The sequence below is a fragment of the Pinus tabuliformis genome, chromosome J, assembly GCF_031772625.1.
Source record: "Pinus tabuliformis cultivar Carrire ecotype Pingquan chromosome J, CPIR1, whole genome shotgun sequence".
Lineage (NCBI taxonomy): Eukaryota > Viridiplantae > Streptophyta > Pinopsida > Pinales > Pinaceae > Pinus > Pinus tabuliformis.
In genome coordinates this window covers 114877092-114949180 of record NC_142295.1, presented here as the reverse complement: position 1 = coordinate 114949180, position 72089 = coordinate 114877092, and the positions used below count along the sequence as shown (strand labels likewise).

Below are 72089 nucleotides of genomic sequence, written 5' to 3'. Positions count from 1 at the left end.
CCAAGACAGATTCCCCATCATCCTTCAATGACTTCCGCCCCATCTCTCTCTATAATTGTCTCTACAAAATCATCTCTAAGATCATTTCCAATCAAATGAGACCCATACTATCTCATCATATTTCACCTGAACAATTTGCCTTTCTTGAAGACCGACAGATCCATGAAGCCATTGGCACTGCACAAGAGGATATTCACTCTATCAGATCCAGAAAGCTAAAAGGAATCATTCTAAAGATTGACCTAGCAAAAGCCTTCGATCGTGTTAGTTGCCTATACATCAAAATGCTTCTTATACATCTGGGATTCCTGCATCTATTCACCACCTGGATCATTTCTTGCATTTCATCAACTTCCTTCAGTGTCCTCATAAATGGCTCTGCTTCACATTTCTTCCATGCTGAAAGGGGACTCAGACAAGGATGTCCACTATCCCCCCTCCTCTTCCTCATTGTCATGGAAGGACTCAGTCGGTTAATAGCACATGAAAAGCGAAGTGGCAGACTTTTCGGTCTGAAAATAAATGATCAATGCTATCTCACACACCTCCTTTTTGTTGATGATGTCCTGATATTTCTGGATGGCAGCATTCGAGACTCGATAGCCTTTGATAAGCTTCTATCCACCTTCTCTAGGGCCACTGGTATGCTGGCAAATCATGGGAAATCTACCATTACTCTGGCTCATACATCTATCCAGGAATCCCGATTTGCACAACATTTCCCCTATTGTATTCACCCGCTTGACCATGGATTCAAATATCTGGGCTTCTGGATCAAACCCCTGAGCCAAAAAATTGCAGATTGGATATGGTTGGTCATTAAATTAGAGAAAAGGCTTACAAATTGGTGCCACCACTTCTTGTCCAGAGCTGGAAGACTAGTGCTTATAAAATCAGTCTTGGAGGCTACCCCTGTATTCTGGATGGCTTTAGCATGGATACCCAGAAGTATACTTGCTCACCTCCAACAGATTTGCAGCAGATATCTTTGGAATGGTAATCAGGACAAGAGAACATTTTCCTGGGTTAGTTGGAATAAGATCGCCTTGCCCAAAAAATGGGGAGGTTGGGGACTCAAAGATTTAACCCTCTTTGCTCAAGCCCTGGCAGCAAAGATGGGTTGGACTCTCCTCAACAAACAGAATCTCTGGACTTCTGTTACATATCATAAATATATATGGCCTCTCCAAATCATGGATTGGGTAAGGCTACCACAATGGACAAGGATTGGTATTTCATCGGTCTGGAAATCACTACTCCACTCTCTCCCACACATCCGCAATCATCTAGCATGGAGGATAAATGATGGCACAAAAGTGCGCATTGGCTTGGACCCCTGGACAGGGGGAGGTGGGCGTTTCCAACTTCCAAGAGAGCTTATCCTCCACTTAAATCAGAGAGACATCAATGTGATTGCTCATATAGCAGATCAGGGAAATACCTCCATTTTCGCACAAGCCTGGAAATCTGCAATTCAGTTAAATATTCCACCTCACTGGCACCAATTATGGAACAATTACACTATTGCATTGATCGAGTCACATATCCGAATAAAGGAGGGTTCGGATGAAATCATGTGGTGCCTGGCAGAAAACGGATCCTACACACCAAAGGTTGGTTATCTAGGACTGCTACAGAATAGAAAACCAGAGCGCATGCATGACTGGTGGCAGGCCATCTGGAAACTCAAATCCCCTCCCCGAACCAAGCTCTTCTTTTGGTGTATCCTCAGCAACAAAGTACCCACTGGGGAATCCCTTACACACAGAGCCATCCACGGACCACACTGGTGTGTTCTATGTAAGCAAGCCTCCGAATCGACTGAGCACCTTTTTCTGAAATGCGAAATGACAATCAATCTTTGGAGATTCGTTGCAGCAGAGATTCATTTTTCTGGCAGTTGGGAAGGGGATAACATCATACAAGCTTGAAATTCCTGGCACAGCTCGCACTCCGTATCCAATTTGCTCTGCCTTCCTATGATTATTTGCTGGTCAATATGGTTGGCATGGAACAGATTGATCTTCAATGACTGTGTAATCAGATGGCAGTTTATCACTGCTAAAATCGTTTCTTCATATCATGAGCTCCCCGAATATATAAAGCCGTGTCCTCGCAGACCACTAGCACCCGAACTCATTGACCATTCCATCCCATGGGCTTTCTTCGACGGAGCCGCACAACAACATGGGTGTGGGGGTGGCTTTCTGCTTTACCTCTCAGAACATCATTATTACAGGGTCAAGCTGGGACTGGGCGAAGGAACAAACAATTTTGCAGAACTTATCACCCTTCGCCATTTATTACATTTCTCTCTTAGCCATGATTGCAGAAACATACAAATTTTCGGAGACTCCAAAATTATTATTAATTGGTTCAATAATATCATGATCTGCCATGCACACACACTTAGAAACATTTTGGATGAAGTGAATATTTTCAAATCACAATTTAATTCCATCATATGTCATCATATTTATAGGGAGCATAATGACAGCGCTGACAACCTTTCCAAGGAGGCCACGCTACTTCCCAGAGGACAGTGGATGATACATGAGCAGAGGGGTACTGCACAGTACCAATATTATCACAGGCCATACATAGATCAGGCATATCATCGGGTGGATGGAACCTAAATTTTTGCTGGAAGTTCTCGGTTATATATTATACTATTTATATCATAGTTTATTTATGAGGTCACCCTGCGTGGTGTACATATTCTAGATCTCACAGTTTTTGAACATACATATTAGACACACTCTGGCTATCACCCTGCGTGGTGATTATGTTTCTTTTTTCAACCATTACAGGAATGGTTTTTGATGGTTATTTTGACATATTTGACAGAGACAATTGATGCATATGCTGTCAAGCATCTACTATATGTAATTTTTCAAATCTAATGAAAGATTACGATTTTTCCTTGGGAAAAAAAAATTATACATAAAAATATCAAATGATTTTTTTTATGGATTTTTAAAGAGAATTTGAAAGCGCATTCAAATTTCAAAAATTTAAAGGGTCCCCGTTATTATTATGATAGTAAAATAAAATGAGGGTTATTTATTTACCACAACATAACCCTAAAATATACCTTGAGTTAGGTCAATTGATTTCAAAGCAACTATTTTGAAGGTAAGTTGAAACACACTATCGGGAATCTCCTTGAATCAAGTAGAGATTAGTTGGTATTAATCACACATAATGCTTCTTCTTTACGAGGCACATCAAGAAAGGCTTCCATATTAGAGGATATCTCTTATGAGCACTTAAAATCAAGGATAATCGATCCTTGCGAGAGCATCAAAACTTTAGATGTGCAAAAATTTGTATGTACCCGCTAGAACGTGTCAGATCTATTTCAATCATGGAATGACCTAGTTTGATTAATAATGGAGAAAGTGCATGGTTGAATTTGAAATCCTCTTTGGCAATTATTGTGCAGACATTTGATATAGGGCAAAGATATAAAGGACAATCAAATAAGAATCACATATATAATAGATGAGATATAGATTAAGGAAATGCATAGACTCGACAATAAGAATAAAATCTTCCATAATGGAAGAAGTGAAAAAACAAAAAGGTCTCTCTAAAAAAACAAGAAGGAATGGTGAGGATGGAGTTAGGATCAAGCTCATTATTTTAAATTAGTTTAGGAATACTAAGAGAGGCATTGATAAGTAATTTCCAAGCCAAATTTTATCCACAAAGAAGTTTGAGGGTCTCGATTGATAATTAATGGAGTAAAATTCTTATGTACATCCCTATCCCATTGATGGGACTAAATATTTTTCATTATTTTCTTGCTTAGATTATAAAATGATGGATGAATAATTTTGAATGGATTCCCTTAGTTCTTGGGATACTCTAACCTATATGTATTTATATAGACCCCTTGCTGCAATTCAATGAAAGAGAGAGTATAAAATACCCATTATGGGTCAATATCCATTACTTACCAACTATGTTGTAGAATATAGAGCTTCATTGAAGATCACAAGGAACTACATTAGTTTATTGAATCTAAAAATAGATATGGAGAACTTTAATTCTTCATATTGTTTAATGGAGATAATATGCATGGAAATGGACATAGATGAAGTTTTACTGGATCATATCAATCTAGAAGGGGGTGATAGAGATATTCGGTAGGTATTGGATTATGAAAACATTCTACTCAAGTGTATACATTATCGTTGCCATGTATATTTGTAGAGTTTATGCTAAAAAAAATAGTTGAGGAAAGACAAATGACAAAAGGCATAAGATAAATGGCACATATGGAAACGTTAGAACTTCCTTTTAATTTATTTCCAAGACAATAAAAGTAATAAAAAATGGAGGATTTGGAAAAACCTCAAAGCTTGAGGCATTAAATTGCAAACAAGTATGTGAAAAGAGATGCTTTATACTAAAAAAAGTAGCCAAACATCCACTAAGACAATTTCAAAGAAGCTTTAGCTTAGTCTAGGGTGCCTTACTAGCTAAAGGAAAATTATGCATGCTACTCAAATCAATCAAAGGAAAACATCCTTTCATCCACGTTAACTTTTCTTGAAAATATGTTCCTTACCACTCCATATCTTTGACCCCATAGTAAAAAAATGAGAACTCTTGTATGAGCACTTAAGGTAGATATCATAAAATATTTGTAGCTTGAGAGATTTTCAAGGAGTTGCAACATGATTTCATTGGGGTATGGTCTAATTGGTTTCAAAATCCTTGAGGAAAAGGAACATTGTTAAAGATAAATAACAAGTGAATAGGGAAATACAAGTGGATCCTTAGCTAACTATCAAATGGGTTCTTAGAGCAATGAAAACCCCAAAAAAGGGGATCCCTTGTGATTTTTAATATCCTGTGAAATTAGGGAAATTAATGGCCTGGTTAAAAAGACATTGATCAAGAGGTTGATTTCAATCCTTAAGCCAAATATTCGCATGTTCCAAGGTAAAATGTTGGAAGAAGCAACTTTCCTAAACATATGGACATAATTATTGCTCGATTGGAATTATTATGCAATATGTTCAAAAGGTCACTCAAGAGGTATTTGTATTGTATGGAGTCTTAGTTTATTGTATTAGAAGGAAGCAAGTTTACTCTCAACATTACAGAAAATTTAAAACATGCTAGAAAAATTTGATGGCTTGCAAAAGTCCTCTAAGAAATTAACAAAATTGAACACATTAGAGATGAAAAGACACATGATAATGGCATGGGAGGAAGCACAGTGGTAGAAAAAAAACCTAAGAAAAATGGTTAATGGAAGGGGATTTTGGCACAAAGTTTCTTCATAAACAATTTGTTCATGGAAAGCCCTAAAATACCAATTAGTAAGTGAGGGCACTTCAGGTAAAGAATGCAATAATTTCAAAGGTACATCAAAGGAAGTTATCCATTATTTGATTGGATAAAGGAGGAAAGAGTAGAGTCTGTCACAAAAATTTTAGACCTCTTAAGTTACCTTAGAATAACAGTGAACGAGGATGAAAACACCAATCATATGGAGCCAATTAGTGAGGAAGAACTTCTCCAAGTTATGGATTACTTGCATTTATATATGTGTCCAAGTTTAGAAAACTAACCTATGTAGTTTTAGAAATTTATTTTTGACATCATATATCATGACCTCAAAGTGGTGGAAGAATCAATGCATTTTAGTAATATATAAAAATCAACTTTATTTATGTTACTCATAACTAAAAGGTTAATGATCTTAATTTTTATAGGAGTATATGCCAACCTATTTATGCAATTTTATATACAGCAACTTGGATCCATATTAACCTTGAATTGATCAAGCATTAAGAAGGGTCAAATTCCTTAAGGTAAATGTTTGCACCTTAAGATATTTGGTCCCTTTGAATGCTTCCTATTTATGGGGTTAAGATGGATCTAAGCTAATTCCAATCATAGGAAGTTTGGTTAAAACTATATTCATGATCAAAAAATTGTCCCGAATCACTAACCAATATAATTAACCCCACTCCAAAGGCAAGAAATGAAGTTTCAAGAAAATCTTGGTGAAGTCAAGCATCAATTTTGTTACTCTAAAAATCTAAAACTACTCTCTTCAATAAGGATATATTTGGTATGCCTTGTCACCTATTGTAAGCTAATCAAATGCAACACTTGTAAATTAGTCATGTCCCTCATTAGTATATAAAGCATAAAGTTCATTTTTGATGTAGATATATCAATCGTTGCAACACTAGTTGGGACTTTAAAAAGAAAGTGGATTCTCTATGGAAAATACTCAATCGCAAGAACATGTCGGATGACTCCAATCAAGTAATATGTCTTGGCAACCACAATTCCCAATAAATATTCCAAAATTATATACCTTTGTTCCTCGCATTGAACATTCTTTAGTTTGGTATTTTGTTTACTTTGTTCACGCCCTTGTAAAAGAGTGATATGTTTTGACTCATTCCTTCTTTGTAAGTTGTGTTGTTTGTAATATCGTTTTCTTCATTCTTCCATTTGTTCATGGGGTTCATTCCCTCTATGACTCATCACACATTCTTGCACTATCCTTCTTTTTTTTTTAATATAAACACTATTAGGAGACATGATTTTGTTTTGTTCAATATTTTACTCTAGATGTATACCGCATAACATAGAAGAAGCATTGAATTCAATGCATTGTAAGAAGGAACATCACTACTCATTACATTAATGTTAGGAAACCAACTCACAAAAAGATAGAAAAGATAGATCAATGCCTTAGAATTCAGCCTCTTTGAGGGGGCAACCTCCTTTACATTACACAAATGAACAATTCTTGGATGATACAAATGACAAGACCTCCTTTCTATATATAGGAGTTTAAGGGGTCATAATATAATCAGAGCCGACATAACAATAATAATGTAAGGGCACAATAATAACAATAGTGAGCTTCTATGGGGCACAATAATAACAATATGGGGATTACATGGGCACAACAATACAATAAGGGGGTTGTACTAATAACAATAAGGGGTTAGACTAGTAGTATAGGGACCTAACATGCTCCTCTCCTTCAAAAAGTGTTGTCCTCAATGCTTGAGTAGTTCTTGTTGCTTCTGTATAAAATTCTTGTCCTCCATGTGGAATCTTCAGTGTGTAAGTTCTTCCACTTGATGAGATACTCTGAAATTGATCGATTTCGTAGCTGTCGGGTTCTTGTTTCTGTGACTACTCGAGGCTCTAAATGATTTTTCCTTCCTCATCAAGTTCTGGCAATATTGTTTGAACTGGGATCTTCTGCAAATTTTGAATGAGTGGCCACACTTCTTCGTCCTTCATCCATTCATACCTTGCTTCGTTTATCCAATCTGGTTGGATAATAGAAATGGCGGACAACAATGCATCCACATCCTCATCCTTTCTTGAGAGTGCATCTGCCACAACATTTTTCTTCCCTTTTTTGTAGATGATTTCAAAGTCATAACCCAACATCTTTGTGACCCATTTTTGTTTCTCTTCAGAGGATAATATTTGTTCTAAAAAGTATTTAATACTATCATGATCCATTTTTACCTTGAAGTGTATCCCCATTGGGTAAGGTCACCATTTCTTAAGTGCATGTAGTATTTCCAACATTTCCTTCTCATAACTAGCTTTCTTGAGATGTAGACATAAAAATACCCAATCTCCTACATCAAAATTTCTTTCACTACGCTATTGATATGCCTGTGGTTTCATTCGATTCTGCAACAAAGCGGCGTTATCCTTTAAAAGTTGGAGAACTTGTTGTTGATGCTCAATGTGATATTTCAATGCTTGAATCTTTTTCTTCTTGATATGTCCTTCTATCTTGAGAGTTTGAGGAGTGGTAATTTCTTCCAATGCATTACAAGATATGGTCAGATTCATTTCTTGATGCTTGATGTGATCTTTCACTTCTTGAACATTTTTCTTCTTGATATGTCCTTCTATCTTAATAGTTTGAGGAGTGGTAATTCCGGCGAATGCATTACAAGATATGGTCAGATTCATTTCTTCTTTCTTGATGTGGTCTCTCACTTCTTGAACCTTTTTCTTCTTCCTCTCCACAATCAATGTAAAATAATTTCTTCTCAACACACTTATGACCTTTAATGTATTTGTTATCACAATTGTAACAAAGCCCTTTTTCTCTTTTTTCTTCCAATTGTTGTGGTGTAACCCTTGTAGGTTGTGGAAGGCTAGGAGAAACAACACTTCCATCTTTATAGTTGTGAGGGGTAGACTTCCTTGTTGCCATGATTTTGCTTTCCACTTTGTAACAAAGCCCTTTTTCTCTTTTTTTCTTCCAATTGTTATGGTGTGGCTCTAAAGAAGTTGTTACTCTTTGTATCCTCATAATGTGTTATCATTTCCTCTGTGAAAATTGACCACGTAACAAGCTGTTTACGAGAAAAAAGCCCTTTATACCATAAAAATTGATCTGGTTCTAAATATGAAGATGCAATACATACCTTTTGTAATAGTGGTACACCATGTAGATCAAAATATTGCTCCATCTGAAGTATCCAATTTACCGGATCCTTGCCATCAAACTTCCTCATATCGCCTTTTCTTGATTTTAGGGGATCGATCTTGAAACGAATGTAACTCTGTAATTTCATATCTCCAAGTTCTGAAATTTCTTCCTATGGTATCTCTCTGTGTTCGCTTTCTAATGCCACAAGTTTGATCAAGATTGGATTCTGCAAGAAAGTGTTATGTCAAATCTCCCATGATGACCTCATTATAGACCTTTTCAGAAGAGTGAACTTGTATGAAGTGCCACGTGTCACTGTTTTGACCTTAGTACCTGAAACTGATATACAAAAAACTACAGGAAGTCCTCTTTCTATAACTTCTTACGAAATTTCAAACTGATGCTCAGAGAGAAAGTTATGATGATTTTCCCAAGGTGACTAGTTTGGAATGAAATTCGGGGGACATGACTAATGTCCATGTTAGTGTCAGACTTGTCAACTTTTGTGAGAAAATTCCACTAGTCATTTGATACTTTAGGTGGCAATTGGTCAATACCTCTAACCCACTCTCTCAGCTACTAGGAATTATGCCCCATTAGCAAGATTAAAGGATATGATGAGGTGCTACATATTACCAGGAACGGGGTCATACGAGAGCTCAAGTGCAGGTCGAGAGCTTGACAACTAGATACCAAAAAGTCACCCCTTAGTCAGTTCAAGAGGAAATTGCTTAAGTAGAATAATAATTAGCTAATGAAAGTCATAGTCTCATGGACACATAGGTTCTAATGGAGGTGGAAGGTTGGGTTCTGGATGTAGGGCACACTAGAGGCCACTACAACCAATACATGTGCACTTACACATTTATTGGCACTTGAAATTTCTTCTTAGCATAGTTCTTATTGATAGAAATAAGATCAAGGAGGACATCCTCCTAACCTTGAATCATATGTAGAGGCACATGATAGCAATGGATCAAAGGCTTAGGTATATAGAGAATAAATTGGGCATCCCTCCTAATCCTAGTTGCTTCCCAAGAAGCAACAAGCATCCCATTCAAGTTGAAGCCACAAATTCAAGAGGTCTAGTTGATTGTCATGCAGAATTTTAGTTTTTCAAATTTTATGTTGAATTTCAAAAAAAAATGTTCAAGAATGGCCCTAGAGGCCCAACAATTAAACTCATTTCTTTTGTTATCATGAATTTACTCAGAACTTTTGCTTTTGGGATACCAAAACAATGAAGTTCAGTATCTAGTCTCGTTTCCCTAGTGGTATACCACAATAGAATTTTGAAGTCATACATGTATATTTCTAATTGGAAGGAATATAAAATATTTACTTTACAAAAAAAATGCAATCTAAAATTACACATAACAACTCTACATTGAAATTAATCCACTTAAAGAAGGAACTCAAGATTTTGATGCTTAGATTAATTCATTGTGAGAAGGATTACATTAGTTCAATGTTGAAATCAATGTACAAATAAATGTTAAATATTTGTATCCATAAATAAATGTCATGAATGAGTTTTTGGAGTCAAACATTTGTAGGCACAATATTTATGTTACAATGGGCATCAAGGCACAATATGACCCCAAATTTTTCTTATATTCATTGGCATGGCCCAAACTTTCATGTATTACTAACAACCATGACACTTTTCACATTAACAACTTCATTACATTAGTTTAATGTTGAAATCAATGTAGTCCCATGAGGCCAACTCAAATGGTGATCGAAGTAATGTGAAATATTTGAAAACTAAGAGATCCAAGGTTCAAATCCCCCCGATTGTGACCCAGTTTATGGAGAGGAGTACATGTCGTAGACCCCAAGAGGTTTACTAGTAGTTACATGTCAGGCAGGCTATTGGGTTCCTCTAGGATACCAAAAAAATGTTGAAATCAATGTACAAATAAATGTTAAATATCTATATCCATAAATAAATGTCATGAATGAGTTTTTGGAGTCAAACATTTGTAGGCAAAATATCTATGTTACAATGACTATCAAGGCACAATATGGCCTCAAAATTTTATCTTATTCGTTGGCATGACCTAAGATTTCACATATTACTTGTTATGTGGAATCAAGGACTGCAGATAAAAGTATCTTCCCTAGACCTAGTGGCCTAGTCAAGAACAACATAAATGAAAGACTATAAAGTTTTCCTTAGAAGAATCGGAGAATTGAAAGATACTTATTTGTGATCCGTCGCAAAGTCTTCTCTCCTATTGGCTTTTAAGCTCTAATCGTAGCTTCAATTGCTATAATTAGAACCGGCACAAACAAACAACACAAGCCAAAGATATATGACATCTATGTAGCATTATCTAATCACTTTATTCAATGGATCAACATAACATTGAAACATGTATATAAACATAACATAACACATGTAGGAAAACAATATACTCTTTGTATTTGTTACAGTGAACAAATCTATTTTGCGGACAAGAGCGATCTCCCTAGATCCTTGACGGAAACTAGAAACAAACAGATAATTGAACTAAATCTTTCCCTAAGTTGGACTCATTTGAATTATAAGTATTAAAGCCGATGGATAAGCCTCTTACCTATTTCACGAAATGCTCGATGAAGATCCCTTGTCGTGACTTGATGCAATTCCTCAATGCTTGACAAGATCTGCAACCATAAACAAGAAAAGGATCAAAAGCATATGCGATGTAATAATCCAAACAAACTTAACCTAATGATCAAGGATATTAGGAATTGAATTTGCCTTAATAAACACTTTAAACAATTATAAACCTTTCATAATTCCAATAAGACAATTCAACGGGGAAAGGTGTTCATTTGTATTAATTAAAGATAAAGAAGAGTCATACAACCTTCACCTAGATGTTGTGAGGTTCCTCCCAAATTCCTTCAATCTCCTCCTTAGATGATAAGATTTCCAATCTCAAACTAGCAGCATAAGTTTTTTCTTCTCTTAGTTCTAACCTCCTTAATCCTTCTACCCTCTAGTCATTTTATAGGCTAAGAGGAAGAAGTTTTAGATCCAAAAGAGGAGGGTGAGATCCCTTAATTGAGGGATTAGGTTTCCTTGAGGAAAGGGATTAAGATGCATCATCTGAGAGTTATAGCTTGAATAGTCATCATTTGGAAGCTTTCAGTTGGGAAATATTCGACCAACTATGCTTCTAGAATGTACTTTTTTATTTTTACTTTCTTTGATTCACCTGTGCAGGCTATAGTGGCAGACAGAGCGCAGTTTTGCGCTGTTTCCAAAGTTAATTCGAGCGAATGCACAAGAATATCTAGGAAAATCAGCGCAAGTGATACTGAACAAGGTGAAGCGTCTATTTTTCCAAATTTCCCATCTCCTTCAAGATATTTTTGGTTGTTGGACTTCTAAGGGAGTTCGATCAAGAATGTTCATGGATGGTAAAAAGACCCATAAACTGATCAGGTGTCATGGCGACAAATTGATGTGTAACAGATTGCCCCCTAAAGTGCGAAGTCTATGAAATAAGTTTTAAAAGATTTAAGCGCTTTATCATATAAAGGATCATATTAGAGACAATGGTTGGAAACCTGTAGGGAACATTCAAGGATTACAATGCAAATGTATATAAATAATCATCGTTCATGTAGACATTCCCATACTCAGAGTAAAGCTAACTCAACGAATAAGTATGAAAAAACCAAAAATAATATAGATAGTAGATGCAATATGGGCGCATCCATCTGTCATGAATTTTTCTACATAATCATGAATATAAATCTCCTCGCAACATGGATTGATGAAACTAGATCTAGGGTCTTGATCTTCATCTCCCCATCCATTGTACGAATCTAACCATGCGAGTGAACGTTTCGAAGTTGAACATGGCAAAAACCACTTTGATTACTAGTCAATGACGTGAATTGTTAACAAGTGCAAGAGAAACCACCAATAACGACAATGGATTTCAAGGTACTCTTAGTACAATATATGAAGTGTGAATAAGTGATCCGAAGTTGAACACTCATAGAATCATTCGATCGAAGGCCAATGATGAGAACTTATCATCGAAGGTGAGAAACTTGTCATTAAGGCATGCAGGCTTCAAGGTATTGAAGATTTTTAGATCAACTTCCTAGATACTAAGCTGAAGTCGATAGGAAGCGACCCGTCGTAGGAAAGCCTATGACACGAAACACAATGTCAAGTTTTTGAAAATAGTTTGCAAGCACTGACTCAGGGACGACTGACGTGATTGAAGGCTAAAATTTGCAAAGGAACCTGAACTAAGGTTGAACTTCTCTTGAACACATAACGATAAGACAATTGACTTGGCAATGTTTGACTTAACGATAATACCCAAAACCATGAAAACTTTCAATGAGGTTTGATTAACTGTAAGACAAATGGATTTCCTAACCCGGAAAATAAATGTGACAAAGTGTCGTGTTCAAGACCGATACACTGGCTTTATGATAAAATGTAAAATGGACACCTTTTCCCAATTTCCCTCTTTATTTCTTACAAGCTTGAGGATGATAAGATATGCTTGTCCTATAAGCTCATCCTTTGGACGAGTCCATTCTAGTATTTTTAATGAATCCTATGAAGGAATGGTTCGATCTTGTCATGCTTAACGAATCCTGTACTATTTATTTTTTACGAGTCCAGTAAAGGAGTAACTTGATGTCATTTTCTTTTAATAATTTGAAAAAGACACAAAAAGGAAACTCATTCAGTTCTTTTACCGTAAAAATTTTTACGAGCCCGGAAAAAGTAAAACTCCATGTTTTTTAGTTTTAGGGAGTCAGAAGAAAAACATAACTAAACTCCATCATGTTCTTTTTGTACGTTTAGTTTCTCAAGTCCGAAAAAGGATAAAATAATACAAGAGAATACTCTATTGACCATAATTAGTCAATGTATACCTTTTTTCGTAAATATTCATGGCTTAGTCCGTAAAAGGGGTAAACTTATACTGAGTGGACAGTTGTTCATTTACTTTTACGAGTTCGAGCAATCAAGTACTCGATGATCTTTTCATGTTTTAAGAGTCTAAAAAAGGGCTTAAAAGAGGACTCCGTGGTTTCTCTTTTTCATAAGTTTTAACGAGTTCGAAAAAGTGATAAAAATATACTCATCTTACTGACTTTCAATTTAATTAACGAGCAGGAAAAGACATAAATAACTCGCAATTTCATGTATGTTTTACGAGCATGAAAAGATAGAAAAAGAAGCTCGGGATTTTCATGACTTTAACAAGTCTTGAAAATAATAACCGAAATGGACTCCAGATAGGTTTCATTTTTACACAAGTTGAAACAAAGAAAATTGTGCTTGAGATAAGTTTTCTTGCCCCCAGCATAATCACTGCAAGGGAACATGCCCCCACAAACTTCATTTCATTCACGTGAGTAGATTACAAGTTGCTAATAGGTGGATGAAATGAAGGCTTGTTTACGAGATCAAAAAGACTCAACTTAAAATTTATGAGATCTATTTAAAGACTCAAGTCAAATAGGGGAGGATTTGTTTCATTTTTTAACGAGCTTGATAAAGGAAAAGGACTATGCTCATGAAGAGTTGTTTCATTTTTTAACGAGTTTGACACAGTAAAAGAACTATCCTCAAAAGTATATGTTTCATTTTTTAACATGATTGACATAGTAAAAGAACTATCCTCATAAGCATATGTTTCATTTTTTAATAAGGTTGACACAGTAAAAGAACTATCCTCAAAAGTATTTGTTTCATTTTTACGCCGTAAGGCGTTCCCTCTTAAATGAACTCCCCTCTCTGCCCACCTGTCATCCTCGTACGCCATAGGATCCTATGTTAGACGATTGCAAAAGTTTCAACCGTTCGATCAGGATGGTTACAAAATGACAAACCTGTCGAAGATGGAGGGGCGGATTGCCTCGAGTGGTTAGATAAGCAGCCGCCTTCGTCGGTTCTCTTCGTTTCTTTCGGAAGCGGAACCGGTCTCCCAAGGGCTCAGGTGATCGAAATCGCCTTGGGATTGGAAGCAAGTGGCCATCGCTTCTTGTGGGTGCTGTGCAGTCCGTCGAGCAGCTTTCTGTCTATCGAGGAAATAGAGATTTCTCAACTCTTACCCGAGGGATTCGAGAGCCGAACCCAGGACCGAGGACTTGTTGTTGCTTCATGGGCGCCTCAGATTCCTGTTCTCTCTCACCCATCCACCGGCGGTTTCCTTTTTCATTGCGGTTGGAATTCTACACTGGAGAGCATCTCACATGGAGTGCCCATGATCTGTTGGCCTCTTTTTGCGGAACAGAGGATGAACAGGCTTCTACTGGTTGATGAGTTTAAAGTGGGGATCCCAGCAAAGATGGAAAGCGATGATTTCGTAAAGAGAGGAGAAGTGGAGAGAGTTGTTAGGGAGTTGATGGAAGGAGAAGGCGGGATGAGGGTAAGGGCGAGAGTGAAAGAATTGAAGGAGGCCGCCGTGAGTGCGTTGAAAGAAGGGGATTCTTTGTACAAAGCCATAACAGTTGCAGTGTCTAAGTGGGCAATGAACACAACAAACTCAGGAGCCACAGCAACCAAAACATGACTTCCATTCGGGACGAACAACCTCTAGATAGGAATTATGTATGTCGATGGTTATTATCAATTCAAATTTTACATCCCTTGCCTTTCATATTACAGCCATTTTAAAAAATGGAAATGCAGGGAAAAAAGGATCAGAGTTGTGTCAAATGTTTTACGCCACCACATAAAGGCCACCGACGGAACGAGCTGTGAACCCATGGAAAATTAGTGGTGCTATGTTGTTTTTTTCTATGTTTTCATATTTCATAATATGACTACCTTTCCATTTTTATATGATAGTTTGTGACGAATATATATTTTGGCTTATCAATGTACTCATCATTCCCCGTTTTTTTTAAAACAAGCATTTTTCAATATCTTTGCTATTGCAATTTTTCAAGATTTTTTCAATATCTTTGTTGTTGCAATTTTTGGGATTGTGGATGATTTAAACCTACGCCCATAGTTTCCAAATGGATTGAAAAATTGGCATGAAGTTGATATCTCTGGTTTGTATCACCATTATCCTTACCTAACTGCTCAGATTTTGCATTACCAATATTGTGATTGGGAGGGAGATCACACATACTCAAGGATCTATCACATATGGCAATTGTATCACCTTCGTCCTCTAGATTGGGGGGTGTTCCAATTGTCAACAGAACTTTGATACATCAGAATTTTGGATACCCTTTCTTCATTTGCTATGTCAAGCTTTATGAACTTGTTTGAATGCAAACCCCAAAGAATATGTGCACCCATAATTTATCCACTGGTCAACACCATGCCTCGAATATACTTACTGCTGAATAGCGATTTGTCCCATGCCTGCGATCGATGCTTGTGTTACTATGCCTTCGCCCTCAAGGCCACCTCAACGTCCCGTGCTTACGCCAATCAGTAAACTTGCCTCTTGCCGGGTGTGAGGACGCGTTCCAGCCGTGGGATCAGAGTATGCAACCTGTGTCTATCCCAATGCTCCCTATCTCTTGTGCCACGCTTCACCTCCACGAATTCCTTGTCCTCAGACCCCGCGCGATGGTTCTCTTTTCTCGATCTGGAGATGGGCAATATACCGCCCTAATTGTTGGCAGCCACCTCGTGATTCCTCCGCCAGATGCGATCTCTGTGGAAAATTTATGCAGCGTTTGCAATACTAGTCCCAAGATGATATGAGACCTGCAATAACACAAGAATTTGTTCCCAGAAACAATCCCCACGAAACCCCTTTCCCAGAGAAGATTAAAATTGCACCAGCAATGGGTTGCGGGTTGCTGGCAAGGGTGACACTGGCTTGGGTTGCGGGTTGCTGGCTAGGGTGGGACTGGCTCTCCTCGAATTTAGTGAGAGGATCTCGCCTAAAATTCTCAAAGGCGAAAAGCTTTCCTAAGCTCTGGATCAAAATCACTAGAGAAAGATTCAAAATTCTTCCCATTCCCTTCTTGATTTCCTTCCTCCATTTAAAGCCCTTACACTCCTTCCTCATTTTAAAGCCCTTGAAAACTACTGGCAAATACTAGGGCGTTTAGTTCCTTTGGGCAAATACCATATGTTGTCTATTTTTTTTTTTTTGTTATCAATTGGGGATATTAAATAATTTAGAGCTGCCAACAGTTCTCAGGGGACCTAGGCTACAATCTATCACATGAAGTCTGTCAAGAAATACCCCTTGTAATGATGCTTGTCATAAAAAAATGGTGGCCCATCAAAACATAGTATCCTCAAAATTATCCTCTTTTGGATTTGTGGTACTTTCTTCAATGGAACCAGCAACAAAACTATCTTTAAATTTAGGGTTGTCCTGAAAATGCTCTTCATTGTTGGCATCACTATCTTCAAGGAGTGGAACAAGATCTTTTTCTATAACTACATCTTTGTCATAATCAGTCCTCCTTTTGTAGGGCTGCCAATAAGTCCTGGCACCATTGTATATGTGTTGATTAGTCACCATGGCAACTCCATTGTTAAAAGGTACAAATTGTATTTATTATAAAATTTAAATTTTCTTGGTGGAAATTGTATGATTGAAAGATAGCCCCTCAGGATTTGCATGAATTGTTTTTTTTTGTTGGACATTGAGAATATCCCTCGATACCAAATAAGCCTCTTCCAAAAAATGATAAGAAGCCTCTAAATTTCAATGGTGATTCTTTTGCGATGTTTTACATGTCTTATCATTTATGAGTTCTATTTCAAAATTGAAGGAAAGACATGAAGATGCCATCATAAAATTATTTCTTGACGTTTATGAGGTCTATTTCAAAATTTAAGGAAAGACATGAAGATGCCATCATAAAATTATTTCTTCTTTGTTTGGAGTACAAGCAGAAAGACGGGTTCAAGCACTTATGCATCTTGAAGAGCATATCTTCTATGATAGCTCTCATTGAATGTTTTCTCAAATGTTGGGGTCCGGAAATGCATATTTTGGAGACACCCACCAACACTTATTGGCAGGCCTAGAAAAGGAAGGTCTTCTTGCTCACCTTGAAGGAGACTATTGGAAAACCTCCTTGTGATAAATCTACTACTTTGAAGGATAACATAGGCCCAAAATTGGGACTGAACAATGTTGTTTGCTCTAGGGATAAATATTCTACAAGAAACTATCCCTCACCATCTTGAAGACAATAATGTGCTAGATCTAGGAGGAAGCTATTAGGGTTGTCTTGCTATTGAATGTGAACATAATGAAGAATCTGATTGTGAATCTCATATCTTTTGTTTTGACGGACAATTAATCTTTCATCATGCAATCTCTATGAGTTCATTGTATTCAACTTAAAGAAAGGCCCCTTTGTGTTTCCTGATGAGCACCCGTTTTATGATGCAGGCAGAGAACATGGACATGTTGCAGATTTGGAAAGGAGCTTCAAAATTCTTGATTTCCTTCCTCCTTTTAAAGCCCTTGCACTCCTTCCTCATTTTAAAGCCCTTGAAAACTACTGGCAAATACCAGGGCGTTTAGTTCCTTTGGGCGAATACCATATGTTGTCTATTTATTTATTTATTATTTTTTTGTTATCAGTTGGGGATATTAAATAATTTAGAGCTGCCAACAGTTCTCAGGGGACCTAGGCTACAATCTATCACATGAAGTCTGTCAAGAAATACCCCTTATAATGATGCTTGTCATAAAAAAATGGTGGCCCATCAAAACATAGTATCCTCAAAACTATCCTCTTCTGGATTTGTGGTACTTTCTTCAATGGAACCAGCAACAAAACTATCTTTAAATTTAGGGTTGTCCTGAAAATGCTCTTCATTGTTGGCATCACTATCTTCAAGGAGTGGAACAAGATCTTTTTCTATAACTACATCTTTGTCATAATCAGTCCTCCTTTTGTAGGGCTGCCAATAAGTCCTGGCACCATTGTGAATGTGTTGATTAGTCACCATGGCAACTCCATTGTTAAAAGGTACAAATTGTATTTATTATAAAATTTAAATTTTCATGGTGGAAATTGTATGGGTGAAAGATAGCCCCTCAAGATTTGCATGAATTGTTTTTTTTGTTGGACATTGAGAATATCCCTCGATACCAAATAAGCCTCTTCCAAAAAATGATAAGAAGCCTCTAAATTTCAATGGTGATTCTTTTGCGATGTTCTACATGTCTTAGCATTTATGAGTTCTATTTCAAAATTGAAGGAAAGACATGAAGATGCCATCATAAAATTATTTCTTGACATTTATGAGGTCTATTTCAAAATTTAAGGAAAGACATGAAGATGCCATCATAAAATTATTTCTTCTTTGTTTGGAGTACAAGCATAAAGATGGGTTCAAGCACTTATGCATCTTGAAGAGCATATCTTCTATGCTAGCTCTCTTTGAATGTTTTCTCAAATGTTGGGGCCCGGAAATGCATATTTTGGAGACACCCACCAACACTTATTGGCAGGCTTAGAAAAGGAAGGTCTTCTTGCTCACCTTGAAGGAGACTATTGGAAAACTTCCTTGTGATAAATCTACTACTCTGAAGGATAACATAGGCCCAAAATTGGGACTAAACAATGTTGTTTGCTCTAGGGATAAATGTTCTACAAGAAACTATCCCTCACCATCTCGAAGACAATAATGTGCCAGATCCAGGAGGAAGCTCTTAGGGTTGTCTTGCTAGTGAATGTGAACATAATGAAGAATCTGATTGTGAATCTCATATCTTTTATTTTGACGAACAATTAATCTTTCATCATGCAATCTCTATGAGTTCATTGTATTCAACTTAAAGAAAGGCCCCTTTGTGTTTCCTGATGAGCACCCATTTTATGATGCAGGCAGAGAACATGGACATGTTGCAGATTTAGAAAGGGGCTTCAAAATTGAACAAAATAATGAAGGCTATTGGGGATGTAGTTTAATGACATCCCTAACTCACATTGAACAAGTCATCCCTAATAATGTCATATGAATTATTTTATTTTTTAGAATGATAATATTATTATTTGAATTGGTAAATAAATTATATTTTTTAATATTATCACTAACCAATTCATTCATAACAACTTATCTTCAACCTAATATTATTATTTAAATAATATTAATATTATATAAAATAATTGTCATTTTAATCGATAAATATATTAATTAATTTTTAGATTATTATATCTTTTACCTAACTCACATTGAATAGGTCAACCCTAATAATATTATTTTATTTACATTTTCGATATGAAATAATTAATTATTACATATCGGCTATTTTCTAACTAAATAATTGTTATTTTAATAAACTTCTTATCACTTAATAATTCTTCACCAACGGCTATTTTTTGAACGGCTTACCCTGAACATTGATGCATCCCTGCTATTAATTCTCTCAGATTCATTGGTTTCTCACCTTGTCCTGAGGATGAACAACATTAGTTGGTTTGAAACTTCAACCCAATCCTTACATGTGATTAATCCGAAAGACTATTCTCTACATCATGGATCACAAAAGTCTTAGTTCCTCATTATTATTTATAATATTTATTTATATATAAGAAAATATAATTTAGCAAAATGGTCCATTACTTTTAATAAATTTAAAAAATCCCACCAAGTTTCCAGGGATTTGAGATTATTCCAATTATAATAAGTTCCTCCACAATAAATTGGTCATTATTATTTATAACATTCATTTATAATTTCTCATTATTATTTTTTATGCCGTAAGGCATTCCCTCTTAAATGAACTCCCCTCTCTGCCCACCTGTCATCCTCGTATGCCATAGGATCCTATGTTAGACGATTGCAAAAGTTTCAACTGTTCGATCAGGATGGTTACAAAATGGTTACAAATTCGTTTGGGAAATGGTTTGCGCACTGGTCAACATAACTGATTTCAGCGTGGTATCTCATTACTTTTGGCATTGCAGTGTCTGCAGAGCGCAGGAGGAGAGCAGTGGCTGCAGAGCGTAGGAGGCATAACCAATTACAACGTGGTATCTCATTACTTTTGGCATCGCAGTGTTCGCGGAGCGCAGGAGGAGAGCAGTTGCCGCAGAGTGCAGGAAGAAAACTGGAGTTGTGACACCCGACAAGTACGACGATGCAACTTTCTGGGTGTACATTTCAGACATTGGCGTTTTCGTTTCTTCCAATGTTTCTATTTCTTCCAATGCGTTTCAAGCTAGAGCTCTGGTTAATTGTAGAGGAAGAGTTTTTAACGTGCAGTAAAAAGCTAGAGTTTGAATGAGATTTACAGTTTATTTCTATAAATTCTGTGCAGTATCATCCCATTGATTTAGTATGTATTATGAGTTGTTTACCATTTTCATTTGAAGCCGAGATCAAATGAATAAAAAAAATTAAGAAACATCTTACATTGTCTAAGAGAATGTGAATATACTATAATGCCTTTAGGACATATGTATCTCTTGTACCAAAGTAGAGAAGCCAGAGCTTTGGGTAGCTTATACCTGTGGAATGGCAAAGCTGGTAATGGTAATGCGATAGATAATATCGGATTTGAAGAGACCAAAAGAATATGTGGGCAAACATTCGAGGATGGGGAATGCATACTGAAGACCAGTAATATATTTACGCATCCTTGATTGATTCCTATATCGTCGAAACAGATCAGGGAACAGAAAATCCTTCACTGCGTTCCTCAATCCACCAGTCTTGCTCTCATCAACAAGCCGATCATTCATAGTCACTTCATCAGACGCTGTTGGCTTCTCCAGATCTTCAGTATTCGTTTTATGTTCACTTACTATTTCCATTACACTGTAACAAGCTCTTCTAATGATAATAACCTGTGGGTGGAAACTCTGCTCGACATTAGATATAACTATTTTATGAGTCACAACACTAGATTTAGTTATTTCAGTTCCATTGCATTTTTAGTTGCAATTGGAAAACAAATTGTTTACTAAACTATTCAGATTCCTCGACAAAGTACTATTTTAGTTACAATATAAGTTTCCAGATATAACTGGAAAAACAAATTTTTCACTAAACCATTCAAATGCCTCACAAAATACTTGATATTCAGAATAACATGGAGAAAATAAAATTATATATAAAAAATTATGTAAACAAGATATTATTAGAATTAGGCATATCTCAGGCATAAAGAAAGGGCAAAGATGAAACAGAAGCAGGCGTAATCATTATTAGTCCCTGCATTTTAGAACTGGATTATTTTATTGCAAGCTTACTGTTTCCATTACAAGTTTGATGAACTCTTGTCAGAAGTTTCAACTGTCATTAATTGGGACATACAAACACTAGCAGACTCAAGCCAATGAGTTCAAAGACAAATAGGGTTTTTTCAGTTACATTGCATTCATTTTTAATCGAAATGCTTGTTTTCATAAATTTTTGGTATGCATGCATTACTTTCTATAATTTTTTAGGTGCAATAAGGGGAAATTAATTGTTTCTCTATATTTTCAGTAAAATAATTAATGATAGTTTTTAATAATGTATCAATGGTGATATAAAGTAAACTCCATACTGGACTGTAATATATTTATATGATAGAGTTATAGTGGATTTTTCTTAGATGCTCTTGGAATTTTCATTTCCTATATTGTATTAATGGAAATACCGAAAAATTAATCACATAGGTTCCTTGCAAGCCGGAACAGGTCTTGCTTAAACAAATACAAACTTTGTTCCTGGTGAAACTTCAACAAGAGTCAAACCCTGGTAGGAGAACCCAGTACGCCAAAACGTTGAAATTACACCTCAGGCAAGAAGGAGATGCCATCGAACTTAGGACAGGAGGGGAGCCTTACAAGCTTACCCAGATAAAACCCTAGAAGCGCAAGCCCCGTAAGGATGAGGTAGAAATCTTCGAGAGGATTTTCCCTCAATGCGGTCAAGAGCCCTTGCCAAACCTGCGGAGCATAATTCCAAATATTAGCACAAAAAAGAAAACTGAAATCAATTCCTGAGTTGATATTAACAACAACGTTATTTAGAAAATGGGGTAACCTCACCTGGGTAATTTCCCAAGAACTCCCTAACTTGAGCGCAGAACCCTTAAGCAGCTCACGGAATGATCCAACCGCAACAGGAGACAGAGGTTCCTTGCAAGCCAGAACAGGTCTTGCTTAAACAAATACAAACTTCGTTCCTGGTGAAACTTCAACAAGAGTCAAACCCTGGTAGGAGAACCTAGTACACCAAAACACTGGAATTACACTTCTGGCAAGAAGGAGATGCCATCAAACTTAGGACAGGAGGGGAACCTTACAAGCTTACCCAAATAAAACCCCAGAAGTGCAAGCCCTGTAAGGATGAGGTAGAAATCTTCAGGAGGCTTTTCCGTCAACGCGGTGAAGAGCCCTTGCTAAACCTACGGAGCATAATTCCAAATATTAGCACACAAAAGAAAACTGAAATCAATTCCTGAGCTGACATTAACAGCGTTATTTAGAAAATTGGGTAACCTCACCTGGGTAATTTCCCAAGAACTCCCTAACTTGAGCGCAGAACCCTCAAGCAGCTCATGGAACGATCCAATCGCAACAGGAGACAGAGGTTCCTTGAAAGCCGGAATAGGTCTTGCTTAAACAAATACAAACTTTGTTCCTGGTGAAACTTCAACAAGAGTCAAACCCTGGTAGAAGAACCCAGTACGCCAAAACGTTGAAATTACACCTCAGGCAAGAAGGAGATGCCATAGAACTTAGGACAGGAGGGGAGCCTTACAAGCTTACCCGGATAAAACCCCAGAAGCACAAACCCCGTAAGGATGATGTAGAAATCTTCGGGAGGCTTTTCCCTGAACGCGATGAAGAGCCCTTGCCAAACCTGCGGAGCATAATTCCAAATATTAGCACACAAAAGAAAACTGAAATCAATTCCTGAGCTGATATTAACAACAACGTTATTTAGAAAACAGGGTAACCTCACTTGGGTAATTTCCCAAGAACTCCCTAACTTGAGCGCGGAACCCTCAAGAAGCTCACGGAACGATCCAACCGCAACAAGAGACATGCTCGCAGCATAAGCACCTCCGCCATGGACTAGAAGCAGAGCCAGCACAAGGAGGAATGGGCAGAATGAGCTGCGTAGCTAGACCCTGTAGAGGGTAAAACACTTAGAATATCCCATAGCCGTCAAATCAGTGACCGACAACCTCCACCGTAGATGAGACAGATGATCCCGAGGTTCACTGACAGCACCACTGCATGCATTAACACTGCTGGTCTGGAGAAGTGTATGACAGCGGTAACCTGGTCACGCCAAGCTCAAGATAAGACCTGAAATCCGAGCTAGAGGGGTGGGGCAATAAATCAAAGAGGATAAGGACCTGTCCTCCACTATACGGAAGATCAAACCATTTACAGATTATTAATGAATGAAACTCGGGTCTCGTGTATTATGTGATTCACAACCAGCGTTGAAGTTAAGAGCTAAGGTTTTGTTGCATAATTACAATGGTTAGTTGTAACACAGTAAATAAACCAAATGTATGCGTATTGTTGTGAATAATTAGAGGGTGAACTTTTATATTTAATTACCATAAAAAAATTATCTCAGGTATATTGTATTATTCCTTGTATATAGGGGTGTGACATAGGCATAAAGAAAGGGCAAAGATGAAACAGAAGCAGGCGTAATCATTATTAGTCCCTGCATTTTAGAACTGGATTATTTTATTGCAAGCTGACTGTTTCCATTACAAGTTTGATGAACTCTTGTCAAAAGTTTCAACTTAGAGAGAGAATCTTCGGCGAAAATCACATGGAAAATCAATTGTCGACGCGTTTCGAACCAACAAGTGTGGTTCAACTGTCATTAATTGGGACATACAAACACTAGCAGACTCAAGCCAATGAGTTCAAAGACAAATACGGTTTTTTTAGTTACATTGCATTCATTTTTAATCGAAATGCTTGTTTTCATAAATTTTTGGGATGCATGCATTACTTTCTATAATTTTTAAGGTGCAGGAAGGGGAAATTAATTGTTTCTCTATATTTTCATTAAAATAATTAATGATAGTTTTTAATAATGTATTAATGGTGATATAAAGTAAACTCCATACTGGAATAACATCCTAGAGAAGATCCTACAGAACTAGAGAAGACCCCTTTGTGTAAGTCTAATCAAATTACTCAAATTATCAATTTTTTTTGGAAGCATGCAATTAGAACGAATGAATTCCATTTCAAACTCTGAGAGAAGGAGAAGTTCATAATAACAAAGTACATAAAACAAAAAATGATAATATGCACAGTTAAATATTGGTTCAGACAACCGATGGAATGGAATTCATGGACTTTACAAACGAACATATGCAATGGAATTCATGGAATTTACAAACGAACATATGCTGCAAAATAAAATGAGATGAGACAAATAGGGTTTTTTTAGTTACATTGCATTCATTTTTAATCGAAATGCTTGTTTTCATAAATTTTTGGGATGCATGCATTACTTTCTATAATTTTTTAGGTGCAGGAAGGGGAAATTAATTGTTTCTCTATATTTTCATTAAAATAATTAGTGATAGTTTTTAATAATGTATTAACAGTGATATAAAGTAAACTCCATATTGGAATAACATCCTAGAGAAGATCCTACATAACTAGAGAAGACCCCTTTGTGTAATTCTAATCAAATTACTAAAATTATCAATTTTTTTTGGAAGCATGCAATTAGAACGAACAAATTCCATTTCAAACTCTGAGAGAAGGAGAAGTTCATAATAACAATGTACATAAAACAAAAAATGACAATATGCACAGTTAAATATTGGTTCAGACTACCGATGGAATGCAATTCATGGAATTTACAAACGAACATATGCAATGGAATTCATGGAATTTACAAACGAACATATGCTGCAAAATAAAATGAGATGAGATAATAATATTTACATTGCTATGCATTTAAACTTAAATTTCCACCCCGACCTACCAAGTACTGTCAACTGTCCATGTTTTAGCTTTTTCATCTCATGGCTTAAATTGGATTAAGCTTTAAAATGTTACTTTAATTAATATTTTTCAATATAAATTTCTCATTTATTTAAAAAATTAAATATTTGCATTCTTCAATTTATGCCTTACGGCGTTTCCTTTGCAACATCTAGTGCAAATGCTAGTTTAATGAGGTTGACACAGTAAAAGAACTATCCTCTTGCACTTGTTTCTTTTTTTAATGAGGTTGACATAGTAAAAGAAGCATCCTCAAAAGAAGTTGTTTTTATTTTTTAACGAGGTTGACACAGTAAAAGAACTATCCTCAAAAGAAGTTGTTTTCATTTTTTAACGAGGTTGACACAATAAAAGAACTATCCTCAAAAGAAGTTGTTTCATTTTTTAACAAGGTTGACATAGTAAAAGAATTATCCTCAATGAGACCCTGTTTCATTTTTTATCGAGGTTGACACAGTAAAAAAACCATCCTCATCAGACCCTATTTCATTTTTTAATAAGGTTGACACAGTAAAAGAACCATCCTCATCAGACTCTGTTTCATTTTTTAACAAGGTTGACACAGTAAAAGAACCATCCTCACATAAATTTTTCATGGCTTCCATATGGAAGAAACATACGTCAAGGGACACCCCTTGATCATGGCCTCCAAAAGGTCTTCATCAAATGGAAGAAAAATTCCCTGGAAGGAACACATGTCAAAGGGATCAATAGGGAGAAGAAAATCTCATTCAAATGCCCCCATTGAAGTTTTGACCATGTCAATTACTAGATTTAAGTCAAAAGAATTCGAGCAAATACTGAGATGCTCGCTTGCATCGGTAACTGGAAACATGGGACATGTTGCCACATAATTAACCCATGGCAGGGTAGGTACCACTTCCATATAGGGAACATTCAGGGGTATTGTATGACTAGTAGTCAAAGCAATATCAACGTATGAAAGATGATCAATTGTCATAATGTTTCCATTGTGAGGGAAGGACATCACGTGAAAGAGTGTCGATGCAATAACTTTCATGGAATACACATAGCCTCGCCCAATGAGCAAATTAAAATCCAAGGGACCTTAGATTACCATAAGATCGATACAAACAGTTTTACCTTCCAGAGTAATAGGTAACTTAGGAAGGATCACTAAAGGCTCACTAACGGTTATGTTAAAAGCTAACAGATTTTGTATAACAGGCACAAGCTGAGGGGAGCCCAAAGCATGCTAAGCGGTTGAGGATAAAATATTGACAGAAGCACCTTCATCTACATTTGTGAGACGCAAATTCTCACCATAAGCCTTCACAATGATTTGGAAAGGGGTGGAAGAAGGAAGACGAGGTTCTGTCAGTCTACTCCAATCAAAGGAAATAACCTCATTGCTTGGATGGGGTTCAAAAGCAACAAATGAAATGCCCCCATGTGTAGAAGAATCTGAGGTAACATGAAGAGCCTGAGCGGTATGAAGTTCACCCTCTAAAGGGAGAGTGGGATAGACCGAAGATGGAATCGATTCGACCACTTGATCAATAAATAGTCCATCAATTTGAGTGATACATGTTTCACCCTTCAATGGAATAATGAGATTAACTGTACTTGGATTTTGTAGTATATCTAGGGGGAATATTATGAGGTACAAAGGGAGGTACCCAAGGGAATAATGTAATAATGTGATGGGCCATAGTTACCACTTTATTTATTAACTATGGCCCATCACATTATTACATTATTCCCTTGGGTACCTCCCTCTGTACCTCATAATATTCCACCTAGGTATACTACAGATTTAGATCAATCACTTCGTCAACTGACGGTAGATGGGGAGAGAGTTCATGGTAATTAGTTGGAATTTGTTGCTGTGAAACAAAAAGTTTTTCCAACAATTTTGAGGCTTCATCCATGTGAGGGCAAAGGTGACTATGATGAGTCCCTTTGCATAACCTACAAGGAAACCTGACCTTAATCTTTTTCCCTGGAATCTGAGAATCACGGGTTCATGGATCAACGGTAAGTTGATAAGTTTTATTTGAACATACTTCCAAAACCTTAGGAATACCAGGACAATTGATAAGGAAGTGGTCACCCTTACAAAGCTTGCAAGGGTATTTGGGCTTACGATGCATTGTAGAAGTTCCCTCAACATTACCAATACTTACAACCATGGTTGGTTGGTTGACTACTTTCTTATCTTGCTTCTTATTCTTCCTCCCTTTCTTCTTCTTCTTAGTCACTTGGTTATTGGCATCGAGGCTTTTACCAAGCAAAGAGAAGAAAGGGAGGAGGACATGTTGGGTGAAGAAGGTAAATAATCAACAATAGGTTGGTGATGTTGAGATGGAGAACTTGGTTGAGGTGAAAAACTTGGTTGAGCTGGTAAACCTATCGTGAATCCCGGAAGTGACAATGTAGCCATATAAGGAGGACCGACATTTGCAAAATCAGGGAAAGGATTAGGATTCCCGTTAAAAGGGAAGTCGTTATCGGTAACTTCTGGCATTGTTTCCATTAGATTCAATTCAAATAAGTTTTTATTATTAAAATTAAACAATATTCACAATCCACACTTAAGGGCTTATAAAAAGTAAAAATAAACAAGGTAACACACGCTAAAAAATCTAGGGATTCAAACCATGCAAACAAGATTTTCACAGTGAAATCACTAGTTTGTAATGAAATCCAACGTCGTAGAAATCAAGGTGAGAAGTGGCTGTAGATATGAGTGAGTGGAACCAATTACACTTACAATCTGCTTAATGAAACATTTTGGTGCAAGTAACTTCGCTTATACCATCTCAAGCGAAGATTACCCTCCAAAACGTCCAAGTGAGTCTAGTCAATGTCTGTTCTAGGTATAGCAGGACCTTCCCTCTATTGTCACCTTAGGTAAAGCCCTAAGATTATGGTCACTAAGTTTACCACATACAACAATTTTCCTGGGGGGACAGTCGTAGGTCGGACGTACACACAAGGACAGAGTAACAAGCTCAATCCCCTTGAAGGATCCTCCACATGATCAATTGGAGGTTTACTTTCAAGTGACCCCAAGTACCTTTCGGTACAATTGTAATACGTGCAAATTATTATATCTTGGCTAATGAAGTGGGTATGATCACTTCACCAGATTCGACATGATCTCATGCTTAACTCATGTATAAGAAGAGCTTCCCAGAGCAAAACTGAAATAATTGGATTTCTCTCCCTAACTCAAGATTATATTGTTTGTTTGTAGCTTTGGAAAGTTTACTTCCTTCCCTATTCCAAATACCTACACTTAAGTTACTGTAGGTGGCAAGAGCCCTAAAAAATGCAAAATACTAATTGATTTTATTTTACGTTGTGTTATTAAGCTATTATTTACTCAAAGGGTAAATGGATGTGAAATTGATGGTATTATGACTTGACTCAAAACTCTAATGCATCAAATATGAAATTTGTAATCTTTTCATTTCAATGAATTCTAGCTAGAGTAAGTAAATAGGTTCTTCATTAAAATATTAACTCCAAAATGTACCACTTCTAATTTTTCAATGCAATTCAAAGCTATAAGTTACAAACCATGCAATGTAATATATGCACAATTTGCTTGAAAACTATGCAAATGTAATCTATGCACAATTCCTGTGAACACTATGCAAATGTACTCTATGCGCAATTTTCGTTCATAAAACGATAATTCTAACCATGCAAATGTAATCTATGCAAGAGAATTCTTAAAAACAAACACAAGATGGTTCCAAGTCAGCGAAAGAACAACAAGACTATTTCGTTTCACTGATACAACTAAAGAACCAATCAAGTGTAAGAAAAGGAAATCGGATCAAAATTCCAAAGATAAAAATAATGACACTTAAAGGCCACTAACACTCAAACACAATTGGGGATTTTTTTTGCAAAAATGAAAGCAAAAACATGCAAAAATTGTTAAGAAACCGAGACAAATCTTTGAGCAATGACCAAAGAAATTCAAATTCAAAACACCCAAAGAAATCCTTAAAATGAAAATGCTTGAATGAATGTTATGAAATCAACGCTTAAAGTGTAATTTTGATTAAACTTCAGTATTGGAATAAAAATGACTCATGTTTTCAATGCAACATAAGAAGTACGTCTCATCAAAACATCAATTATTGAAAAACCCTACCTTTCAATCCTTAAAAACGAAAAAATATCAAGAAAACTCCTTCACAACATTTGATCAAACACACGAAGACTAACTAGAGGCATAAACAAATGTAATGAAACCTTAAAAAACAAAAACAAAAAAAAAACACAGATTTAAATGAGAAGTAAAGATTTTTTTTTTTTTTTTTTTAATCTCAAAGTATGTGTAGGTAGATAATATAGTACAGTGCACATGCATACTGTTTCTAAAGGTAATCTGCGCAAATCTACGTTGTGTTTCTAAACAGAAACCGCGCAGGTCGAGAAACTTAAAGAAAAAATAAAGAAGTATCCAAACAAATCACAAAATCTGAAAGATCATTAACTTGTCAAGACTCAGATAAAGCTATCAAAAAAGGTTCAAGAATAAAAAACAAGGAGATGGAAGAGAGCAAGATGTTTCCCAGCATAATCGCCAATTTGTTATGAGGACAAATCACAAGTGCAGACACAAGCAACCTCCCTAAATCCTTGACGAAAACTAGAAACAAACAAACAATTGAACTAACTCTTTCCCTAAGTTGGACTTGTTTGAATTATAAGTATTAAAGCCAATGGATGAGCCTCTTACCTATTTCATGAAATGCTCGATAAAGATCCCTTATTGTGACTTGATGCAGTTGCTCAATGCTTGATAAGATAAACAAGAAAAGGATCAAAAGCATATAATAATCCAAACAAACTTAATCTAATGATCAAGGAGATTAGGAATTAAATTTTCCTTAATAAACACTTTAAACAATTATAAACCATTCATCATTCCAATAAGACAATTCAATGGGGAAAAATGTTCATTTGTATTAATTAACGATAAAGAAGAGTTGTACAATCTTCGCCTTGATGTCGTGAGGTTCCTCCCAAATGCCTTCAATCTCCTCCTTAGATGATAAGCTTTCCAATCTCAAACTAGCAGCATAAGTCTATCTTCTCTCAGTTTTAACCTCCTTAATCCTTCTACCCTCTAGTCATTTTATAGGCTAAGAGGAAGAAGTTTTAGATCCAAAAGAGGAGGGTGAGATCCCTTAATTGAGGGATAAGGTTTCCTTGAGGAAAGGGATTAAGATGCATCATCTAAGGGTTATAGCTCGAATAGTCATAACCTGGAAGCTTTCAGTTAGGAAATATTCGACCAACTATGTTTTTAGAATGTACTTTTTTTATTTTTACTTTCTTTGATTCACCTGTGTGGGCTATAGTGGCAGACAAAGCGCAATTGCATTGTTCTCAGAGTTAATTCCAATGAATGCGTGGGAATATCTAAGAAAATCAGCGCAGGTGATACTTAACAAGGTGAACCAACTATTTTTCCCAAATTTCCCATCTCCTTCAAGATATTTTTGGTTGTTGGAATTCTAAGGAAGTTCAATCAAACATGTTCACAGATGGTAAAAAGACCCATAAACTGATCAAGTGTCATGGTGACAAATTGATGTGTAAAAATATTAGGATGAAAGGGAGAAAGTTTACAACCAAAAGTGGAAGTTGATCTTGTAGATATCCTCCCAAATGGACTTGTCCTTCCTTGCCACAATGTACACTTCAAATCCACCTTAATGCATGGGAATGATAACTCATGATCAAAGAAACAACATAAGGGTATGATTAGTCTTCAAAACCCAATCTATAGCTTATGGATGGCAACAAATATATAGGAGAGATGGTAGTTTAGGGATTATTATCCATTTATCAATCTAGAATTGAGATGAGGATGAGCTCAATAGATAATAGGTGAAATATCCAAGGTAGGATGAGATAGGATTCGAAGTTCTTATACAAGGTAAATGGTTGTAACAACTCCTCGGAGCTTCGGGAAGAGGAAGCTTCAAGATTCTTTTTATTTTTCTTGAATTTCTATAATCAACACACCCGCAACAAGGGACAACTTGCTTTGATCAGAGCAGGTGCAAAACTCAGCAACATGTTGCTAAATGTAGGTCCCAAAAGGGCAATGGTGTACTGGGCTTTAAAAGCACTAGAATGAAGCAGTCAAAGTCAAAAACTCAGGGATTTGGGAGAGTCATGCTCAAGGCTTTGTGTAGGGATGATGACAAGGTGTTCATGGATGCTGATTGATCCAGTTTGTAGGCATATTGACCAAATGTGACAGAATGGCCTATTACAGATTACCCCCTAAAGCGCAATGTTAGAAATGGCAACTTGTGACTGAAGTGCTTTACCTTGTGACAAGTTTGGATCAAGAAGAACTGGTCGGATCATCATCTATTACAATACATTTACATCATGATATCTTTGCTGAGGGATGCATATCCGTGCTCAACACATAAGCTAACATTACATGTATAATGATCAAGAAGACATGTCCACTGATGACAAAGGGTGGATCCATGATTGGATGATTGCCTGTATGATCACAACCATCATGCTTTGTAATCTTGTATTAATCCTGAAATCACAACATGGATGGATGAAACTAGATCTGGGGTCTTCTATCTTGTTCACTCGATCGTTCAATTTATGAGTCTAACCATGTGAATAAAGGAGTTGGAGTCGAACATGGTAGACACCATATTATCACTAGCCAATGGTGCAAGCCATTAACAAATGCAAGAGAAACCACTGATGATGTTAACAACTCTCAAGGTACAACAATACAATCTGTATGGTGTGAATGAATGAGTTAAAGTTGTACACCACCCAAAATTTGTCAGTCGAAGGCCAATGATGAAAACCTGTCACCGAGAGTGAGGAAACTTGCCATTGATGTATACAAGTCCAAAGGTACTAAAGGAAAAGTTTCTAAGTCAACTTCCTCGATAATGAGCTAATGTCAACAAGAAGGGACCCGTCGCAGGAGGGCCTTGATGTATCCCCATCAACGACATGAAATGGGTATCATGATTTTGAGATAGAATGACTTTAATGTGAAACTGGTTCAGGAACAACAAACATGGAATGAAAGCTTAAGGGTATTATAGTAGATATCAACTTAATGACTGCTCTTGAACACATCAACGACACTGAATGGAGTTGGAAACATTGACCCAAAAATGAAAATGAAGGCTCTAAAATGGTATGATGAACCAAAAGACAAGAATATTTCCCAACCCAACAACCGTGAAGATGAAGTCGAAGAGTGTCGTGTTTAAGAGCGACTCGCTATCATGATAGGTAGAGTATCCCATTTTCCCAATTTCCCCAACCATTTCTAGTCAATACCTCTTTATTTTTTAGTAAGCTTGAGGAGGATAACATATGCTAGATCTATAAGTTCATCCTTGAGATGAATCCCTCCGAGTATGTTTAACGAACCTTGAGAAGGAGTGGTTCGGTCCTGTCATGTTCGATGATTCCATCGTTGTTTGATGTTTTAACGAGTTGAGTGAAGGTCTAACTGGGCTCCTTGATCATGTTTAGAGAGTTTGAAAAATAACCGAAAAAGAAAACTCCAAAGGTTCCTTTTCGTAAATAATCTCGAGTCCGAAAAGGCAAAAAAAATATGCAGGAGAAGCTCTTAGCCATGTTCGACTAAGGTATTCCTTTTTCTTAGATAGTCTAACTCAGTCTGGAAAAAGGGTTAAACTTACACTGAGTAGACGTCTTTTCATTTACATTTACTTTAACGAGAGAACAACTTTAAGTTCTTCTACAAACACATCCTCCATCAAGGCCCTATTATCATTGACCTCCACAAAGCTTGGAAAAAATTGAGTTGTACGAACAACTTCATCAATAGTAGTTCCCTTAGGTTCCAAAAAAATAGATTTTAAATGATACACGCTCAAAGAGGTGAGGCCCTCAAAATATGTGACTTCTCGGCCATAAGGATCCTCCATACACCAAAAAAATGTTTGATATTTTCCACCCCTTTGCATGAGCATGAAATAACTTTTTCATCACCACAATTTAGCTAGATAACCCTAATTTTAAGGCACCAGGTAGCTTCCCTATTGGAAACAATCTTTCTACTCCTCAATTTTAGGATACATAGACGACTCCTAGACTCATGTGAAAAGGAGCTCACATAATTTGAGTAAGAGAAAGCCTTAATTTGTTGTTCAATAGCCATAAGGTCTTCCTCCTTCTTCCAATTAGTCGCAACCCATTCCTTCATTAAGAGTTTAATATGTTTCAAATTAAACTCAAATTGAGTGGCTGTGGACAACCCCGAACCCACCACATAGGGTCTCCAATTGGACTGGATCAACTCATAAAAACTCGACTTATTTATCCATCATGAATTCATTTTAAACGGACTAGGAGGTTTATGTAAATGGCCCTTTATTTCAAACATAATAAGGGTGTGAATGGAGACACCACCAAAGCCAACCCATTGACGCAGGAGGGTGAAACTATGGACCGTAACCTCAACCACAAGAAATCACTCCAGTATTTTTGCAATATAATCTCCCCCCACTCATAGATTCTCCAAGTAGGTGTAATATGCCCTGGAACAAGATCAGATAGATTCTTGGAATCAATGCGATGAGAAAAAAGAAATTATCTGTGTATTAATTCTAGCATGTACGCCACACCCATAGAGAAGTTTAGGTCTCCATTGATAATCAGGTTTTCCACATTTAGAAGAGACTTGCTAGAATGCCATATGATCCTCATTAGGACCATATATATTGATGAAGGTGAAGGAGCAATCCATCTTGATAGAGACAACAATCATGCCAAGGCCAAATGAGATACTCCATACATTATTAACCTAGATTTTTAGTGAATCCTACTTGAAGTCCGGGTCCCCCGATCAACCGCTTTCATCCAAAGCACATAATTTCTAAGTAGGAAGGAGGATTCTAAGAATTAGTGATGGAATCTCCAACCCCAAGTGTTTCTTGAAGGACGATGACATCATGATGTTCCACCTGAAAACAACCTCTTGAAATCATGGTTTTAAAGGTTACTTGCTAGACCCATACAATTAAAAGAGAGAACTTTCATTTAGGCACCCCACGAAGGGCAAACAATGCATTAAGTGCCCCGTTAATTGATGATTGTTTGCTTGCAGCCATTTCCTTGCAAGTAGTTGTGTTGGCATATGAGATATGGGACCTCCTCCCCCTTCCCTTAGAAGGGAGACCAGAACCATGGATTTGACCCAGCCCACCCAAGATAACCTCAGACATGGAAATAATAAGACTTGACCTGAGTTTATGTAATATGTCACTCCCATCCAAAATTCCAAAAAAATCCTGAGGAAACCGACACCTTGGGAGATGTGTAACCTAAAGACCTTAGAGAAACAGAACAAGCAACTTTTACGGGGGATAAACTAGTGAACAACTTATGAGAAATAACCACATCCATACCTGTAGAGAAACAATCCCTATCCTTTCCAAGTTTCGAAAAAAGAACTAACAAGTAAAGAGACAAATGGTATGGGATTAGAAGTACTAGAAGATGGAGTGTGAGATGTCAACATATAATTTGTAGACATTAGTGATGATGCTAATTTTGCTGGGCAGGAGACCATTGGAGCAGTCAACATGGGACTAGGAACCGAAAATCCCATTGATGCCTAGAAATCCACTGCCACACCCTCTTAAAAAAAAAACCCCCTTTGTTCAACAAGCACGACCTAAGTCTTTTGCTTTTTTATGGTCTATTCCGAGCATGACTATTTTTAAAGGAACTCTGCAATTTTGAACCAAATGTTCATACTTGTGGCACCGTTGACATCGGAAAGGGAGCCCTTCATAATCGAGAATTTGAAGCCTGCCACATTCCTTAATATTGTTCATCATATCATGAAGCTTCTTTCTTCGGTTCATATTAACTAAAATCCTGGCTACAGATAAGTCCTTCGACTCCTAAAAAGAATAATCTGCCTTGAGAAAGCATCCTAGGCTATTACCCAAATTGCAAAGCTTTGGAGATTTCACATGTGAGTCGACAAACCTGGAAAACACACCCTCACAGGGACAACATCTAGCCTCTCCTTGCTAGCTTCAAATGTAGGTGACAAAAAATTGAAAATGATAGGAGTAGAGTCAATGGACCAGACTTCTTTTGACACTAATGCTACAACCTCATGAGATTTGAAGATGAGTTGAAACCAACCCTTTGCCAACAAGTGAATCTTTGGAACCTTTGAAACCCTCGAACAAATCTTTAGTCCCACCAGTCGATAAGGGTCTCCATACAAAACTTTTGATTGCGAACACGACCAACCACTGGTTTCTCAGCTAAGTCCACTGCTTGGGACATCTCCATGTTGTCCCTAAGGCATAAATTGGATGGAGCGGGAAGAATGTCCCGCTTTAAAACCCTGTGTTTCTTTTTTTATAAGGAGCGTTTCCTTTATCACCATAATCCAAAGGACTAGGGATTTCCAATTCAACCTCCGAAGCCGTTGGGCTAAGACCATCACCAACAAGATTTGAACCCTCATGAAACTTTGGGAATTAAGGAAGAATGACACCCAGAGAAGGAAGAGGCACAAATTTTATGGGTGCATTCGAAAAGGCCTCCAACATCACCGAAAAACCACTACGAGAAGAATAAACTAGACAAGCCGAAACCCCACCGCTAACAGATGGAAAAGGTAGACCCAAATCTAGAAAACCTGTTGAAAAAGACTCGAAAAACCCTAGCAGACCAACACCAGAAGAGGGTGGGACTAGAGGAGGAAAACCACCATCATAATCGATTTGTGTAAAAAATAGGGAAGCATTAAAATTGTTTACGTGAGTAACCATCGACATGGGATTTGGAAACTAACAGATGGGGGTTAAGAAACCTCAATAGGAAAACAATCCTCTAACCACGAGAAACCTCTGGAAAAAGGGATTCCCCTTTCAACATTCCCAATGAAAGAGCTGGTGCCCTCCCTCTAAGGTCCAAAACCACCAGAGCAGACAAAAATAGGACCCCAGAATGGGGTCACTAAGTCATAATCAACCAAATCTTGGTTAGCCATGCTCCCCACTCAAACCACGGTAGATCAACACACCTCCAAATCCTTGTGAGTAAAAACTTGAGTGCTAATAGATGAAACCCCACCAAAGCAGCAAGATGGGGACCAGGTAAAAGCTTTAATCCTCGAGAGAAAAATGCCTTCACAAAGGGATATGAAATATCATATGATGAGAAACCTAGCCTACCTTCACGAAAAAGGAAAAGATGCAAATTACAGTGGCTCGCCCCCAACACCTCACAAAGTCCATGGGAGGGCTTGCCATCCATAAACCCCAAAAACACTAAAAGCCTTCAATTTTCACATACTTCGAAACCCTCTTAAATAATTATAATAAACTAACTTACATTTATTTGTAAATGGTAATTAATAATAACTATCCATAACACTAACACTAATTTCAAAATTAAATAATGATAGAGTTTTCACTAATGAAATTTAACCCATCCTTCCCTTTTTTTTTTTTTTTTTTGTTGATAAGTGGGTGAATCCTGAAAATCACTTTTACCCTGTCGCTGAGAGGCCACGACTTATGGGCATCTAAGCCGTCAAAATCACCCGGGGATCGCACCCAGCCTGAGCCGCACCAGCGGAAACCATGCTGGATTTTTTGGTATCGGCGAGACTAGAACCGGTGACCTTTGCATACGGAGTGCCTTAACATCGTGCTCCTTCACCAGCTGTTCTATATCTCTTTGATAACCCATCCTTCCCCTTAATATTATTATTAATATTAATACTTTTATTGTTTATGAAAGTGCAAAATAATAATCATTTTTATTGTTTATGAAAGCGCAAAATAATAATCGTTAAACTTTCAATCAGGTCAATTAAATCCAGACAATAGATAATCTCAGATGTTCATTTATATCATATTTATCTAGAACCACGCTTCTTAAATCCTCGGGAGCCCTCATTTTGTTCCTCTCCTGTCCCATAGCATTCTTCGAGCGCTATATCTCGGATTATTAGTATAGGCATCGTCGACCTAGAAGAAGGGCGAAACCAGGGGGTTTCTTCGAGCGCTAAATCTTGAATTATTAGTACAGACATCGTCGACCTAGAAGAAGGGCGAAACTAGGGGGGTTTCTTCTAACGCTAAATCTCGGAGTTTCTGCGCGTCCTCTCCGGCCATTTATCAGTAAGTTATCTCTGAAGCTATCGTTCGTTTTTTCTCTCTTTTGTCATGGTGTTCTCTGCATTTTTTTGGCTTTAAGTACTTTATTTTGGGGGTCTTTGTCTGTTAGTTTTGTTAAAATTGCGTAGCTCATGGTCACCGTTGCATTTTGAATACCTCATTGTTCTTTCGTCTCGGGTTTTGTCGCTTTTCCCAAGGTTTGTTAGGGTTTAGGGTTTCGTTCTCGAGGGGATTCTGTATCTAGGTGGTTCGATTCTTAAGGGTTTTAAAGATTGGTTTAATGGCAGGGTTAGTTCGATAGGAATGGTTTGGCTAGGTTAGCTGTGAGGTCCGAGACACTTTTCTGTTACTTAAGTCATGATTTCCTCTTCTAACATTTATCTTTTATTTATTCTCGAATCTCCATTTATCATTTATTTATTAACTTGGAGGGATCACTTTGAGGTCGCGGCCTGTAGTTTGGGTGATTTCTGTATATCAATGAATTTAATCGTTTTTTCTTCCTATTTTGGTACTTCTTAGGTTTATGTAAATATGCCTTTGTTAAAGTAGGCTATCTACACCTACTATATACACATCCCTATTAAACCGTCTAGTTTCAGAGAACTTTAAAATATCACAAGGTCACAGCAACTGATTGCATTACTACTGCGTCATCTTTTTCGGGGTTATTGAACCCAGTTCTCTTTGAACAAAGTTTACATGATTTACTCGTTGACTGTAATTGGTTCGACATCGTGATCTTTATGAGGTTTGGATTGTGTTATGGTAAATGCTGTTTCAGTCTTTGACATTTTTGTAACTGACGATTTTACGGATTATGGATGCCAGTTGTTGTGGTTCTCAATTTTTTTGTGGTCCTAACTTGCAGTTGTACGCATATAATACCCGGTCACTTGATGTTATATATAACTTACTTTTCTGGGATTTTCCGCATTGATCTCATATTTTTATCAGTGAAGACCTCGGTTGCATTATGCACCAGTGTTTGTCCTTCACAGAGAGAAGGTAAGTGCATTCAAGAACTTGGGTGACGGTTGGGGTGATCTGTTGAATTTTCATTTTGCGGCAGTGTAACAATGTATTAAAATCAGTTGGTGCATCGGGTGCATTCTAAACATAAGTCTGATATGCACTGGCCACCTTTTAAGTTACAATTTTCAAATCTCTAGGATGGGTACCCTTTGTATATACAAATGGCTGATTTAATGAATATTCAAACTTGAAATATCCATTGTTGTGCTTTACCACATTGAGCTTTGCAACTTGAAGGTGCATATTGGAGTTCGATTTAGATCTTGTACTGATATTGTATTAGTTTTGCTGGCTGTGACTGTAAAGGAAATCACTACAGTATGGGTTACTATTTTTTGATGCAGTGAGAGGTAGGTAGTGCATAGTGATTTTGTAATGTCATTGTGGGTTGAACTTTTGAATTGTCAACAACTGAAATATGGTGAAATGCATGATATTTGTGTTAATTCTCCTGCAAACCTATCATCTGGGAATCCATTGATCTAATAACAGATTACAGACCTACTGAGTGAATGCACAACTCGGTTCTTAAATTTAATTAGCAGGAGAGAAAACATAACCAATCTTACAAAAAAAAATGATACAACAGATTTTTCCCAATCAAATCAGTTCTTCATTAAAATTATTTAGAAACTATCTGGGCTCTTGTCTTGTGATAATGGCCTAACTAAGGAAATTAAATGTACAACAATTGCATCTGCTCTTTGCTTCTCCTTTTTTGGGACCCAACACACTAGAGTATCACATTCGTCACGGAGATGACTCTCTCAATCTTGTGCTGTTGGATGGTGTGTCTTATGCCTCTCTTAGCCCTGGTTTAATAATTTTTTGTTGAGCTAGATCCCTAACCCTCTCGAAAGTGATCAATCAATATTAGATCTTGGCTCTCTTAAAGTAAATAGTTTATTTTTTTCTAATGTTTCTTTAGCTCAATTATCCAACATAATAATTGTGTGATTTTCCTCAGTTAAAACTTAGGTTACAAATGAAACTTGCTCGCACTAGGCACTTTAGCTTGTGTAGAAGTTCGTGTTTGAGCTACAAACATGATCATTCCCTCTTGGAGAGGGAGTTGCCTCCTAGAACTGCATTCAATACCTTGGTTGCTCCCTTGGGACTAGAAGCCTTCCCTATTACTTGGTCTGGAAAGTGGAAACATCCTCTAACTTCTCCCCTTGGCCTAGTTCCTAGAAACCTGTTGCTCTTGAACATACTATAAGGTCATCTCACACCAAGAGACCTTTTTGACAAACTTGGAGGAGTCTCTCGACTTCTCTCCACTTGAATGTTGGCTTGGTCTAGTTGGTCAACCTTCAAAGCTTCTTGCTCCTTGTTCTTAGTCATTGCTTTACTTCTTGCCATCACCTACATAGGTTGGCCCTTTAGCCTAGACAGGTTGTTTTTTGTTACTCCAATTACATCTCTTGTCGGAGATAGATCCCTTGCGTCTGATTAGTGCCTCTACATCTTGGAATGCTACATTGAACCCCTTCTTCTCCATCATTGAGATTGAGAGCAAACTTCACTTGAGTTCTGGCACCCATAACACATCAACTTCCATTCTACCTCTCGTCTCAAGTTGAAATACCACTATTCCAACCCTTGTACTGTAATCATCACCAAACACCACATTCGATTTTGCATCTCACTCGATCAGGCTGTTGAATTGATCTTGTGCACTTGCTCTATGTCTTGTGGCTCCAACTATTTCGTAGCCACGCACTTGGTAAGGTGCTTCAGGAAAGTTAGGAAACAAGTGAGAATTTTGTTTCAAACTTCTTGATAAACTTCTCTTGGGCTTTTGCAAACATAGCTACACTTGATTACATGGATTTTCCTCTTTTCTTCCTTCTTGGAGATTGTGAAGCATATTGTCTTGTCTTATGACATGAGAAACACTTGACCTTAATCAAGTCCTTCTTTGGTTGTGAGATTCACCCCGCACTCCTACTTGAACTTTTTCCCCTTTGCCTTGTGCAATCATGGCAACATTCTCATCATCTTTTTGCTTGCTGACCTTGTCCTTTGATTGTAACCCGATTTCCTCTCTTGTAATCCCTTATCTTATCAAATACGGCTAGATTATCTTGAGCATAGACTCCTTTGATGAATTTGTTCAACGACACATGTACTAGTTTTGAGTCTTCCACCTTTTCTCCAATTTCTCCAAGTTGATCATGAATTTGTGCGATCCTCAGTGGATGACTACTCATCACTGAGTCAGACTTGGTCATTTGTGTAGTTTGGAGCATATCTTTCAATATGATATTCCTATTATTGTCTTGATGTATAATCCTATCGAGGCCTCAAACATCTCCTTGGTTGTTGTCTTCTTGATTAAGCGAGGAATGAAATCATGGCATCCAAGAGTGTACCCTTTGTGCCTTTATATCCTCCTTTGCAATGATGGCCTTCTCTTGAGGATTTGATGTCTCAACAATCTCCTAGAGATTGTTTTCCTTGAGCACCAAGGTAACCCTAGCTCTCCAAGGTAGGAAGCTTGAAGCTTTGCCTAACTTGTCGTCGTACAGAAGACCCATTGCACCCATTGTTACCAAATAATGTTGAAGATTTTTTGGCCTGGTCCTTTAGGTACCCATATTTGCTTTTGACGGGTATCGTCTCTCTTTCTCTCTAAGGGCTGAATCCAACAATCACTCCTTCGTTGACAACCCTATGGCTATCCCTGCTCTCTCATGGCTCGACCCTTTATTGCTTGGCCCTTTGCGTCTTGTCGATCGATTGGTGGCCCTCGGGTCTTGTATCCCTTTGTGCATGGTGTTTTATGGTTCACTACTTATGTCAGCCCCCATCAAGCTTATTCGACAACTCTTGCAATGATGTCCTCTTGTGCTTGTGTGATTGATTAATGGTTGTGGCTTGACACGACCACCTAATGCAGATTGTTGGCCAATTACCTGTCGTGGGGTCCCTCATTGTTCCCTGCCACCCCTGCGTCCTCGTCAATGTTTGGTGGCCGACTCTTGTGCATGTGTCATCCATTTTTTTGTCGGCTAGTGGTTTCCTTTCCTACGCGTGTGGGGCTTGGTGGCCGGCTGGTTATGACAGCCTACTCAGGCTGTCAACAAATACCCCTTCACCTTTATATATATATATATTATTTTTTTTTTTAAATTAATTTTTGCCTCTAAAACTTGTTTTCATCCCCCATTTCATGTTAATGGTTTTTTTTTTAGTGTGTATGTACAAATGTACAGATTTGTACAGTCGAGATCCTTTTGGGTTTTTGTTTTGTTTTGTTTTTTTGCCTTGTACGCCCACGGATGAACACCTCATTGATCTTGAATGAACCTGGCTTCTGTGTGTTCAGAGATTAGTGTTCAGAACTTCAGAGTTTCTAACTCTGATACTATGTTAATTCTCCTGCAAACCTAGCACTCGACAATCCATTGACTTAGCAAATTACGGATCTACTGAATGAATGTACAACTAGGTTCTTAACTTTCATTACAGGAGCAAAAATATAGCCAATCTCACAAAAAAAGACAGTGGATTCTACTCTGGGATAATGGCTCAACTGAGGAATTTACATGTACAACAACTGGATCTAATCCTGCTGATCCAGCCTTCTTTGGTTGATTTGGATCTCCTTACTGCCCCCTTTCTTGGACCCAACACACTAGAGCATCACACTCCTCACTGAGATGCCCCTCTCAATCTTGTGCCACTGCCTGGTGTGTCTTTTCCCATTCCTTAGCCTTGCTTTTATAACTTTTTGTTGAGCTAAATCTTTAACCCTAATCTCCAAAGTGGTTGACAGCTGAGATTAGTTCTTGCCTCAAGGGCTGAGATTAAAACATAATCATTAAAGTAAATACCTTACCTTTTTTAATGTTTATTTAGCTCGAATAGCCAAATAAAAATTATGTATTTTTCCTAACTTAAATTTAGGCTAAGTTACAAATGCAACTTGCTTACACTAGAGCAAGTGCCTTAGGAGATATTGAGTGCCTTCTGCACATCTGGACACTTAGGCCTGTGCAGAAGTACCTGCTTGAGCTACAAACATCAACATTTTATTCAGACTACCTATGATTTGGATAATAAAACGGTGGAAACTGAAAAATTACATCTTCAGAATCTTCCACCATTAATTTAATAGTTGCACAAGCCAACAGTTTAATAGACAGACTATTACATTTAGTGAGAGGTAGGTTGCCCATAGTAATTTTGTAGTGTTGATGTGGGTTAAGCTTTTGAAGGTTGAGAAATACCAGCAACTGTAATATTTGCCCAGGCTACTTATGATTTGGATAATCAAATAGTTGAAACTGAGAACTAGCAGACTTTAGATTACTGTTAAGTTAATATTCGCAAGAACCAAATAATGAATAATAGACAGAATGTCACATGCAGTGAGAGTTAGGTCATGCATAGTGATTTTGTAGTGTTGACATGGGTTAAACTTTTGAAGATTAAGAAATGTCAGTAACTGAAATATGGCCAAATGCCATCATATTCGTTCAGGCTACCTTTGACTTGGATAATAAAATTGTGGAAACTAAAAACTAGCAGACTTTATAATCTTACACTAGTAATTTAATATTTGTAGCAAAGCAAGTATGAATAATAGGCAGAGTATCTCTCATGCACTACAAGGAAGAAATGGTACACCGTGCAAGAATTAAAACCAAAGATAATGTCTTAGTTCTTTGTGCCAGATAACATACTAATTAATTGCATTGGAATACCTAGTGCAAACCAGAGGGCTAGTATAAACATTGATATTATAGTCTTAATAAGTGATAGGATTCCTAGTCATAGTTCTTAATAGTTCTTTAGTTACATTCCTCATATTATTTGTATGCATGTGTGTGTCTGTTGATATGTGCAACCAATGGGTTAACGGCCTTGAGACTTCTCTGAGTTTTTGTATGACAGCATTCTTCTGTTGGGATATTATTCTACAACTGCCTTGTTCTATGCCAATGGTTTAGCTTGAGCTTGTATATGGATATGATACTGCTTTAAGTATCTGTATGTATGCTCAATCAAAATGCTTCAGGTTTTATTATTGACTTGGTGAGATTGGCTCCTTCAATATTAAATATGTGTCTTTGCCCTTTTTATCATTTCTTCACATATACCTTTAATAGTCTTCAGTAATGCAACAAGTATCTGGTAACCAGGAATGTAAGGGAAACAACGGTGACCTGTTTGCTCCGAGAGCCATGAACTGAAATGGATCCATATTTTTAGCTCTTAGTCTTTGTCAAGCTCCCTGATGTCACTTTCTCATATTAGGAACATCTTGGGGGTGAGAAAGTGAGGTATCTGAAAGAGATAGACCTGACTAATAAAGCCTTTGGTTGTAAATAGAAAGACTGGCTGGAAAGAGAGGTTGGATGGACATTTATGTTTGTTTACAGATGATAACTGGTTGTTACAGCTAACTGTCAGATGCTCAATATTTTCTTCGATTTTAAAATTCCTGAGCATTTTCAGGTCTGTTGCATGTGATAATGACATTTAATTTTTTAAAGCATTCAGTGATTTTCCTATCCTTCTTACTAATTTTGACAGGTTGGTGAATGCCTCTACATAACTATATGTATGGTGGGTTTTTAGGGTTGTTTATGTTTGCAATGATTCATTGTGGGTGTTACAAATGGATTGGTTGATCAACACCAATTAGTGAACCGTTAGATCAAACCTCAGCCTGATCATTCTCACTTTACCTGCTAGAAAATGCTACTAATTGTTACCTATTGAGACCAACAGCTCCAAGTTGAGCAATCTTGGTACACAGTTGAAATTTTATGTTGCTTTTATGTTGTAAGGAATTCTTTATTGTTGTCTTATGCAGAAGAGTGCAGGTTATGGAATGTAGTTTATTATTTTACATAGAAGAGTGCAGGTAATTAAATGTAGTTTATTATTTGACATTTATTTTGCCTTGTGCAGAATATAAAATTGGGTTTAAATCTTCATTTGATGGGAGACCAAGAGCCTGCAGTAGCTCAAGCTCCAGCAGACATGGAATATGCAGCAGGAGATGATACTGGCGTGTCAGATGCAAACAAATATGTGACAGAGCATGTGTCTGCATTGGGTCAACATCAAACAGTTGTAGGTTATGAAGCTGCAGATTCTACTCAGTTGCCTGATGGAAGCAGCTTTACCCAGCATCAAGAACCTGTGATGGAGCAAGTTCCTGTCCCTAGTACCTATGCTGATGTAGCTGTCACTGGTTTGTCTGATGGAGACAATTTTAGCAGACATCAAGATTCTACAATGGACCCAGCTTCAACAGCTAATGTTTATGGTATTGTGGATAATTCTGGTTTGACTGATGGAAGTAAATATGGCTTGACTGAACAAGAGCCTGCGGCAGATTAGGCTCCTCCATCAACAGTTTACCAAGTTGCAGCTGCTAGTGGCAATTATGATGTAACTAAGTATATGGGAGATCCAGTTCCTGCGATGGATCAATCCTCTCTAGCTACAGATTATGGATCTACAGTAACCACTGGCATGGCAGATGCAAACCAATTTGCTTCTGCTGAACATCATGCTGATGAGAATGGTAATATTGTGTCTGGAGAGAATAAGGAACATGAACAACAACAGTATGAGGAGACTCCTGGTATCATTTGTTTCTTTTGAACCCCTTGGGATGGATTTTGCCTTGTTGTATGATGTTGCTTTTGTCTTGTAGATAATAGATGTCAAATTAGAGAGGACATAGAGTTTTAGGTAGGCTGATGTTAGCTTAGATAGGAAGGATATGCGTAATATTGTCTTCAAACATAGAACAAGAGCATGCATAATTTTCTTATTAGGTAACATTCTTGAATCTCTATATATATTATAGCTGATATATTTTTACTTTCTTTTAGCAGCTATCTCTACTGAAGAAGAAAGGTTATGGAGCATAGTAAGGGCAAACTCAGCAGATTTTAATGCATGGACTTCTCTTATTCAAGAGACTGAAAAGACAGCAGAGGTATACTCCCTTCCTGTCAGTTTTATTTACTCCTTCAGATTTAACTTGTGTATATGATGGTTTTGTTTGAGTGGCCAATAATTTTCACTGATTGTCTCCTTGTTTTTACTCCAACAGCAGACTATGCTTTATAGTCTGAATTCTTTTATATACTTATTTCTGGAGGCTATAATATTCTAAAATATGTGTAGTAGTTCATTACAGTTTACTTTTACCAAGGCAGATATTTATGAATTTACTAATGGGAAAAGGGATTAAAGAAGTTGTTAACTGGTAAGGCAGTGTGGTTTGGAGGTTACACCTTGTTGGATCTGTTCTTCATTATCTTTTGCATTTTGCTTTTTTTGATACCATTGTAAGGTGATGACCTAACGATTGTAGAATAGTTTGTATCCTGGGTTACTAGGGGGATAGTCAGTCCTGTGTATGACTAAACAAGTCTTGAAATCGCTATCATTTTAATTTCTATGTGCTAACTTCTAACATGGTGTTATCTTGGAGTACTCTAGAATAAACAGAGCAGGTAAGTCCTGTGATTAATATATTATTTTGATTGCTTCAAATTCTTGATATCATTTGATATTATTTTGATGGTACTTTTAAAGGGATTATATTTTAATTCAAATTGATTTTCATTGCAAGTGTCTCTGTAGTTCCCAAACTTGCTCTATCAAATAATCAGCATCATTGAATATAGGATACTTGGCAACTTGTAGTTCTAGAGGTATCTTGTTTAGCTAATTATATGCAGTCGGATTTTATGACACCATTGTGGCTTTGTGCTCCACCAGTGATCTGTAAATGAGTGAGTTATAGCCCACTCGCTTCACCAACATAAGTCCTTGTGGAAGTCTTCTTTGGGCTCTGTTCTCAAGCTTCTTATTTGATGTGTTTAGAAAGGAAACTAGCTCTCTGTCCACTGCCATATAAGGATTTCTGTCTTCTCCTAGTAGTGAGCCTTCTCTTAGTTCGAACCTGCACACAACTAGCTAGAAACACAATGGCAATCCAGTCAATAACAAAATACTCTGTGATTCTCTCTTCTTCCCTTAGACTGTATACAAGAACCAACGGACAATGTGATCACAAAATGTACACTATCTGTCCATAATGTCAATCAGGTTTTTGAGTTATAGTGTCTGTGTTCAATCCAATCTTGAGGACAACTAAGTTCTGTCTTTTTAATTGATCGGTTTGCTCCAAGGCCTGTCTTCAACTGTCCTTGTAGAGCTCAATTTTTTTCTCTTGCTTGCCTACATCTGCCCCTGTAGAACATTTTTTCTTTTTCTTTTTAATCTCTCTCTTGGCTCTAAGGTCTATACATTGTGCAACCTGCGGTCCAATATGGCAATTAGCACTCTGTTTTTTCTGGTGAAACACCTTTGCATGTGACTATCCAATTGTACTTAGCTCTCTTCAACACTCAAGACTAGGACACACCAACACCCTTCAAGATATGGGTTCAAATCCAATTGTAATGCTGTGCTCATGTGATTGCATTAAAATACCTAAGTTACCAGGATTCGGATCTGGATCTGCCAGTTTTTTGAAAAACCAGGATCCAGAAACGGCAAGTACACACAAATATAATATATTTTATAATTTTTAAAATAAAAATTTATATAAAAGTAAAAATAAAAATAAAAACTAAATTTATATAAATAGAAAATAAAAACATATGCTAAATTTTTAATATAAATTTTTTACATACAATAAATAATTATTATATAAATAATTCTAGACTTAATATATCATTTATAAATATTAATTAAATTATAATGGGATTAATGTATCATTTATAAATATTTAAACATTAATTATTAGTTGTAATACAACTTATTAAAGCTATTTTAGAAACTTGCTTTTTAAACTTGAAAAAAAACTTTCAAATTAATTAAAATAAAACTTGCTTTTTGAACTTTAAAATAAATATATAAATAACAGCTTACTTTTTAAACTTCAAAATATCTAATTAAAAACTTACTTTTTAAACTTTAAAATATCTAAATATATTAACAAAACTTACTTTCTAAACTTTAAAATATCTAAATAAAAGCTTGCTTTTTAAACTTCAAAATATCTGAATAAAAATCGCTAGATTATAATGCGATGATTCATTGTTTTCGCGGACGCTGATTCTTTCATTCACTGTCTTGTATTAAAGCTTATAATGTGGTCAACTATAATAAAAATAATAAATTGTCCGGGCCAACTCCCTAGATTATTTTGGCCGATGTCAATTCATTAATTTAGTGACGCCGGATGCTGATTCTTTCATTCACTTGTGACTGAACAGTTGAATTCCCCGTTTTGGAATTTTGTGCTGGCATTTGCTAGTTGGCGATTTTTTTAGCCTCAGATAGAAGTTGGGCGTATCTCTGCGGATCTGGATCCGAATCCGTCTCTGATCTGGGGATCTGTGGATCCAACCATTAGGCTTGACGGATCCGGTAACATAGTAAAATACTCTATAGCCAAAGAGAGTATATAACAATTAGACAACTATATTTATTAATACCATGATTTAATGCCCACACTATCAAGCTTATCCATGACCAACACAAATTATTGGAAGGAGGCATCTTTGTTGAAAGTATATATTTCAACAACTCTATGTAGGTTTGCCTATGGATGGAGATTCAAGCCACAAGCCTATTCTTGAAATGCTTAGCTACTTAAAAAGAACTTTCATATATAGGCATTTTAGAATTTTGTCAAGTGTTTCAGGCAATTGTCGTGAAATCCTACTTGTCTACAAAGCAACTTGTGGTTGTGGCCATTTCTACGAAATCTTGTTTCAAATCAGATGTCATTGGAAAATTAAACTTCAAAATGAAGCACAACCCAAAGCATTCAAAACGAATCCTTGGCTTCAACTTCCCCCATTGGATAATAGGGTTCTTCTGTCATCCAACAAACAAATTTCATTGTACCTATTGAGGTTTGCGCACAATTAGATTAACAAGACTATACTATAGGGAAACTCGACTAAGCCCATTAGAAGTCATCTCAAGCAACCAAATCATCCAGACTGAAGGGCAAATTGATCAACAATTATCTTTATCATACAAGGAGAAAGGTAGGGTTTGTGTGCAGCCTGTACGATTGTCATATGGCATGGGATAAGAGAATTGACATTGAAGTGGTTACCCAATGGTTTGAGTGGAAGGATGAAATGAAGTGTTGTATTTCAGATTTCCTAGATGATAAATTGGTGTTGTCACAGCTTTGTCATAGTGATTATTCTTGAGTTGTCTATCAAGGATACATGGCATCTTGTGATAATGCTAGAAAGGTTATACATATGCCATTCCTCTCACCCTTTATTTGAGTTCTATTTTTTGATTAATAAAATTATGTGTTTGAGGATATTTCTACTAAATTATCATGCTATCATAGCGACCAAGTAGGAAATGGGTTTCTGCCAGATCCTAGCCACACTGTAAACAAGGCCACTTGAATTTTGATAGCCTTAGTAAACTTAAGGTAGATGAAATGGTTAAAGGATTGCCCCCATTCCAAAAAGGAGATTGCTCAGTGTGATATAGAAGACCTAATGGAGATGAAATTTTGTAACCAATTCAAAGAAGAAACAGTGATTGTAGATGAGTTTAGAGAAGAATTTGGCATTTGTAAAAATAAACTTCAGGATTAAGGGGTTGGGGGGGGGAGAATGTTAACCTAGAGAGGTTATATATATGCTATGCCTCTCGCTCCTCATGTAAGTTTTATTTTATGAATAATAAAATTATCTGTCTGAGGACATTTCTGCTGAAGTTATTCGATAGCTGGGTACAAATCCCAACTACCTTCCATAATTATGGAAGTTGGTGGTTCAACTACCAACTTTTCCCATTAACTGTTTCCTTCGGAAATTGGATTTTTAATTTGTTTAATAATTGTCTTTCCATTAAATATTCATCCCAGAAAAGTAATTCTTGGCATGGGTTATTTCAGTAGTGCAAGACTGTGTCACAGGGTTCGCCGAACTTGAACCTTGAGGTTCGAAATTCGGCGAACCTCAAAAAAAATTTCAGGTTCGAGTTAAGTTCGATAAATTCCGGTTCATGTTCGATTTTTTTGCGTGCCTTATTTTACGTGTTAAGTTCGATAAATTTATGCGCATGTTCGATTTTTTGCTTGCCTTGTTTTGCGTTGCAGGGTACGTCGTATTTCAACTTTGGAGTTCCAATCTCTTCGTATTACAGGGTTTGCCCGCCATATTAGAAAAGACTGACCTTCGTTTAGGAAAATCTTGTTTCACTATTTCTAGTGTTTGACGTCATTCATTGTTACTTCAAATTCACGGTTTAAAACCATATAATAGAACGTTGGCCGTCGTTTGGGAATACTGCATTTTATATAAAGTAGTTTTAGGGTTTGACGTCATTCATGATTATCTCAAACTCACGGTTTTGATAAGCGGACTTGGATGCATATTGATAGCCTCGCTATACGCAGGCTTGGCCCTGTCAGATAACGTATCAATAAACAATCACTGATATTTAATTGTGTTGGCGTGTCTGGTATGTAGACTGTCTTGGAATTTTTAAAATATCATATTAATATGATCCATCTGCATAAAAATTATATAGAAACATTATTTATAAAATTATATATATATATATATATATATTCGAATTTAATGGCGAACCTCATTCGAACTTTATCGGAAAATTCGAACTCGAATCGAACTTAATCATTGTCGAATTCGAATTCGAACCCGAACCATGTGACATTGGTGCAAGATCTGCCACCATCCCACCTTGCTATCTCCCATTCATGAATCATGGTCAGTATATGTGCTCCATCCTTTTTAGCAATTCTTTGTTAATTTTATTACAATACAAATTATTATGGGTTTAAAATGTTCCACATAGACTAATATAATTAATTATAATAATAGGTAGGAATCAAGATGGGTGGGTTACATTCACGTGCTTAGTTTTTTCTTCCAAAGAGAACCTTGCAGGGAAACTCAAGTGATGCTTTCCTGTATTTGTGGTGACATCCTTAATACACCTATTTGTGTGGACCACTGTGCCCAACACAGGCACCTGCTGTCATGGAATTAGCCAAATACCCAGGAACATTGGAAACAACTGGTTAAGCCAACCCATCTCATTTTCAATTAACCATATCCTTGGCCCAGCGTATATAATTTGTTTGTTTCAAATGGAGAATTTGCTGGCTAACTGGGCATGAAATAAAAACATTTTTTTGCCTTTTGTTTCTTGATGTTTACTTGTTCCTTTCCGTGACATTTTCTCCATGGACTTTACTTTGTTCCTTTCAAATGTGATTGTAAAAATATGGTTTATATTCTGGGGTTTTTAGCATTTGAGTCACTGCCATATAATTCTTAGCACATTTGCTCTCAATTTTAGCCTTTAATGTATTAATTATTCTAGCAAGAGTGTTGGGAATAGTATAATGGAATAATCAAACTATTGCCTGTTATTCCCTTGGAGTTCCAATTTAAAATAAGCACACCTTTCAAAAACTATTTTTTAATTTTGAATTACTTTTGCAGGAATATTTGCCAAAAATACGCAAAGTATATGATGCTTTCTTAGCAGAGTTCCCTTTATGCTATGGATACTGGAAGAAGTATGCAGATCATGAAGCACGCTCAGGTAGTGCTGAAAAAATTGTTGAGGTGTATGAACGAGCAGTCCAAGCTGTGACATATTCGGTGGATATATGGATGCACTATGCAATTTTCGCAATGTCGACATATGAAGATCCAGAGACCATTCGAAGGTACACTAATCCTAGTTTTCATAAACACAAATTGTATTTCCTGTGTCTATTTGATTGGTTTTATGCAGGCACTGAACATCATGCCTTCCACTTTCTCCATAGCAAAAGTGATGTTTGGGTTAACCTTTACCGTCTTTTCTTCTGACCATTGTTAGGTTTTGCTGCAGCATTGATTCTACACGTTTGGCGGAACGGTTTGTTTATATGTGAACTTATAGTTTTAGCCATAATAGTTAGTAAGAGCCAACCCTTGTTTGATGAAACCACTACACCCAATAAGAATGATTACATTTAAAAATAAAAATACAGATAACACATTGATTTTCATTTCTTTATCCGCATTCTCTAGTTTTTGTCGCTCTTTGAATGGTCTATGCGTTAGTCTGGTTCCACTTGTCATTTGTTCGAGTGTTACTGCCGTTTTTACTTGTTAACCACTCTTGAGGATATCATGGGTGCAACAATACATACAATGCTGCCAGGGAAGATCAAAGTTCAAATAAGGGCAAAGAGGGCCTCTGAGCACCACTTCATATCTCGGACATAGTATGGTTTTGTCGGGAAGGTAAATTTAGCATATTTGTGCCTAACTTTGGAAGTGTCAATGATGTTACAGTGAAATTTTTCCTTCTGGTCCAAGATTTCCGTCTGTGGTGGGTTTAATCCGATCTTTAATGGGAAGACGACAGAAACAGAGGAGAAATTGTGTGCAGTTGTAACAATTGGATTGTATCTGTTGCATGTTTTTTCAGGTTATTTGAGCGAGGCCTGTCATATGTTGGAACTGACTACTTGTCCTATCCTCTTTGGGATAAGTACATTGAATTTGAATATTCGCAGCAGGAGTGGAGTCGCCTGGCACAGATTTACACTCGAATTTTGCAGATTCCTATCCAACAGTTGGACCGATATTACGGCAGGTATTGTTTTCCACCTTTATTTGAATCCATACTTATTACAAGATTACGGTAAAATGAGGAGAATGGAAGGTTTCAGGGATTAGAGAGGACTATGATTTTGTTTCTTGAGAAGAATCATAGAAGTTTACTTCATGGATAAAATAGAGTCTGATATAAAGCCCATCAGAGAATTTTGACGTATTCTCTTCTAGCCTGTCATTTACATGTCCTTTAATAGTATATGCACAAAGGCCTAAAGCACAAATGTCTTCACAGAAATCTGGAATATCAGCAGATATCATCTGAGCAGTTTCACATGACACAAATATGCTTGATAAACAGGCGAATAGAATTTTGAGGAAGGTACATAGTCCCTGTCTTCTCTCCGCTCTTCAAGCACAGCTTCCCAATTTGCCCGTTGACAGCTCATTATCAGCTATGGTATTTAGTTCTCTGTAAACATGCTGGAACCTGAGACCCTGGAGTTTGTAATTATCATTATTGATTTGATCCAGATGTCTCAGGTCAAGTTTGTTTATTCTCAATGTGCCTTGAACTTATTCACTAACCAATTTTGAATCACTAGTACTTGCAACCTGTCGATATTCTCCCAGCACTAGTACCAGTGCAATAAAAAACACTGGCAGCACTACAAGTACCAGGATTGCCCTGGCTTGTATCCTCAGCGTGACATACATGTTGACCACTAGCTCATGTACCTACCTTGGGGGTTTCTGCTGAGGAAATTCTCAGACTTACTCAAAAAAGAGCAGCATTTCTTGTTTTTCACATTCTCCATGATTCAATTGGGGATAGGGCGATATGATTTCCAACAGATGGGTCTTCCATGCGCTTCTTGTAACCTTATATCAGAGGTTGATCTTCCCATGAATCTGAATCTCCTATAACAGAGAATCATTTTCCATTCTTCTGTGGTCCTTGACAGGCTCTCTTTGAAGGATGTTGCGTGTAAGAATATTGTTGCTTTGGGCCAACCATAAAAATAACCTTGATTCAGGGAAGCGGTCTGTGTTTAGACTGGTTTCCACCACCAACTTCCCTCCCGAGATACCAGAAGGGCTATTTGATCATACCAGTTTGTCTTCATCTTATCTGAGTCTAATGGAACAGATAGAGACCAGAGTGTGTCCACCACCAAAGAGTCCCACCGCTCAACCTCTTGGCCAGTAATTTGAGAGGTTACCTTGAAGCATCCAGAGATATTTGCAATAATATGGAAGTCTTCCTTCTCAATTTTGTAAGCTTGATGGAAGTATTTTCTAGGATCCATTGTTTTAAACTCACTAGTTGTGGCCCTTTAACTAGCTTGTGTTATTAATTTATGTTTATCATGTAGGCAAATTAAGTTTCATTACAGATTTATCTTCTGGTCAGTCTCATTTTGCATTCTATGCAGTTTCAAGGAACTGTCTGCCAGTAGACCATTATTAGAGTTGCGAACTGTAGAAGAAAATGCAGCAGCTGCTGCAATAGTTACGGGCCAAGACACAGTTGAAAGGCCCACAGATGGTGATGAAGCAGCAAATCCTGAAGTTGCTGTTTCATCTGAAGCTGAAGAATTGGAGAAGTACTTGGCTGTTAGAGAAGCAATGTATAAGAAAGCAAAAGAATTTGATGTAAAGATCCATGATTTTGAGACAGCTATTCGCAGACCTTATTTTCACGTGAAGCCTCTAGATGACTTGCAACTAGGCAACTGGCATCGGTATCTTGACTTCATTGAGAAAGTGAACGATTTTGATCGGGTATGGTTCCAATGTAAATTTATTTATCATGTATCTGGTAGAAATTCATGCAGAAGATGAAAAATAATTTTTTGCCATTCTAATGTAAGTCTTTGCATGTTTTACAGACAGTAAAACTGTATGAAAGATGTCTTATTGCATGTGCAAACTACCCAGAGTATTGGATTCGTTATGTTCAATGTATGGAAACCGCTGGAAGCATGGAAGTTGCAAATGATGCTCTTGCACGGGCTACACAAATTTTTGTGAAGGTAAATTTCTTGTAGCTTCATTAAATAGTTGAAAGTGCTGTTGTTTTCACTATCCTTTTTAAGCTTTGTAACATTTTAATGTGTTTTGAGTTCAGGCTATTTTTTTGGACGGATACCATATGTATTATTCAGCTATATTTGCTTGTATTTTCTTTTTGCAACTGCCTCAGTTTTTAGCTTGAATGAATGTCCTTTGCCTATTGCTTTTTTGATATTTTGGGAATTTATTTGGTAGCTGAATTTTCATGTCTTCCAGAGACAACCTGAGATCCACATTTTTGCTGCGAGATTCAAAGAACAGATGGGAGACATTCCTGGTGCTCGTGCAGAGTATGAATTTCTTTGCACAGAGCTAGCCCCTGGTCTCCTAGATGCTATAATTAAACATGCCAACATGGAACATCGGCTGGTATGTCATTTTATATTGTGCTCATTCTATTAGTAATTTTGGTGAGTTAATTCTAAATGCGGTATCAGGAATTTTGATGAACCGAAGCTCTGTGCAGTCTCTGGCCTGATACTATAGATTTTGTCCATTTTACAGGGGACCTCTGAATCAGCAATGTCAATATTTGAAACAGCTATTGCAACTGAGAAGGCAAAAGAACAATCACAGTCACTGCCTCTGTTGTATATTCAGTACTCTCGTTTTCTTCAGCTAGTAAGTGATTATGGTTTTTTTACTTCCAACTGGCAATAATTTATATTTTTAAAAGTTGTTACTCTATTCAACTGGTATATACTGAATTTATTTCCCAAAATTATTGTCCATATTTGGTATCAGCAGTGGTATATTTTCCCATGTAAAAAAACACACCCCCCCTCCCACTTGATTTATTTCCCAAAATTATTGTCCATATTTGGTATCAGCAGTGGTATATTTTCCCACGTAAAACACCCCCCCCCACCCCCCCACTTAATTTATTTCCCAAAATTATTGTCCATATTTGGTATCAGCAGTGGTATATTTTCCCATGTAAAAAAACACCCCCCCGCCCCCCTCCGTCCTGTAGACAAGGGTAAGATATTCCTTAGTGCACTATAAATCTAATCCATGAGTTATTTTGAAGGCTGCAGGCAATGCAGAAAGAGCAAGAGAAGTTTTGAATGAAGCACTGGAGCTTCTGCCTTTTTCAAAGACTCTTCTTGAGGTATTACTTTTGATATTGTATTGATTGCCTGTTTGTCGTATAATGACTTGAGACAACGTGGGTAAGAGGTTAAATTCAACTAGATTTTGAAGACCTTTGATACTATGTGGTGACTTCATTCTATGAATTTTGTTGGATATTCTGAGTCTGTAATGCAAAGCAGGTCAATTAGTAGTGTTATGTTGTGATAGATTTATTGAAGATTGCATTTAGTTGTTTTTAACTATACTTTTACGAGAAAGCTCATGCCAAACTTTCTGAAGCTGTTTGAATTTGTCGGATGTGCAGGTAGCTATACATTTAGAATCAAGAAGTCTTGGTTCTAAACAAATTGAGTACTTAGATTCTGTTGTAGAAAAAATGTTGAACCCAAAGCCTGATGGATCCTATGAATTAAGTGCTGCAGATCGAGAGGAAATATCAGGCATATTTTTAGAGGTTAGGCAGCATAAACCTTTGCTTGGGAATGATGGTTTTCTGACAATTTGATTGAGTCTCCATGTTTTCTGGATATGTTGATAGGTTTGTTTCATATTTGCAGTTTGTTGACATCTTTGGAGATATTCATGCTATAAAGAAGGCAGAATTCCGTCATAGGCAGCTCTTTCAACCTCATAAAAGTTCTGAATCTAAGAAACGATCCCTAGATGGTATTGTATCAGATAAGACTAAAGTTGCGAAAACCTACACAACTGCTCCTGCTGCTGTATCTCCTGCACAATCTGGTGTGTCGGCTTATCCAAATGGACAGGCCCAGTGGGGTGCAGGCTATGCTCAGCAGTCTCAAAGTTGGCAGCAGCCACCAGCTCAGCAGCCTCCCCAGATGCAACCTCAACAATGGCCGGGCTATGGTCAACAGGTGTTGCATATAGATTTCTCTCACATTTTGGTTTGCTTTTGGCATCCTGAATTTCTAGACATTCAGTAATTATTGAATAGTCTTCTAAAGAAATAATTTTTTTGAAATGAAATTTGCAGGGTGGCTATGCTCCCTATCCTGGTTATGGAAATTATGGGCATCCTCAACAGCCAGCAAACACAACACAGCAACAAGGTTATGGAGGTTATGGTCAAGGATATCCTCCACAGGTTGTTGCTTTGTCATGTGCCAGAGTCTTTTATTATTTTTCCAGATTTACAATTAATATGAAATGAATTATTGCTAATAATGGTACTCTGAATCCCCCCCCAATACTTGTGAAAAGATATTGATATAAATGGCAATTTAATGGACCCCTCTTTGACAGGCCTTTGCGCAGCAAAATTATGGACAGCCTGCACCAGCAGCTTACACAGCACCTCAGCAACAAGCAGCAGCACCCCAGTATTATCCTGGCTACTATTGAGGTCATGTTTCAGAAGTTTTGAAATGGCATGATTTTTAGATCTCCATTACATCTTTAACTTGTCATCATCAATTTGTAAATTAGGGATCTTTTGGGAAGAATTTCATTGAAGGGTTTTTGCATTGCACACAAATTATTATACTAAATGATGGTGTTGTTCCATCATTCGATGTAGCATAGTCAATAGAATTAAACATTATCCTGTTGAGGTAAAATGCAGGAACCCTTCCCAACTGTACAAGATCTCAATACTATGTCTAATGACTTGCTGTAACGAGATTGCTTGAATTAATCTGCTGGAGAGCATCGGCATTACTATAATTTGGAACAGAATTTGATTAGTTTCATTCAATAATCTGCAGAACTTTTCTAGCCTTCTTGTAATCAGGCAGAACACAGATTATTGATCATTTATCCATGGCATGGTTTATGCACTCTTTGAATATTTGGAGGTCCATTTGTTTCGTCTTGATCTTTAAAATTTGAAAATTTAGCACTGTCCATGCCTCTTTGATTGCATGTAGCCCAGGTTTAGATTGATATTAATCACATGATGATGTTTTCTGCTTTTGCATTGGAGTTTTGATTGAAACAGGAAGTTCAGATCGCCAAATTGATGGTAGGCTTTAGTCTTTATTTGAGACAATTATAGTTGAGTTGAATAGTTTTGCTTGCTAATTTCCTTTCTTTGCCAATAGCAATAGAACTATTTCGTTTTTGAGCCCCTTGTTTTGTATGGGCAAATTAATTTGGGCCCAGAACTAGAAAACATGCTGCTGTGATCGGAGATCCGTCTAGGTCCTAGGTATTTGTATATTTGTTAGTTGAGGGCCCTTCGATTTCAACGTTTCTATATGATCGGCTTTTGTTAGCTAATTGTACATTTTTCAATTTTTTTTTGATCATTTCAATGACATGCATAGGGTTTTTTTTATTGGTACTTGTTTGCTATCATAACATTACAACCGACGTTGTAATTTATAAGGTTGAAGATAAAATATGCTGGAAGTTGTGATTGTGTTGTGTTAATCGTTTGTTACAGATGTGAAATCATTGTAGCCTAATAAACAGTGTATGTAGGTTAACTTGGTTGGTAATTGGCCTTCAATATGGTGTGGAATGAAGAGAAACTGATACAACTTTGTAGACATTTTTTGGTAGTGAGTACGTACGGAAGCTGTTATGGTCAACTGTATTTGCAATCGTCCTAGGGGGTAATGCCAATTAAACCTATAACAACAATCCAAAAGCGTAAACATTAGATTTACCTCATTAAATGTTAAACCAGCATAGATGCATCTCAAGTACGGATCTAACATGAGCCGAGATGGATCAAATCATGAGCTGAGAAGGATCAAAATTTTTCACGTACAAACTTCTTTAGAGTGTAAAGTTTCATTATTTAAATTGTATTTTGAAATGCTAAATAAAGTATATATAGGACCAAATAAACATTTTTACCATAAGAAAACCTGTTTTTTGTATACAATGTTAAAATATTCTATTTTAACAATTTTTTTTCTTAGTAGAGTTTAGGCTTCTGTGATCCATATCAAGTTTACAAAAGATTCTTCGGTGAAGATCACATGAAACATCATTTGTCCCTTTTTTCCCTTTAATTATTAAAAAGGGTTTTGACCTAGGTACCTAGTCAAAAGTAGCTGTTGGTCTCCTTAGCCGGTTGAGGCTCTGCTCTGTCTATTTAACTTGCTAAGCTGGATCTGTTTCTTCAACTTGCCCTGACGATGAACCACACTGGTTGGTTCGAAACGCGTCGACAAATGATGTTTCATGTGATCTTCGCCGAAGAATCTTTTGTAAATTTTTTTTCTTCTTCTATATATAGATATATATGAAGTTATATAGACATAACTTAGTTAATGTAGATTTTTAAATAGTTTATTTATATATCTTGTTGAAATATTTCTGAAAAGTTTAAGATTTAAATATCTTACAACACTTTTTTATTATAGCCGATATTAAATCTCTTAGTTGAAATATTTTTGAAAAGTTTAAGATTTAAATCTCTCAGACATTTTTTTATTACAGGATATTCGATTTTTTAATTATAGCTGACATTATTTTTCTATTTAGAACATAATTTTTATTTATTTATTTAATGTTAAAAGGAACTGAAGACGGACAAACTTACACATCTCTCGTACTGGGCTGTAAAATGAGCCTCTCGGCTCAATGACAAATATGACGTGTATTGATCATAAGTGCCAACAAGTGTTCATTGGAATGGTTGTGTTTTGTATTGGCGCATAAAGACTTCCTCTGGGTGAAATTGGTTTTTGAAAATCCTGATAGAAACTTGCTCACAGCAAAGAACACCTGCCATATAATTCCCTGAAGATGCTTATATAAAATAATGTTTCCATTGCTATACGTTTCTCAAACGTTGGTTTTGGTAGGTTTGAAGTGGAATATTCAAGCTTCACTAGTTTTATGACCAAAATGCAATGATTACGGTAACAATATACTCTTTCAATATTTGGAGGTCCATTTGTTTCGTCTTGATCTTTAAAATTTGAAAATTTAGCATTCTGTCCATGCATTTGGTAGCATTTAGCCCAGGTTTAGATTGATATTTTAGTCACATGATGATATTTCCTGCTTTTGCATTGGAGTTTTTGATTGAAACAGGAAGCTCAGATCCCCAAATTAATGATTGCCTTTAGCCTTTATTCGAGACAATTATAGTTGAGTTGAATAGTTGTTGCCTGGTAATTTCCTTTCTTTGCCAATAGCAACAGATCTATTTCATTTTTGAATCACTTAGTTTTGTACGGGCAAATTAATTTGGGCCCTGAACTATAAAATATGCTGCTGTGATCGGAGATCCGTCTAGGTCCTAGGTCTTTGTATATTTGTTAGTTGAGGGCCCTCGATTTCAACGTTTCTACATGATCGGCTTTTGATAGCTGATTGCACATTTTTTATTTTTTATATCATTTCTATGACATGCATAGGGTTTTTTTATTGGTACTTTTTTTCTATCATAACATTACAACCGACATTGTAATTTATAAGATTGAAGATAAAATATACTGGAATTTGTGATTGTGTTGTGTTAATCATTTGTTACATATGTGAAATCATTGTAGCCTAGTAAAGAGTGTATGTAGGTTAATTTGGTTAGTAATTGTCCTAAAATATGGTGAGGAATGAAGAGAAACTGATGCAACTTTGTAGACACTTTCGGTAGTGAGTAGGTACGGAAGCTGTTAAAGGTCAACTGTACTCGCAATCGTCCTAATGCGTAATGCCAATTAAACCTATAACAACAATCTAAAGGTGTAAACATCAGCTTTACTGCATTAAATGTTAAATGACAAAAGTATGACATGTATGGATCGTAAGTGCCAACAAGTGTTCATTGGAATGGTTGTGTTTTATATTAGCCCAAAATGCATTCCTCTGTCTCTAATGGAGGGGGGAAATTGGTTTTTGAAAATCCTGATAGAAACATGCTAACGGCCAAGAACTCTGAATATCCAGCCATATAATTTCCTGAGATGCTTATATAAAATAATGATTCCATTGCTAAACGGTCGGTTCGCAAACGTTTGGTAGGTTAAAGTGGAAGCTTTCAAGTTTCAATAGTTTATGACAAAAAATGCAATGATTATGGTAACAATCTTTGGTTCTTTTTAGGTTTATCAAATTATTTTCTTCGGTTTTTCGAGACTAGACTTTAAATAAGTTATGTGAATGTTTTTGAAATTTTGTAGGCTTGGTTATTTGCAAGTGATGTAAGTTTGTCGCTCGTGTCAATTCAAGATTGTGGTTCATCAGTTTAAGAAGATTTTCTTCGTTACAGAGTTTGACTACTATGTTTCACTTAAGCCTCTCTTTTAAAAGATTGTGTTCTAGGTTACGAAAGGTCCTCTTCACTGTTTGACTACTACGTCACACAAGTCTCTTTATAATGTAAGGTTTCCCTTTAACTTAGTTAAAGAGTTTTTATTATTATCAAGTTTTAATTAGAGTGGAGGTTGCCTTGTAGATTCTTATGTAGATGAGAGGGCCTTGATATGTGATAGAGATGAGTGGGCCTTTGATATGTGATAGTCGGTGATAGACGATGGTGGGAATATCTTTTATATTTCTAATTTATTATCTTTTTGGGATATATTTATGTAATTAGTTATTATATATGAGGATTATATGTGTTTTGATTTTCAAGGAATTACTCAGATTATGACTATTGTATATGATTTCACACAAGCCTCTTTATATCGTAAGGTTTCCCTTTAATTTAGTTAAAGAGTTTTTATTATTATTATTAAGTTTTCCTTAAAGTAAAGGAGTGGTGGTTCCCTTGCAGATTCTTATTTAGATGGGAGGGCCTTGATATGTGATACTCGGTGATAGATGATGGTGGGAATATCTTTTATATTTCTAATTTATTATTTTTTTGGGATTTATTTGTTTAATTAGTTATTATATATGAGGATTATATATGTTTTGATTTTCAAGGAATTACTCAGATTAGGAGTATTATATATGATTTGATTTTCAAGGAATTACTCAGATTATGAGATTATGAGTATTGTATATGATTTGATTTTTAAGGAATTACTCATTCAATATTAAGGTTTAAAACCATATAATAAAGTTTATTATGTCATTTGTGGGAATTGAATTTGGGTACATTTGGGTTAAGAGAAATTTGTAATTAGTTCAGATTTATCTTAATTCTGTTTCAAGCCATATAATAAAGCTTATTATGCCACTTGTGAGAATTGAATTTGGATGCAGAGGAATTTGTAACTAGTTAAACAATTTATTTTAATTCTGCAAAATTTATTTTACAATATAATCTTTGAAGTTTTACATTTTAAAATATTATGTTAGAATGATATAAGCGAATGGAAAAAAACATATTACAAGTGTTTTATTTGTTGATTGTGTTTTTTTTTTTATGTATTATCTAATTTAGAATTGTATATTATTATATTTAATTGTTATTTTATTTTTTATATTATATTAAAAATTATATTTTCAAAGCATATCAAACTAATTTTTCAAAAATAAATCCTTGTTGATTTGATTCTTGAACTTCCAACGCACAACATATATAAATTATGTGTATGTTTGGGGATTTTCTTTGCCCTTAACGCTTGGTGAGGTCTATTATGATTCAAACCCACTACATATATAAATTATGTGTATGTTTGGGGATTTTCTTTGCCCTTAACGCTTGGCGATGATGGTTATATTACGTATGGTGACGATAGGCTAGCCCTTTCAATAGATATGGAGTGATATCTCTAATGAACTTAGGCTAATGATAAGGAAAAAAACAAGCTCATGGTTGCATACAAGAATTCATTCAACTACTCAAGAATCATACTTGAAAGCAACATTCCTAATGCATGAAGGAAATTGCATTCCCCAATATGTCACAAATATCAGGCCATTGCATTGAAACAATACCAAAACATACGTTGGACATATTAGGCCATTGCATTGAAACAAATAACAAAACATACATTAAGCCAACATATTAAACACATGCTTATTAATAAATGTACAAAAGCTTTAGTGTACACTTATCTTATGAAATGTGCTTAACAACCGAGATTGGGACTTTAACTCTCCACCCAGCCTTAGACACCGCAACCGAGCTTTTTTTGCAATAGTCATCCCGTAGCTAGATTACAAAGCTCGAGGACGAGTGCATAAGGAATGAAACCAATTTTTTCAGTTGAAATAGGAACTCTAGAGGACCATCCACATCCACCCATCAAAGAGTCCACTACCTCCACCCCTATTTTAAGAGGCACTGTAGCTCTACCATAACAGGGACTGTAGCTCTACCATAACAGGCACTGTAGCTCTGTCATGTCACAGTGTCTGATCTTAGTCATGTTCATCACATGGGTTTTTATAAGCACAAACATTGACATCTCTAGTCTAAGGGCATAATTTCATTATTGTATCGGAAGGTTCCTCAACGACAATCTATTGATAGATAATAAGTTCTTCAGACCACAAGCTTCCCAATTGTTTCTTTAGTCCTAAGCTAAGCCACTTTTGGGGGTTTCTTTGGCCCTAGACAAACCATTATTCAATTACAAGAGGAGAGCTCAATATATAAATATGGGAAGGTTCTTTAGTGGTAAGATACTGATAAATCAATAGGTTCTTCAGACCACAGGCTTTCCAGTGGTTTCTTAAGGCAAGCCACCCTTAATGGTTTCTTCAGTCCTCAAAAAACCATAGGTAGATGAGAGTTCAACATGGGAATGCTCATCAGTTGGATAAGCTACTGATGGGTAAAGAGATCACCTCTCTAGGTATTTCATCGGTGAGTCAAGCACTAGAGCTTCAATGCCAAGGCAACTCCTGGTGGTTTTTCAAACCTCACAAATACTCTAGCGTCTTTTCCCATTCTAGTAGTCTCAATAATCCACAAACTTCCCCGTGGGTTTTTTGGTCCGAGGAAAACCACTCTTGGTGGCTGGATCAGCGCTTGGCAAGCCATTGCTCTTTGTAGTCCACCAACGAACCCTCTTGCCTTTTTTCGTTGGTCTATTTTTAAGTCTTTCTTCCTCTTTGTCAATTTTCCTCTTCTTGTTTCTTTCCTTTTTTTTGGGGAATTTCACGCTTCCTTTCCCCTGCGCTGACTCCGCCCCTTCTAAATGGAAGAATGGATGTTCCCCTCGTTGACTTTTTCCCTTCACTGATTTGATGTCACAACACGCCTCAGGTGAGACTCTTTATCCTTTGGAGTAGGGTGAAAATGCCGGCGTTGTCCTAGACTACAATGTATCCTTGTTGGTCACTTGTGCCTAAATTTAGGGTCTTTCTCTGATGACAGTTTTGTGCCAACAAATGGTTCCATTGCTGGGACTTGAAATCACGAGAGCTGGTTTGGAATATGGTGCCAATGATATTTAAGAAGGAGATTCAGGATTGGTGGGATAACTGAGTAGATCAGTTCGTATCAAAGTAGGCTACTTGTCGAAGCCAACCTATCACTAAAGTGAGCGGAGAGATTTTGTACTCAAAGGTTGCGAGTGATCAATATGAGATCTTCTGGTGTAAGTTTCCGGAAGACTTGTATCACTGGTTGAGGAGGCTAAAAGAGTCGGCCAAAAGGAATTATGCTAGCTCATCACGACTGGGTTCCCATATACCTCGCAACACTTCGACACTTGGATAATGAACTATCGAGGGTAGTATAGTTTTGGGTACAAACCACTGCAGAAGGGTATGTAGTTGAATTCACAACAGAGAACTATCAATGATTTTCAAAGGCGGACACATTGTTCAAATCAGGGTTAAGAGGGAAACTAGTGAACAAAGTACCTTTGTGCATTAAGATGTTGATGGTGGAAGAAAGATTGTTACGTTTACCTGGAGCAACTATGGTAGCGTAAAACCCTAATCTTGGGGGGAAGGGCCTAAGGGGAGAATGTTATCATTTGGGGAAATGTAGATGTTGCTGAAGGAATGGACATAGAAGGATTGCAGAGAGCTAGAGATATTAGGGCGCAAAGGAGAGCGCTACTAGCAGAAAAGTGGCAGGAAAGAGCAGTACAAGCGCTGAAGAAAAGACGTATGGGACCCCACCAAGTAGGAGCAGTGTTAGGGAGCCCGAAAGAAGGAAAGAGTATGGAGAAAGACACAGAACAAGAAATGGATGTCGACTGGACAGATAGGAGCCAGGAGAATGACAAGGACTCTCCCTTACAGGTTGCGGGTAAGATGTCGGAAGGAAGCACTCGCGACAACTACGAAGAGGAGATGGAAGGTGAGATGTGCGATGTGATGAGAAGATTGTTTGCCGAGGATGATACGTCAGCTAGATTTCAACAACACAATCCCCAAAGTTTAGGTAGGATAGTCACACGTTCCACGAGTCTTTTCCATAATAAGTAAGCAATAATACCCCTGTTAGACAGAGTTCCGTAAAATATTTTCCCGTTAGGGAATAAATCAGCGAATAATTACCCACCATTATGGAAACTTTATTAACCATGCGGCCCAATTTGTCCTTTCCCGTGCTACGTCATACCAATCAGAACCAGGTCACAGACGACGACATAACACAATTAGGAAGCACAAGGAAAGTTGCTGTAGTAATTAGTTCCCAAGTCCAGTTAGAAACATAGTGTCAAGTTTGATCTACTTAATTTGCGTGCCTATTCAGGGAGTTACAAAATTTCAAACACAGGTGACATAAGAACTTCAAATTCACTTTGAGAACCAACAACAGCAGAGGCACACAAAATATGAACCTATGATAATGATTGTCTACCAGAGACGCAGAAAGATGACAAAAGCTATTATCTCAGTGCCAAAGGACTGACTCGAGGAGAGAATTACAGTGTTAGAAAATCTGTATGGAAAGTATGACAAAGCAACATTAGTGGATAATGATCTCTTAGATTGTTTCCAATTTCCATCGTTGAAGCAGGAAGTATACACGAAAGAAGTCCCAAAAGGAGATGGCACCATGACAACAAAGGTTAAATAGGATTTCAGAGGCCTCCAACGATCAACGCTGATTAATCTTAGGAGCCTACTTGTTTTTGGCACGCAATTGGATGCGATGCAATGCACAAAGCTCCTAGCTAGCAGGATGCATGCAGGATCGCTATGGCCCGACAACAAATCCCTGATTCATGCTGATGATATCCATTGACTGGCAGGACTCTTTGTAGGAGGAAATGCAATATCTACAATGTTCCAAGGAGGAACAAAACGGATGAAGAAAGAAGACGACAAGGATTATCACAAGAAATACAAAATCAATCGTGGGGGCAAAGGCGCGAAGATTGATCTTATCACCCAGGATGAAATAAGATTCACCTGCTACATAATAGCAGGGAAAACAATGAGGCATTTTTCCAGGAATGAATGTACCCTGGATGCAATATTGGTTGTGGAACACTGTTGGAGAGGAGAGGTGCTTAACTGGTCGACATTTGTACTGAATGAAATTTTTGAAGCATGTGAGGACATTTACAAGAGAAGCACTAATTTCATATTTGGCTACATACTAATGACTCTAGCAATGTGGAAATGGCGACTGCTGAGAGGAAGGGACATGATGCAAATTAGAGATGACCAACCCATAGCGCTCAGATACGAGCCATGGAGAGCTTCAGGGGACCCCAACAGCAAAGAAATCAATGAGGTGGCCTTTACCGAATGGTATGGGTTGATGTTGATAAAAAACATGACGACATAAAGAATACCCAGACAACTATTGGATGAGTTTTCACAAGATATTTGGTTTGGGGTTACCCATGGGCACACATACCTCAGGCTGAGATGCGTCCACCCATAAACATTTCAAATGAGGCAGCAAAAATTTGTTTTATCAGAAGCAACATTCCATAGTGAGGTTGGTTCGTGGGTGGGGGTTGCATGCGAGATCACTGAGGGAAAATACAAATACTTATTTGAAGGAATGCGACTGCAACCACTAATAGGGGAAACAACAGGGAGCAACAGGGAGTGACAAGCAGAGGATGATATGGAGCCGATGGTTCTTCAGATGGAGCAACAAGTGTCTTCCTTCAATCAAATGATTGCGAACTTCACTGAACACTCAGGTCATACAACACAATCCATAACTTTTCAAGGCTCTACTTTGTTCAATCCGATAAACACCACTCCTATAGTCGTAACAATCCCTAATGTTGGCCCTCATTCCCAACCACGACCAACAATCCCAAGGCCAAAAAAGAAAAGGGTAACTAAAAATCTAAAAACCAAGAAACCCAGGATAACCACCCTAGTCCAAATTTTCGACCTCACTGGCGAGGTCGGCCAATCAGTATCTGCATCACCAATTGTAGAAGAAAACCCTCCATCTTTATCCACAGTCTCACTAGGGTCACGAGATCCATCCCTAAATACATCCTCCACCTCCACGACTCTGTCCGAATCCATTCCCCCTGGCACGCGTGTGGTAACAGAAGAGATGGAAGTGGACTCCATGCAACAGGATAGTGAGCCTCTCCAAGACAATGGCACTCACACATCCTCGATGATATCCCTACTTCTAGGGTTAGTTCCATTGCCAGGGGATGAGTAGTTCCATTGCCAGGGGATGAGCCAATAGTGTCCACTCCGTAGTCAACGGGAACTGAGCAGTACCATATTGCTTTCCCTATAAATTCCCTGTTAATCCCAAAGCCAGTTATCATTCCACCTACACCTCATTTCACCTCGCCTTCAGAAACAATGATCTCTCCCCCATCCCATTCAAACAAGTCCATTGCTAGTGATCTACCCATTCAAAGCTATTTTCCGGACCCGAACACAATGCAGGTAGAGACTTTTTAGCATTGGTCATCGACGTAGTTGTTTGGATTCATCAAATAAGCTACAAAGATAGTAGAGAGATTACATGATGACCTCGTCCGTGAACATGAAGAGCATAGAAGACAATTACAGGAGGTCACGAAAGAAAGGGATCACTAAGACAAGCAAACCTTGATCTACAGGCTCAAGTAGATTAGGTTACAAATAAATTTCGGGCACTTTGGTCGATAATATCAAATGTTATCGTAGAAGCTCCTGAGGATATTACATCTTGCATGTTGGTCAATTGTTGCGACCACATCCAAACAAGATGCTCGAGTCAGGTAGCCACGAATGCATACTTGAAGAAAATGTTGGACACCGTCAGATCGGTGTTGCCTGATTCGAATGAGATATACGTCATGAAAATAGATGAGAAGTGATGCAAGAGCATTCAACCCAAGAGAAATCATTGTATTTTAGTAGACATGGGGGGTCATGTGTTTTAAGGAAGTTGGATTCGTAAGTGTTAAGTTAACGTAATATTTAGGCTTTTGAGTGAGTAGGATAGAGATTAATTAGATAATGTGAGATATTTTGTAAATGCTCTCGAATGAAGGAGAACATGAGTGGTTAATAATGACGAGAGAGTTAGAAGTCAATTATAACTCTCTAGTTTGTTTCATGATTCAAGGAACTAGAGAGGATTCTTAGGGGTTAATTGGAGTTAGAAGTGGACTTAGAGGACATTCAGGAGTCAGTGCAATAGATTAAGGATTTGAACCAGAATTAGTTGAACATAACTTTTCTGGTATAAATGTAAGTGTACGGGGAGATTGTAAAGGGAGGAGGCCACTGATATTGAAGATTAGGCCTGAGAGACAGAAAGTCTCGATATGTAATTAGTTGTTCACATTTATGTATACAAAGATTTATTCCAGAACTGTATAAATGTGTGGAATGAATATTGAATGATTGAATTACATGTAAGTTGTGTATTCTGTAACAGAGGTTGCAGGCAGAGTTCTGTAGAACTATGCAGAGGAGAAGAATGATTCAGAGGAATCATAATGGATCATCGAATCTAGTTGAAGGATCACAGTGAAGCTCTGGAGAGGCAGGGAAGTGAGAATTCGCGCAGTTAAGCTCAGAGAGAGTTGAGCAGCAGAAGAGCGGAAGAATGAAACCCCGAAGGAAACCCGAAACCACAGAGTAAACACTGAAGAAATGAGTTAAAGTCAAAGCAAAGGGACGAAGAAGAGGCGAGTCGTTAATGCATAGGGGTCGTTGGATCTTGGAGATCAACGAACGACTTTGTCAGATGATAAGCGACCAAGATTAAATCGCGTAGATTGGAATCAAGAAGTGAACGATGGAGATTAACTAGAGGCATTGGTGGAAGAGGAATTCGGAGGAGCCATCGCAACCGTCGATGGTTGAAGATCTACCATCATCGGGTGCAAACAAGCTTGGGCATTAGTTAATGAAGGAAGGCGGATTTAAAATTATAAGCGGATTATCAGGCGGATTAAGAATGGTAAGTGGCATTGAAGGGTAGTCACCCGATTCCACTAACCGAGTGACACGTAGCAATGAGGAGGAGAGAGGAAACCGCTTTATTGGGCGGTTAATCCCCGTGCTTGTTGTCTACCTGAAATCGTTGTGAATCGTCAGATACATTTAGCGCAGATCAATGACGGAGGATTGTCGCGCAAGTTTGATTGAGCGGGAAAAGACATCGACCGTCGGATCGGAAGGAGGATCAATGGTGGAGATTGTTAGTAAATATCGCATCAGAAACATTCAATGGTGCTTTATTGCGGAGGAGTATTGAGGCTGCGATAGGAGCAGACTCAAAAATTTATTAAGTGTGGTTTATATGATTTGAAAATTGAAAAAAAGGTTAATGTGAACCGTAGACTATGGCGATTGCGATTAACGATAAAGGGAAACCTCAAAAACTGTGTAAGGGCTTTAAAAAGTGCGGAAAAGGTAAGTTGTGCATGATTATTGTGTATTTCTATTATATAAACATTATAATAGAAATAGCACGGATATAAGGGTTTCATGTGGTCAAATTCTATATAACCAATGTTAAGAGTGGGAAGGTTATATATATATATATATATATATATATATAAGGGTTAATGAAGGTTTATAAGGGTTGAAGGAGTCCTGATAGAAAGGAAAGGATGGATTAAGGGTTAGACTTAGCTAGTCTATAAATTATTCTACAAAGAATAAGAAAGGAGCCTTAACCATAGAGAGTTAAAATTCCCGGGACAAATGTTCTTATGCATTTGACATGCATACTGTGGGTGTAAGCAGGGGTAACCTTTGCGTCAAGAAGATCAGTACTGTTGCCGCCGCAAGAGAATCACTTATTGAAGCACTTGTAGATGTGTTTACCCTAGTGGAAAAAGTGCACAATTGGTCCAACATCCTAGCCTTAAAGAATCAGCCTGTCTATCCTATGCGAGAAAACAAGAGATGCATAGACTCTTTTCAAAAAGTTCGATGAAGAAATCACCACCCTTCAAGCACAAGTTGAACAGAAAGAGGAGGAATCGAAAAAAACTAAGAAGACAATCAAAGACCTTAGATCTCCAGTCCGCCTACATGTCATTGTCCTGAAGGAAGTCCGCAACAACAACGAAGAACAGTGGAACAAACTACAAAGCAATAGGTTGAAACAACTAACATCCAACACAACAGAAGACTTCATCAAACAGGTTGACTCCATAGTGATTGCATGGCAAACAACACTCAACGAATACAACAATTTCAGGCAAGAAATGACAACAACTGTTCCTGAATTGGGGCCTTCATTTGGAAAAGGAGGCCAACAGATTGCAGAAGAAGCAGTTGAAGCAATAGCTCCTCAACAGATGGCAAAAGAAGCAGCTGAAATAGTAGCCCCTCAGAGGGAAGAACAGGAGAAACCACAAGCAAAAATACCCGCAGAAACAACAACAGGACCCACGACACTGGAGATAGATTGATTCGAGGATGACTCAATGAACCGTGGTCGGGCTCTGTTGGGGCCTTCATTTTGAATTTTAAAAGTTTTGAAGGTATGAAGAGGAAAAAATAGGTGGCAGGAGCAATGGTCAAGTTGCGGAGAAGACAACTGGGAAAGGAAGAAAGAGCATGCAGTTGTGGGGCAGTTGCGGCAAGGTGTCAGGAGAAAGCAGAAACAACTGAGCAAATAAGGAGGAGGACGGGAAGCAGCTGAGGGGATAGACAACTGAACGGCGCTGGCAGTTCAAACAGCATAGGGGTAGATAAAAGGAGAGAACAACACGAAGAAGGGGTTGGTATCTGAGGGAGTCTGGAGCACAAAAGAACCTGATCCGAGGACTGGAGCAGTGGCAAAAAGGTCAGAGCTAGGCTCGGTCTGAGATCTAAGGCATTCTGTGGCCACAATATTTTATGTATTTTCTCACGACTTTATGCTGAATGTATGTTGTAATGAATCTTACATTGGGTTAATATGAATGAGTACATGTACTAGTTGCATGGTATTATTTGTGTTTATTGTTGTGATTTATGGGCCTACTCAAAACTTTTTATGTTGAGGGTCTTTCCTCATATGAATATGATCTCTATAATGATATAATGTTATGATGAATGTATGCTTTAAGATGTATATAGAGTAATGGTCAGGTCATCCATGATATCCTTTTAAACCCTTATTTTGGGTCACGACATGCCTCGTGTGAGACTCCTTATCCTTTGGGGTAGGGTGAAAATTCTGACATTGCCCTAGACTACAACGGATCCTTGTTGGCCCCTTGTCCCTGAACCCATGGTCTTTCCCTGATGACATTTTTGTGCCAACGTCTATTCTTTCTCTCTGTGCATTGAGTCTGTTATCACCCTAAAATTTTTGTTTCTAAACTTTGGAAAGTTTGCCTTGTTTCTAGTCATAGTCTTATAATAGGTTTTGAAGTCATCTCATCTCAATAATGTCACTCTTTTCCAAATAAAATTTGACAGCCTTATTCCATGTGCTAGAAGCCTCACTATGTGTTTAAAAGTCATATCTCACATAATTTTGAAGAAATTTTGAAATTAGCTACGAATCCACGTTTTCATAGCGCAGACAATGTAAAAAACCCGTTTTGCGCTACGAAATCACTGAAGCAGCATTTTTTAGCAGAAAAAATTGCGTTTACTAGTCAACTTCCATAAGGGTTCCTGAGTAGCTGAGAACTCAATTTTGAAAAATGAAAGAGGATTTTCTTCGTAACATACTGAACTACAAAAAACTCTTTTAGTTTCTTCAAATTCATTATGAGGTGGGAGAAATTTATGGTTTAACTTGCGCTACGAAACCGCTGAAAGTCAAGCTTTGTCTTCTGGTTTTAGCAGTCTTTTTCAAGATCAGTTTCTAGTCGCAGGAAAAGTTATTTTGGAATTATGAAGGAGGTTTCTCTTCATCAACTCTCCATTTACAATAAACTATCTAACTTTCTTCATAAGTGTTATCAGTTGGGAGATACTAAGCTTTCTTTGAAACCCTAATTTCAGAGAACATATTTTTCCAGTTTTACACGTGTTTTTCAAGTACAGATTCTGGACAGCTGGAGAAGTGTTTTTAAAAACCAAGAGGCTTTTATTCTAGACAGCATGGAATACAAAAATTTCCTTTAGTTTCATAAAATATGTCATGGATGAGAAAATAAAGGCTCTGTCCTATATGCTAATTTTCAAGGATCCTAAACCTAAAAACAGGGAAACATGTTCCCTAATTTCTGGGGTTTATCATCAGCAGTAAGGTGACAACGTGGGAGGCTTCATCAAATTCGACCTCATGAGGTTGCAGCCGTCAAAGAATGCATTCAATGTTTAGTAAAGGTGGTTTAGTCATAACAAGGAGTTGTACTCCTAATTATATTAGGACTCTAAGACAGTCAGTTAGCTGTCACTTGTATTTAATAGTATGTTTTATGGTTAAAATAGGTGTCAATAATAGAAATTCGAATTCTCTTGATGAGGGATGAGGGAATCCATGTTGTAAATGCTATATATAAAGCAAGAGGTCAAATTAGCAATTGGTTGGAGACTTTTTGGCTCAGCTGCTACTCTAACCTAATG

General features: G+C 37.2%; 1 protein-coding gene and 1 pseudogene across 2 annotated transcripts; both read left to right on the top strand.

Annotated features, from left to right (window-relative positions):
- The first annotated feature begins 37258 nt into the window (after positions 1 to 37258).
- LOC149225809 (uncharacterized) lies at positions 37259 to 51540 on the top strand (annotated as a pseudogene). The gene is made up of 4 exons (XR_016247702.1): positions 37259 to 37542; positions 44500 to 45181; positions 45438 to 45541; positions 51075 to 51540. The product of XR_016247702.1 is annotated as an uncharacterized LOC149225809 (transcript).
- Positions 51520 to 57162, top strand: LOC149225808 (pre-mRNA-processing factor 39-1-like). The gene is made up of 11 exons (XM_089377314.1): positions 51520 to 51869; positions 52057 to 52224; positions 53621 to 53969; positions 54077 to 54220; positions 54477 to 54629; positions 54765 to 54881; positions 55291 to 55371; positions 55660 to 55809; positions 55913 to 56230; positions 56350 to 56460; positions 56619 to 57162. The coding sequence occupies exons 1-11, from the start codon at positions 51853 to 51855 to the stop codon at positions 56715 to 56717; spliced, it is 1707 nt and encodes a 568-aa protein (XP_089233440.1). The 5' UTR covers positions 51520 to 51852; the 3' UTR covers positions 56718 to 57162.
- Positions 57163 to 72089: the final 14927 nt, after the last annotated feature.

Coding starts and splice junctions, on each gene's coding strand:
- LOC149225808 (XM_089377314.1), top strand. Junction 54,221..54,476: donor CTACACAAATTTTTGTGAAG/GTAAATTTCTTG, acceptor CATGTCTTCCAG/AGACAACCTGAGATCCACAT. Junction 55,810..55,912: donor TATCAGGCATATTTTTAGAG/GTTAGGCAGCAT, acceptor TCATATTTGCAG/TTTGTTGACATCTTTGGAGA.